Source organism: Quercus suber, unplaced genomic scaffold, assembly GCF_002906115.3.
Source record: "Quercus suber isolate HL8 unplaced genomic scaffold, Cork oak 2.0 scaffold_481, whole genome shotgun sequence".
Taxonomy (NCBI): Eukaryota; Viridiplantae; Streptophyta; class Magnoliopsida; order Fagales; family Fagaceae; genus Quercus; species Quercus suber.
Genome location: NW_027069932.1, coordinates 117525 through 189613, shown reverse-complemented (window position 1 = coordinate 189613; position 72089 = coordinate 117525). Strand labels below are relative to the sequence as shown.

The 72089-nt window shown below is 35.1% G+C and overlaps 2 long non-coding RNA genes across 5 annotated transcripts; both read right to left on the bottom strand.

The window, feature by feature from the left end:
• Window positions 1-32105: 32105 nt before the first annotated feature.
• Window positions 32106-35809, bottom strand: LOC112039030 (uncharacterized). Of its 3 annotated transcripts, XR_010624756.1 has the most exons (6): window positions 35616-35809; window positions 35385-35497; window positions 34074-34146; window positions 32708-32907; window positions 32451-32502; window positions 32106-32317 (listed from the first exon to the last, which is right to left on the bottom strand). It is a non-coding gene; the product is annotated as an uncharacterized LOC112039030 (long non-coding RNA). The 3 variants fall into 3 exon arrangements; XR_010624755.1 differs by having other exon boundaries at window positions 32106-32502; window positions 35616-35807; XR_010624757.1 differs by lacking the exon at window positions 32451-32502 and having other exon boundaries at window positions 32106-32145; window positions 35616-35807.
• Window positions 35810-42408: 6599 nt separating this feature from the next.
• On the bottom strand, window positions 42409-45833 carry LOC136063054 (uncharacterized). 2 transcript variants are annotated; one of them, XR_010624752.1, is made up of 4 exons: window positions 45643-45833; window positions 43867-43996; window positions 42907-43007; window positions 42411-42809 (listed from the first exon to the last, which is right to left on the bottom strand). It is a non-coding gene; the product is annotated as an uncharacterized LOC136063054 (long non-coding RNA). The 2 variants fall into 2 exon arrangements; XR_010624751.1 differs by lacking the exon at window positions 45643-45833 and having other exon boundaries at window positions 42409-42809; window positions 43867-45014.
• Window positions 45834-72089: the final 26256 nt, after the last annotated feature.

The window sequence follows — 72089 nt, the reverse complement described above, 5'->3', positions numbered from 1 at the left end:
GCTGCCATAAGAGTTTAAAGATACACAAGTGGGTGGGTTTGTACTTGCTGGAGAATCCAAGAAAGGAGCCCGTGGTCTCGGAGCTTGCACGTGGTCGTGTCAGTAAGTTTCTACTAGTGAGTAGTAATAGAATATTAGTGATCTAAATTCTATTCTAAAACTTTGATTCTTTCTATAGTGGATTCAAGTTTACCTTGAGGATAGTTAGGTTAAATCCTCCCTAGGTTTTTTACTGGTTTGGTTTTCTTGGGTGATCATATCTTTGTGTTATTTATTTTTTCACTGCTATGCTTGATATGATTATATATTTGTGTTAACCTAGAACTGCATAATTTGTCTAAATAATAACTTGGCTTATTAACTAGGTTAATCCGGTTGTGTTTTAAGGGGTCTAAAAACGTACTAAAATACTTAAAAATTATGCACCAAGTTCTATTCTTCATACTCTTTTCTTATTTACTTAATTTTCTATTTTATTTCAGATTATGGGAGATTTAATTTTTTGTATTTAGTCTATGGTTTTGTAATCTGAGCATCCTAAGACTCTTATATCAACATGAATTTAAGTTTTGTAATATATGTGATTCTAATTTTGAACTTAGTTATAATTGTAGATTGTAACTCATTTGTCTCTGTTAGATTGCCACACTGTTCAGTGCAGCCTTATTTTGGGAATACAAGATAGATGAAAATTGAGAATGCTATGAGTATGCATTTTTATAGGTGCTACATTAAAAAGCTTCTAATTTCAAGTAATGAATTTGAGTCCTAATTTTAAGTACTGAGCTTGATTGTTGACCTTTTATGTTTATATTATATAAATAACAACTGAAGGCCATGAACAAGGCAAATATTTGGATTTGAAAAAATCAAAATGCAAACCATTACAGGAGATCGCCAACTTTTAGAAAACTAAATATTAGGAAACCATTAATCTATTGTGCTTGGCTCTTACTTTTTTCCTTTTTTGAAGTCCAAGTTATTCAAGTATTAGGAAAGCTGTTAATCTATTAAATAAATAAAAAGGAATAGCATAATCTTAACATATATACAATTTTATCACAGATAGATCAAATTAATTGGTGACATGCAAAGCCAAGATTGTTAATGTTAACAACAGATAGGGTATTATTTTTGCATATCTCATATGCAACACAAAGGTCAAACCAATCAAAAGAGTTTTGTGCTGTGAGTGATGTAAAGGTGAGTCCAAATTATAAAATAATCCCGCGCATTACGCGGGTTAAACGTTAGTCTATATCTATATATATATATATATATATATATGAAAGCTCGAAAATGTGTTGAAAACACAAGAGCAATTTAAACCCCCAATTAAAATTACGGCTTGGTTGATTTTACACTAACTTAATACTAAGTGCGGAATATTGTAAACACAAGCGTATAAGCAGTACAACTACTCTAATCCATATTTAAAGCAACACAGCAGTAAAAATGAAATAGACAAGAGTAGGGAAGAAGGATGCAAACATAGAAAACACCAAGACGTGTTCTCGAAGAGGAAACCGAAGAACTCGGCGAAAAACCTCTCCGCCGCCCTCCAAGCGGAAATCGATCCACTAGACAATCAGTTGGGATGCATGGGTTAGCAAGAGACCCTCCAAGCCTAATCTACCCGATGTACCTAAGCCCTCCAAGCTCCTACTCCAACAAGACTTCTCGGAACCGTGTCTTGTCTAGCACCCTGGATCCCGCAACAAGCTCCATATTGCATCTGCCATTCCAAGCTTCTTCCAATGCTTCCCAGCAGCACCAAAATGTCACACAGCACTCTCAAAGGGTGTGGTAAGTGTTTGGGCTATCAACCTCTCAATGGTGTGGAAATGGAAAGGGAAGGGTTGAGGAGATACCACAAGCAATTGTATAGAGAAAGGTGGGGATGACAATCTCTAATTACCAATGTGTTTGGCTAGGGTTTTTCTCTCTGAAGCATCTCTCAACATTTGTGGGTAATGAGGGTATATATAGGATAGGCACAGAAAGTGTGAGTCATTCAGTACAGGCTGGCAGAATAGGTTGCCTCGCGGGTGTCTCGCTGGAAGGCCTTACCCGCGAGATACTTGCGAGGCACAGCTGTTTCCACCTGCCCTGACTCTTCACATTCCAGCACGTGCAGGGCACATGCTTCACTTCGCGGGAAGCTAAGTCGCGACATACCCGCGAGAATCCTTCAGCGTCCAAATGCTTGAGTCTTCACACACTCTCTCTATCACACAACCCTTACAACAAATCTCACAACAAATATAGGGTATAAACGATTGATAATAATTACAATCAAATTTGGCATGGAATAAAAGCCAACGAAATACATAGTTGTAAATAACAACTTTACAATATATATATATATATATATAATAGCAGAAGCAGAGAGAAAGTGGATTCCTACAATTAAGGGGGTGGTGACAAATAGGATAATTCAGACGCATATAACTTTAAAAAGCGGTACATTATACTGTTTCATAATGCTAGAACACCGTTTAAGAGCGATAAATTATAATTTTTCACTACGTTAAACACTATTTGGAGCCCTCTTGGTATAAATAAAAGAAAACTAACCGCTTAAGACAAAAAAAAAAAAAAAATACTGCTACGCGAAGAAAGGAGAAAGAGAGACTGAGAGAAAAGAGAGACAGGTAAATAGAAAGGCAGAGAACGGAGAAGGAGAGAGAGATAGGGAGATCAAAAACTGCAGTTTGCAATAAAGAATGAAAAGATGTCTCTCACTTCCTGTTAGATTTCTTCATCTAACTATCTGCTAATTTCTTTCCCTGGAACAAGAATAAGTAAGGAAGATGAAGCGTCAAGAACAAAAAGGAGTCAAGAATGAAATAGAGGGGCAGAGATAGAGAGAAGGGCGCCACCCAGATCTTCTGCCATCACCGTAAGCCTCCACTCACTACCCGACTATCGGAATCGGAATCGCTACTGGTATAGTTCTGTCTTAAATTTAAAAATTTAGGGTTTTTGGTTTTTATTTGGAGAATCAATTGGGTGTTAATTATGATTTAGATTGGTATTTTGGGTCAGATTTGGTTTTGACTAATAGATTGGTATTTTGGGTTAGAAATAGAGAGAGGCAATGAAACGAAGAAAGGCAATGAGTAAACAGAGAAAGAAGCAGAGAAAGAGAGAGGCGAAGAAATCAAAAAGTTTCATAAAACAATTTTGCTACCATCAGAGAGACAGGCCATGTACCCATAACCGGTAAAGTTAATGTTTTTGTTTTTTTTCCTTTTCCTTTTCGTTTTCAAATCTAGGAATTGAATATAATTTAGGTTTGAATTTCTTGGTTGGATTGGTTTAGATTTAGATTTTGTATTAATTTACTTAGGAATTTGGATTAGAATAGGTTTTGTTTTGCCTGTTTGGGTTGCATTCGTTTTGGGTATCTGCCTACATGGATGGCATTTCATTTATGTTTTTTTTTTTTTTAATTTTTTTATAATTGATATATATTTTATTACCACTTTGATATATTTTGGTTTCCTATGTTCACTTTGTTCGTTTTTGTAAAGTTATTTGAGTGCTTTTTTTAATAATAAAAATTAAAAATAATAAGTTTTTCCTGCAATTGTTGACAAAGGCTACGGCATTCACTGATCACAGTGATTGAGGTATGAAATGCAATAGAATGAGTACCAAAATTAAAGGTAAGTTTTTACAAATTTTCCCCTTTATTTTCCCGGTTCTTAATTTATACTTCTGTTAACAAGTGGTTGATTTTGTATTTACATTTAAAAACACCGAAACATTGTCACTTTTCGTTTGGTGCATTAAGGAAACGTTTCAATGATATTTTTCATATTTTAATGATGTTCAGTCTCTCCGTTAGGAACCTCTTCTTTCTCCCACCATTTTTTTCCCCTAATTTAAATTTTAAATGGTTAATTTGACATACTTACTATTTTTTTTAATCTATGTTTTCTGTTATTAATTGTTGTGTTTGGTTTAGGGGGCACAACTTTAAAGCATAAAAACCTAGAATCATCTAAAAACCAAAACTACAAGTTGTTTTTTTTTTTTTCGTTTTACTTTTTGCTTCCAATTTGTGTTCTTTGTTTTCTTTATTTCATATATTTCTTTCTTTTTTGGCTTTCACTTTTCAAGAAACAGAGGTCTCTTCTCATGAAACCTTGCAGCAAGTTGTTCTCCCAGGTCCAACACAGATTCTGATCTGTACCTCTCATTTCTTTCAAGACTTTGTTTGCTCAAGTAATTAATTTTATTGCTCTACGAACTCATTATTATTCTCAACTTTATTCCCATCATCTATTAGAGTTTCAATTTTCATTTGATTTGGAATTCGTTCTTCTCAGATTGAAGTTGTTGATTTATGCCCAATATGTTTAGAATGAGAATTTAAGCTAAAGTTAATTAATATGCACTTGAATATTGTCCAGGAAACTTTGGTTAGATATGGGCTCAAATTGCAAATTTGGAAGTACTAATACATACGTGTTTAGGAAGTTTTTTTTGTTACATTTGAATTTTACAGTGATTCATTAAGTGTTGTTTCTTTTACATGTACACAAACTGTTTGATAAAATTCTTAAGTGATGTTTGTTGGCCTTTTTTATTCTCTTCCCCAGTGATGCTATTAGCCCAAAGCACCGACTCCTTCAGGGTCACACTTTTCCTCCCTTTCCGACAAAATTGCATAATATAATTGTGAATCATTTTAACTTTTATTTAGTTTTACTAATTCTTTTATTTTTAAATTACTTTTAGTTCAAGTATTGTTGATTTCAAAAGTCAATTTGGATTATAAAACTATAATCTGTACCTAAGATTTAGTTAAATTGTTTGTTCGTTTTTCAGATTTCAATTTGCTTCCAATAAGGTTCCATTTCTTTATTTCAACATGTTTACTTTTCTTTCCTTTTTTTTTTTTCTCCTTTTTTATTGTTGTGTTTGGCTGCAGAGAAAGTCTCCGATATTTTCAGAAGTATAATATGAGATTTTTTGATTGGCTGGTGGTTGACAACTTTCATTGTGATTTGATGGTTGGGTTGTGTAGATGAAAGTTTCTTAGAGAGCAACTTGGCTATTGTTGGTGGCAGTGTACAGTTAATGAGGAAGGATTGTCAAGGTAATAAAAAGTTTCCACCTGTCTTGAGTGTGAAATGATTGTGGGCTGTTTTTTATTTTTTTGTTTTTATGGGTTTTCTTAATTCTTTCATGTTAAATTTATTGCATTGATTTTAGCAATGCTAATGAATTTTTTGGGGGGAGGGTTTGTGTATAATATGATTGATAAAATTCCTCAATGAAGGAGTGGTACTGGTATACTATATAGATTAAAAAAGAGTTGTAGCTGTAGTTTCCTTTATTTTAATTTTTGTTTGTTAGCCCACCAAGGAGATCAAATTTAATCTCAATCTATTGATATTGAACCATACTTTTATATTGTTATTTTATTGTGAAAGTTTAATATGTAGAACAAGCTTCTTCTTCTTCTTCTTCTTCTTTTTTGTGTGTGCATGTTATCTCATTTATAAAATCTACTAAAAATTGAAAATATCTATGTTTGGTATGGTTTTTGGAGCCTAGATAAGAGTACTGTGAGGTAATAACTAAAAAAAAAAAATAGTGAGAAATGCTTCTGTCATTGATGATGGAATTTATATAGCAACTGATATCAATTGGTAAGCTATCTCGGTAAGTGAAAAAGATATTACAATACATAGTCTTCTATCATATAATTTACAAAACCTACTATTGCAGACTACAAGATGAGAAAGCATGGTTTGTTTGGCTAATACTAGAAAATAACGTAGCAAAAGGCCATAATGTTTCTATGATTGAACACAATATGATATTTCGGTTTTGGTCTTTTTTATTTTTTAATATTGTAAGAGCCTATTGCATTATCGATAGAGAATTTGTTGTGTCAAGGATATTTAAAAAAGAATTTTAGACCCATTAGATTGAGAAGTCTTTTTTACTCATAAGCCTAACTTTTAGATACAAAACCTACTATTGCAGACTACAAGATGAGAAAGCATGGTTTGTTTGGCTAATACTAGAAAATAACGTAGCAAAAGGCCATAATGTTTCTATGATTGAACACAATATGATATTTCGGTTTTGGTCTTTTTTATTTTTTAATATTGTAAGAGCCTATTGCATTATCGATAGAGAATTTGTTGTGTCAAGGATATTTAAAAAAGAATTTTAGACCCATTAGATTGAGAAGTCTTTTTTACTCATAAGCCTAACTTTTAGTTACTTCAAGTATTTTTCTGTAATGCTTGGTTTTTATTTGAAAGTTCAATATGGGTATGAAACACCCTTGACTATTTAGACCCCCAATTACAAAATTACCAATTCAAGCAATATATCAAACAACATATGTGCGAAAAATGATAACAAGCTTATAACAGAATTGATAAACAATCTAAACCATAAATAATCACAATCGCAGCAGTAATTAAATGGTAAAGATAAAGGGAAGAGAGATGCAAACACAAAGACAACACGCGATGTGTTATTGAAGAGGAAACCGAAGACCTCGGCGTAAAACCTCTCCGCCGCCCTCCAAGCGGTCAATAATCCACTAGAAAATGTAGTTGGGATACATGAACAACAATAGAGCCTCCAAGCCTAATCTACCCAGGTACCTAATCCCTCCAAGCTTCCTGCTCCAACGAGGTTACGCCGAACCTTTTTCTTTTCTAGCTTACCGGATTCCGTTATAGCCTATAGCATCAACCAATCACCATTGGTTCCTTCCCAAACTGCTTCCCTTAGCACCAAATAAACCTTCTCACAAACGTGGGTGTGGTGAGAAAAGGATTTGGTAGATAACCTCTCAAGGGTATGACAATGGAGAGGTAGAGAGTAGAGAAATTTGTAGAGTCTCTAAGATAAAGATTGTGGATGAATCAATCTTGCTTTTCTCTAGGGTTTCTCTCAAAAATTCTCTCTAGAAGCTCTCTTAATATTGTGGGTATAAGGGTCTATATATAGTGGGGTGAGAAAGAAATACGAAGAGACATTTTTTGTCAAACAGGGTATATTGGTGGCTTGGTCTCGCGGCTTGTCCAAGTCGTGAGCTCAAGTCGCGACGTAACGGCCTAGTCAGCCTGGGACTTTTGTCTTGTAGTGCGACAGCTGGCGCGACCCTTCAACTTCCCTGTGTGCATCTCACATGCCTGCAGTTGGCAGCTTGCAGCCGCGAGCCACCCGCGAGTCCTAGCCGCGAAGCTCTGCTTCTTTGCACATACTTGAGCTTTTCTTCACATCTTCTCACACACTACCCTTACAATAATCTCACCTAAATATAGGATTACTAAGTGTTGAATTACAAGCAAATTGGCACGAAATAAAGCCAACAAGATGGTTGATAAATTTCAACCTTACATTATTTATGCAGTAAGTTTTGGATTTCTATTGCTTTAGTTTCTATAGGTCACATTAGTATGTGCAATTTATCTTTTTAATAAAAGCTTATAGAAATTGCAATTGGTAAATCAATTTCGCAAACACATTTACGTCTTTGATTAGTTTTGGTGATAATATGTTTTTTCTTTCAAAGATTGCCTTTTAAAATATTGTTTGCTAATTTATGGGTTGAAAAAATAGAACTTGAATAGTTTTTTTTTTTTTTTTTACAGAGTTGGTCTAAAATTTCCCACAGCCAAGGTGTGATGCAAAATTGGGAGTGGATACAAAGCTTGAGGTCATTCACAGCGAAAGCTCCTACCTATGGCTTGGAATTTTTTTAAGAGCATGTTCTGTAAGTACTTTTATTTTGTTTTGAGATGATTAAAGTTTTATCATAATTATCTCATTGGAATTTTGGCATTGTTCAAAAAAGGGTCAGCAAGGTATATAAATGTGCACATGCATAAATATTTGTACGTATCAGTCCTGAAAATTTGTAGTAAAGAATTATTATCTTCAACTATAAGATTTAAAAAAAAAAAAAAAATTTATTTAGCCAATCTGATTATTTTGGTTTTGATGTAATAATATTGTTCTTATTTTTCTTTTTGGAAGGCATATCAAAGTGAAGATATACTATATGATAGTAGGTCTAAAACAAAACTATAAAATTAAACTAAAATCAAAGTAGAATTTGTATTCATATATATATATATATATATATTGTTTTGCTTTCAAAGTTGACTAAATTAATAATGTCTATCATGTGTTGGATGGAATTCATGATATATCTAATGGTTAGTGGAACTCATTTGCTGCTTCATATATCAATGTTTAGTATTTTTAAAATAGGCAAATACTTCCATTCTTCATATTTTTATAATAGGTCTTGATGCCTACAACCTCCCATTAAAGATTATGCCACTTAGTTTAGTGTTTTGAAGTGCATTGTTTTCCCATAACGTTGTGCTTTTACAAGAATAACTCAAGATGTTGGTTATTGTGTCTTTTATATCACAAAGGTGTAACAATGTATATTTTCTTTATTTGTAAGCAGCCAATTTACGTATTTGCAAGCAAATTTAGTAAGGACAAGTGAAATGATTTGTTGGTGGTAATGTAGTTGAGAAGATTTTGGATTCATAAGTCAACCTTTTTTTTTTTTTTTTAAATGTGAGATAATGTAATTTTTTTTATTCAAGGTTTTCTTATATATTGTTCAATATACATTTGGCAGTCAAACAAATTAATTTTCAAATGAATAAATTTTTTATTTCAATTGTTTTCAATAATTGAAATTTAGTTTGCTTTTGGACGAATTTTGTCAGTTCATTAGCAATAAAATAGTGCAGAAAACTAGGGTACAATGCACAATTAACCACCATAGGAAGATATTTTTAGTAGTTGGGAGCTGGCGAAGTGGGTACCATTATATGAAATTCAGTGTTTCTTCCAATGACTGCTATGCAAAAAAAAAAAATGTTAGGACATATGTGTTTCACTTGTTAAAGAACATATGTCATTCTTTTATGTAATTAGTTAATCCTTTGACAAAACGCACTTTACTTGTAATTGGGTAGTTTTAGGTGTTTTTAATACTTCAAGAAACAAGGTTTCAAGATTAAGTGTTGAAGTCATCAAGTCTGTCCAAGAAAATAAGCTGAAAGTGCAAAATTACTAAAGCTCGACAGCTAGTATGTGTTGAGGTTTAGAAAGCTGTTTCAAGCCTGTAAGCTTAACACTTGCTCGATAGCTTCTCGACAGCTTCTATCTGTTGAGGTTTATAAAAATCAGAATTCAGATCTGATTCCTTGGGATCTGTGAATGTGTCTTTGGGTCTTATTTTCTTCTAACCCTAGACATATAAAATGATTGTTTTAAGGGCTGTCAAAGAGTACACAAGTTGCACAAGCATTGAGAAAACTCTGTTGAAACAAATTGTGACCAGAGACGAACTTCTTGCCCTAGTTTATCTCTTCTAAAGAAGTTGCTGTGTATTTGCACCTTTGGGTTTTGTGACCAAGCATCTTCTTGATCTTCATCGTGTAGGATGAACTGAAAAACTTTGCAGCCAACCTCTCTTTCAGTTGGTGTTGAAGTCGCGTACTAGGATCCGTGCATTGGTTAGTCACGTTTGGGAGCCGTGCATCAAAAGGAGGAACTGTCACTACAGAACAAGTCCAATTGGGTATTGGGGTAAGAGTTCAACTGTAGGTTGGTAAGGTACTTGAGATTCCTTTACTTGTAACCGCTTTTTGTGATAATAGTGGAGCTTCGGGAGTGGTGACCTGAAAATCACCCGGTGGGGTTTTTGTCGTTATGTTTTCCCCATTCGTAAACAAATCACCGTGTCATTTAATTTCCGCTGCATATTTAGTTATTTGGTGATTTGTTTGTGCTACCACGCGTTTGCATGTTAATTAACTTAATTAATTCACTTGACTAAATTAATTGGTTAATTTATCACAAGGGGTCAATTTATTTTTGGCCTATCAAAAAAATTTAAAATCCTCTAGAAGTTGAACTGGTAGCTGTTTTGCATTGCTAGAATTTTGCTCATAAAGAACAGAAAAAGGCTTATATTTTAGAAGGTTATTCAGGTATTGTTGCTTTGGTATATGAATGAAAATAATTAATTATTTACTGAGTTTTGATTTTTTTTTTTTTTTTACATATTCTGGAGTATTTAATAAAGACCCAATTTTTGGATATGTAAATTCAAGTGCTATTTGAAAAGAATAGAAAGTAGTTTGTACCAATTGAGAATTTTTTTTAATATTGTTTGTGCATAAATGGAAGTGTTTTTCTTTCAAAGTTCTATTTGATATGTAATTAAAGTAGAATTAATAGTCTATCTAAAGTGAAGAAATGTCTATACCTAGTGAAAAGAAGAAATTTTACGTCTATTCTCTGATAGTCTGATGTAAAAGTTAAGACAGAAAATATCCCAACTGCTTGATGTGTTTAAATTTTTTAAAGATGAGATTCTAGATGCAATTCCTCTAGCATGTATGTGCTTCAACTTTGGACATCGGTTTAGTATAATTTTCTAAAGAACCACTTGAATTACAACTTATCAAAAAATAAAACCATTTGAATTACAAGAACTATGTGCTTTTAATTATTAAAAAAAAAAAAACGCTTGACACTATAATGCTTATGACCATTACACACTTGAAACTTCCATAGTGGAAATTTGGTGACTAGGATTGTAAGACGCATTCCTAGATTTCAGACTACAAAAGATTGAGCAAATTGTAACTTGGCAAAGAAAAAATATGAATTTATTTTTCTTTTCCAATTTTGTTTTAGGTTCTTTGTTCTTTTATGGTTTTCAACTTTTCACATATTTAATTTAGATGATGTTTATATATTAAAAATTGCAATTGTTAACCATGTTTGATGCTTTATTTATTTATTTACATCTATTTAAGACTAGAACACCAATCTTTGGCATCTACATCCCAATTTGGATTTCCCTAGCAGGTGTAAGTCATTCTGTTGCTAAGTGCTAAGGCTATAAATGATCTTATAATACTTATAAGTACATCAAAGTTCTTTTTTATATTAGTTATACTTTCTCTTATCAATCACTATAAGGTTGAATTTTATCAACCATCTTGTAGGCTTTATTCCGTGCCAATTTGCTCGTAATTTAGCACTTAGTAACCCTGTATTTAGGTGGGATTCTTTTAAGGGTAGTGTGTGAAGAGAGTGTGAAGAATTGCTCAACTTTGTGCAAAGAAGCAGGGACTCGCGGCTTGCAAGCCGCCAATTGCTGCACACGTGAAAAGCATGCGGGAAGGTGAAGGGTCACGCCAGCTATCACACTACAGGACAAAAGTCCCAGGCTAGCCAGGCCGTTATCTCGCGACTTAGACCAATCGCGAGGCCAAGCCGCCAACCAGCCCTGTTGGGGAAAAACTGACTCTTCGTATTCCAAACACACACCACTATATATAGACCCTTATACCCACAAAATGTAGAGAGCTTCTAGAGAGAATTTTGTGAGAGAAACCCTAGAGAAAAACAAGACTGCCTCATCCCCAATCTTCACTAAGAGACTCTTCAAATTCCTCTACTCTCTTCCACTCTATTGATACATCCTTGAGAGGTCATTGACCAAATCCTTTTCTCATCACACCCACGTCTGTGAGAAGGCATTTTGGTGCTAAGGAAAGCAGTTTGGAAGGGACCAATAGTTATTGGTTGATGCTATGGGTTATAGCGGAATCCGGTAAGCTAGAGAGAAAAAGGTTCGGCGCAACCTCGTTGGAGTAGAAAGCTTGGAGGGCTTAGGTACCTGGGTAGATTAGGCTTGGAGGGTCTATTGCTATTCATGTATCCCAACTACATTTTCTAGTGGATTATTGACCACTTGGAGGGCGGCGGAGAGGTTTTACGCCGAGGGCTTCGGTTTCCTCTTCGATAACACATCGCGTGTTGTCCTTGTGTTTGCATCTCTCTTCCTTTATCTTTGCCTTTTATTTTCTGCTGTGGATGTGATTATAATTGGCTAAGATTGTTTATCAATTCTGTGTTTAGCTTATGTTTATGTTCCGCACATTAATTGTTTGATAATAAGCTTGAATTGATAATTTGTAATTTGGGGTCTAAACGTTCAAGGGTGTTTTACACACATTTTGAACATTCAATTGGTATCAAAACGGGTGCATTTGTTGCGGTTTAAATACCTTAGTGCGATCCTTGACCTCGTTTTGAGATGGATAGGTCTCAATCTCTCACTGTGCCACCATTTTTTGATGGTAATAATTATGCATTTTGAAAAGTTCGAATGAGAGCATTTTTGAGTTCTATTAATGATGCTGTGTTGGATGCAGTTGAAGTTGGTTGGACTAGACCGGAGGCCGCAAAATCCACTTGGGATAAGGCAGCCCTCGCAGCGGCTAATGCAAATAGCAAAGCCCTGAATGCCATTTTCTGTGGTGTCTCTCCAAAAGAATTTCACAGGATTTCACATATCATCATTGCGAATGAAGCATGGGAAATTCTGGAGACAACTTATAAAGGGACTAAGAAGGTGAAAGACACCAAACTCCAGATCCTGACCACTCGCTTTGAGGAGCTAAGGATGAGTGAGGATGAGTCCTTTGATTCTTTTTACAGCAAGTTGAACGAGGTAGTCATTGGTAAATTTAATTTGGGGGAAAAGACAGAGGATTCTAAAGTTGTAAGGAAGATCCTTCGGTCATTGCCAGAAAGTTTTCGTGCCAAAGTAACGGCCATTGAAGAGAGCAAGGATCTTGTCGACATTAAAGTTCAAGAGCTGGTCGGTTCATTGAAAATGTACGAATTGTCACTGCCCACGCAGAAGAAGAGCAATTCTCTTGCTCTTAAAACAATTGATGAGAGAGTGGTATCTCATGAAGTTTCAGAAGAGGATGCAGTAGATAGAGATGTGGCATACCTTGTAAAGAACTTCTAGAAATTCTTAAAACTTAAGAACGGTGGAAAATTTGGTGACAAAGAAAAATTTCAAAGTTCTGGAAAGGAGAAGAAAGAATTTCGAAGAAAAGATAATAAAGATTCCCAATCTTTTCAAGGAATTACTTGTTTTGAGTGTAATGGATATGGACACTTCAAAAAGGAAAGTCCCAACTATTTGAAGTCAAAAGGAAAGGTCTATGCTACTACCTTAAGTGATACTGATTCATCAAACTCTGACTCTAAATATAGCTGTGACGAAGAAGAAAATTACTCTGCATTCATGACCATTGCACATGTGGAATCCTCGGATGATTTGGGTTCACTTGTGGAGGAGCTTGGCGAGCATTCTGATTTGTAGTCTATTGGGGTTGTTGAAGAATCGGAGGCTAAAGAAGATGAAGATACATCTGGTCTTCAAGAGAATTACGCCTTACTTCTTGAGAAATCGGGTGAGTATCAAAGGTGGCAAAGGTGGCGGTGAAGAAGATGAAGAGAGCTGAGGAAGATTACAAAAGTATGCTAGTACGATACAAGGAGGCAAAGTGTGAGATTGAAGCACTTAATGGTGAGCTATCAGAAGCTTACACAAAAGTAAGATTTCTTGAGCAAGAGGTAGTGCAAGCTCAAGCCAAGATAGATAGGGTCTCCTCCATGAAGCTAGATGATGTTATTTCATCTCAAAAACATGCCTCAGACAAGTCCGGGTTGGGATATACCGGAGGGAGTAGCTCATCAACCAATGTTACCAAAGAAGTGAAGTTTGTGAAGGCCAAAGAGAAAGCTGTGGATAAGCCTATTCCTGAGAAAGTTAAGGCTGAGAGGAAGAAGAATGTGGCTGATTAACGGGTGTTTAACAAGTCCCGTAATCAATCAGAAGCCAGATTTGGAGCTAGAGGAAGACCACTTCCAAGATCACAACAAGGTCCTAGAATGAACTATCTTTGTCACTATTGCGGATTGCAAGGACATACTAGACCAAACTGTCACAAGCTGAGAGCATTGAACAATGCAAGCGCTCCTCGATCAAGAGGAAGGAGAAATGATGAGAGGTCTTGGGGTGGAGAGCAACCAAGAAGTCAAAACCGTGATCCAGGAATAATGGACGTTATGAAGATGATCAGTGCATTCACAAATTGCTTGGAAAGCTTCACAAGAAGGTTTGAAAGTCCTAACTCTCGTACCCAATTTGTCAAGGATATCACCCCAAACGCACGTGACATGTGGGTGACGAAGGGTACTCATGCAAAAGCATTGCAACATGTCCATGCATGAATAGGCTTGGTTGTGTGCTTCTTGCTAATTTTTAGGTTGTTATACTGTTTGTGTGTCTGTCTTTGGTTCAAATGTTTTACATTGTTATTTAAGTTGCGTTTGTTAAATCTTTACTGATTTTGTGTCAAAAATCCAAAAACACATAAAAAGTAGAAAATCCTAAAAAGTTTGATCATCTTTGTTGAGTCTTGTCTCAAAGCAAGTTTTGCCTTGTACCTTTGTACTAATGGCTTTGTGCATTTAACGAGCTTAGCTTGTCTCTTATGCACTCATATCATTCTGGAAAAACTTTTGAAATCTATGTGACTGTTGTAAATAGATCTTCAACCTTGTCATGAATGATTAGTGAATGGTTTTGTTGATCTTGAGACATGCATAGACTTGTGCCTATATATCTTCCCACTTTTATTTTATTGCTTTACTCAAAGAGCTCACCAAATGTAAATCTCCAAATGAAAAGAGATATTGAGCTGCAAAAGTCTGTCGCACATACTAGTATTTGACTAGGAAAAAGGGAAAATGAACAAAATAAAATGTATGTTGCCCAAAATGCCAAAGGCTAACTCATCAAATTGAAATATTAAAAATTTCAGGCATCGATCTCACAATGAGATATGTTTATTCAAAAAAATCAAATGATATGTTGAAAATGGAGCCAAATGAAAAGCTTCAATAAAATGTACTCAAGTTTATGTGGGAGGTCATATATGCATACTTCTATAATTGAGATGGGTCACATTATCTAGTGCTAGTTGTGTAAGCCTTGATTGAATTGATCATTGAAGCTTCACATTAGACTAAGGACTATCTCATTTTTGATACCCACACACAACACACAAGTCTATGTTCAATAAATGCCATATTCAATTGTGTGATTGTACTTGGTTAAATTTGTTTTCACAAGCCCAATCTTTGTTGATCAAACACAAAGAGATTTTTTAGTGTTTTAGTTTGTTGTTGGAAAGTATTTTGTTTTTACAAAAATGTCAAAAATTTCAAAAACAGTGTTGCCCTATTTTGGTGACTCAGTCGCGGGTAGGTCCAATCGCATGTTCTAGTCGCGAGCTCACTCCGAGATTTTTTGCTTCTCACTGGCGAATTAAGGTCTCAATCGCGAAAAATACTTAGAAAATTTTTCAAAAGTTGAGTTTTTATGATTTTCGCGGCTCAGTGTGGCGATTTGTTCGCGGGTGGAAGGTCCAGTCGCAAGGGGTACTTAGAGATTTTCTCTGCTTATCTCGTGACTATCTTACGGGTAGACCTTTTAGTCGCGAAAAGCACTTAGAAGATTTTTTAAAAATCTTGGTTTCACAGTGTTTCACGACTTACCATGGTGACTGACTGGCGACTTAATCTAGTCGCAAAAAATGCATGTTTTGCATTTTAAAGACAGTTTTCAAAATTGTTTTTCAGTTTTCCCTCGAATTTCAATGACTGTTCATTATCTTCCCCATTTTTCTCTCTCAAACACTCCGTGTCTCTCTGAAAAAGCTTCCATTTTTGCATCATGTCTTCATCAAACACCAAGAAAAAGGTATAGGTTATCTCTATCTCACTTTATTGTACTTGATTCGAGCATTTTTTCTGTTTTGTGAAGTGTTTTTGTGTTGTTGAGTTTTAATGGGTTTGAACTGAGTTTGAGGGTTTGTGAGTATTGTGTTTTGTTGTTCTTATCTTGGCTTTACTTTGTTTCTTACTCTACATGTGTGTTATCATGTTTCTATCTTTTGAGAGATTGTGCTCTGTGATGTGGTTCATGAATGTGTTGCTCCATTCATATCATGTTTTTGGTATTTTGTCATTTGTGACTTTGTGATGCACATTGTCCATTTGACTCTAAGTTGTTACCATTATTCATCATATTTGTTTGCCTATTTCTTTTGTCTGTATTGCTAATGTCTTCTTGGTGTTAGACTAATTCATGTTTTTGTGATTCTGTGAAATCTCTTTGTTTCACACTCTTATATCTGAATCTAATCAAACTAATGTGTGTACCCTGTGGCATTGCATTTGGTTCTCTGCTGTGTGTTTGATTTTTTTTCAGTTGACCTGTTGTTCCTCCAAAGGCAAAGACATTGTAACCGATGGCCCATCAACCCCGGTTGCTAAACGGACACGATTGTCATCTAAGTCATCTAGGGACTCTTCCATTGAGAGATTTAGGACACCTATTGACTCAAAGACGTACACAGACACTTTCAAAGAGGCTTCTCCCATTGTGGAAAGAGTTGTCAAGTTTGATACCCTAGGGACAACATTTATCCCTAAGATTTTTGAAGAGAGAGATTGGGCTGACCATTTTGGGAATTTTGAGGATCCAATTGAAGAATTGGTCAAGGAATTCTTCTCTAATTTCAGATACACAAGGGTAGAGTTGAAATGCTGGGTACAAGGAACAGAATTTTCCATGAATGCAGACTACATTGCTCAGGTACTTCGCATCACCAGACCAAAAAATGTGGATTGAACTCCATATGATGACAGAGTACTTCAGGCACAAGACATCCTTTAAGTTCTTGGGAATGAACATGAACTGGGAAGCACAGGATCATCTATAAGCACTGCATTATTTTCACCTGAACTAACAACTCTAAAGCTGATCATGTTCTCCAATCTCTACCCATTGTTAAACACTCCCTACATCAGTCTTGAAAGGGCTAAATTCCTGTGTGACCTCATTACCAGTGCCCCGATTGACATCTATGCTCACATATTCTAGATCATTGGGAAAACAACGGCTCGTTCAACAACATGAACAATTCTTCCGTTCTGTAGTCTAATCATTAAGATTGTTTTTAGTGAAGGTGTTAGTCCTTCATCAAATGAGAAAATCCTGCCTCGTCCTCGACCAATATCAATATACACTCTCCAAGCAAGCAAGAGTCACTCCTCCAAGAAACCTAAGAGTGAGCCATCCACACATGCATCTCCCTCTGTTCATGCTATAGTTACTCCTGCATAATCAACCGGCACCCCATCTGTTCCTCTTGGATTCCAAACTCCCAAGCAAAGTTACTTTATCAAAAATGTGCTTCATCAGATTTTTGATTTGGAACGGCTCCTTAACTCCTTTCATAGTTAAACTCAAATGCGTCTCGAAACCATTAAGTTACAACTAGATAACATTCAACATAAGCTGGAAGAAAGCCTTTAGCTATTCGTGCCAAAAAGGGGGAGAGCAGCACACAGTAAGGGGGAGAGAAGCCTAAGAATGAAAAGGAGTGTGCATACTGAAAGGGGGAGTTTTTATAGTTGTTATATACTCTGATGTGTTTATTATAGTTTTTATCCTATGTTGATATGGTTTCTATACTTTTGGAAAACTTGTGGTTCATTGGTATAGTCATTTATTTCAGAAGTTATTCAGTATATAATATGATGTTATTCAGCATATCTTACTTTATGTCTTGGTTTGTACCTGGTACCTTTGTAGGTTTTTAAGGTTTCTATTTATGTTTTGTACCCATATTGCTTTTGTAAGCTTTTAGGGTTTATTTCTATGCACTTTGTAGGCTTTATGGTTTGTACCTTGCTTTATGCAGCCTTTGTGCTTTGTTAAATCAGTGTTTCTAACTAAATGTTATGCATTTCCTTTTAAGTATTTGTCACTCTTGTGCCCTTGTAGGACTTTATTCCTAGAAGCATATACTTCATGTACTGTGCATTGGTTGAGTGTTGATCATTCAAGTGATTTGCCTTGTGTTTGTCAGCTTGAATGTCTGGATGTTCATTTCAAGTGTGAATGAGCATTGTGATCACTTGTTTATAGTGATTTCTTGTTTAGGTCTTGCCATGGTTTATTGCTTTATTCCATTGTGCTTGCTCCATATCTATTACAAGTTTTCTGCATACAATGAACTTATTATGTTGTTGTGTTTCAGGAGATACTTGTTCTTATGGTTCAAAACCTTCACAGATTCTAGACTTAGGTGTGAGTGAGTTTTTCAACTAATTCCAACTCACGCATTAAGTCTAGAGTTTGTTATAGGGTTTTGTCATGGAATAGCCAAAGGGGGAGATTGTAAGGTTGAATTTTATCAACCATCTTGTTAGCTTTATTCCATGCCAATTTGCTTGTAATTTAGCACTTAGTAACCCTGTATTTAGGTGGATTCTTGTAAGGGTAGTGTGTGAAGAGAGTGTGAAGAATTGCTCAGCTTTGTGCAAAGAAGCAGGGACTCGCGACTGACTCGCGGCTTGCAAGTCGCCAACTGCTGCACACGTGAGAAGCATGCGGGGAGGTGAAGGGTCACACCAGCTGTCACACTACAGGACAAAAGTCCCAGGCTGGCCAGGCCGTTATCTCGCGACTTGAACTGGCAACTTAGACCAGTCACGAGTCCAAGCTACCAACTAGCCCTGTTTGGGAAAAACTGACTCTTCGTATTCCAAATATACACCACTATATATAGACCCTTATACCCACGAAATGTAGAGAGATTCTAGGAAGAACTTTGTGAGAGAAACCCTAGAGAAAATCAAGATTGCCTCATCCCCAATCTTCACTAAGAGACTCTTCAAATTCCTCTACTCTCTTCCTCTCCATTGATACATCCTTGAGAGGTCATTGACCAAATCCTTTTCTCATCACACTCACGTCTGTGAGAAGGCATTTTGGTGCTAAGGGAAGCAGTTTGGAAGGGACCAATAGTTATTGGTTGATGATATGGGTTATAGCGGAATCCAGTAAGCTAGGAAAGAAAAAGGTTTGGCGCAACCTCGTTGGAGCAAAAAACTTGGAGGGCTTAGGTATCTGGGTAGATTAGGCTTGGAGGGTCTATTGCTGTTCATGTATCCCAACTACATTTTCTAGTGGATTATTGACCACTTAGAGAGCGGTGGAGAGGTTTTACACCGAGGGCTTCAGTTTCCTCTTCGATAACATATTGCGTGTTATCCTTGTGTTTGCATCTCTCTTCCTTTATCTTTGCCTTTTATTTTCTGCTGTGGATGTGATTATAATTGGCTTAGATTGTTTATCAATTCTGTGTTTAACTTATGTTCATGTTCCACACATTAATTGTTTGATAATAAGCTTAAATTGATAATTTGTAATTTGGGTTCTAAACGTTCAAGGGTGTTTTACACACATTTTGAACATTCAATCACTTACTTTCTACCAATAGAAATTAAAATATTTTTTCTTTGTATTTATACATTGGAATTTAACCTTATATTATTATTGAATATGTTCTCCTTACATGGAGCTCAAAAGGTTGTATTAGTTTCTATTATTTCAAAGGTTACATATGTGCTATAGTTTTTATAGGTGGCTGAAGATGACTCAATTCATCCAAGTGAAACAGAGCTGGCATTTACAGTACATCAGGCCTAGCTAGAATATGGCTTTGCTCACTAGATGTTTTTTTTTTTGGTTAATAAGTACTTAAGACTTTATTTTTTTCTATGGGGAATTTTGTACTTTTGACATTGTTATTGAACCTGACTCTACACCGCATAATTGTAATTTTTGTTTTTTGAATTGATAGGCATTATTAAAACAAAGCCTTTAATAAACATATTAATTGTTGTATTTTACTATATTTTTATGTCAATTTGATGGTATTTTAAATATGTAAAATGTTCCCTACGCATTGCGCGGGTTTAATGCTAGTCATATACTATATATAATAGCAGAAGCTGAGACAAAGTGAGTTCCTACAATTAAGGAGGTGGTGACACGTATATATTAAAAAAGCGATACATTATATTGGTAGGCAATGCTACAACACCGTTTAAAAGCCTCTGGGTATAAAAGGAAACCTAACTAGTTAAAATTAAATTAAAAGGGCTTACAATACTCCCAAAAAAAACTTGTGATACTGAGAATAGCGAAGGAGAGAGAGATCGAGAGATCAAAAACTGAAACCCAAAACTCTCTCTCTCTCTCTCTCTCTCTCTCTCTCTCTCTCTCTCTCTCTCTCATAAACCCTAATCTTTTTCTTCAAGATGAAGAAGAGTCGTACAGAGGAAAGGAAAAACTTGCGATCCATTGAAGATTCGTACGGCCGGCCATCGCCATATAGCGGAGAATCGTGCGATTAAAGGTTTCTCTTCTTTCTTTTTTTCGTTTCCTTTTGGATTTTCTTTCTTCGTTTTGAATTTTCTATTCTGATCTATGTGTATATGGATTTGCACCAGAGAGGTGGAAGTGAGGGTGAATCTAAACTTTAGATCGGGGACTTTCTCCTTCCCTCTCTATATCGCTAGGTTTTTTTAGTTGCAAGCCTTTTGTTTATTTTTCTTAAAATGTTTTTAAGAAAAAATTTATATATATATACACACACACAAAGCCCATATGTTCTGTTTTTAATTTTAGACAGTGGGGGTTTTTTTTTTTGAAAGATCCATTTGGGCATTATTTATGATTCACGTATTTTGGTTTGATTGGTTATGATTTAGGTTTTTTGGTTAGGAGTAGTTTTGTTTAATTTATGTAAATAGACGGGTTAGAGTTGGTTTAATCTCTTACTCTATTGTCTTCTTTAGGTTTGCTGTCAATTTAGGGATTTGAGATACTAGGGTTTTTTTGTTGCAAGCCTTTTGTTTATTTTGCTTTAACCGTTTTTAATAAAATATATATATATATATACATATATATTGTAAGGTTGAATTTTATCAACCATCTTGTTGGCTTTATTCCGTGCCAAATTTGCTTGTATTTTAGCATTTAGTAACCCTGTATTTAGGTGAGGAACTTGTAAGGGTAGTGAGTGAGAGAGTGTGAAGAAATGCTCAAGGTTGTGCAAAGAAATAGAGACTCGCGACTGGATCTTGCGGGTGGCTCACGGCTTGCAAGTCGCCAGAAGTTGCACACATGCTAAACATGTCAGAAGCTGAAGAGTCGCGCCAGCTGTTGCACTACAGGACAAAAGTCCCAGGCTGGCCAGGCCATTAGCTCGTGGCTTGAACTCGCGACTCAACCCAGTCGCGAGGTCAAGTCGCTAGAATGCCTTGTTTGGGAAAAACTGACGTTTCACATTTCATTCTAGTATAAATACCCCTCGTTCCCACGAAATGTAGAGAGCTTCCTAAGAGAAAAATTGAGAGAGAAACCCTAGAGAAAAACAAGATTGCCTCATCCCCAATCTTCACTAAGAGACTCCTTAAATTTCTCTACTCTCTTCCTCTCTATTAATACATCCTTGAGAGGCTATTGACCAAATCCTTATCTCACCACACCCACGTCTGTGAGAAGGTCCTTTGGTGCTAAAGGAAGCAGTTTGGGAAGAAACCAATGGTTATTGGTTGATGCTATGGGCTATAGCGGAATCCGGTAAGCTAGAAAAGAAAAAGGTTCGGCACAACCTTGTTGGAGCAGGAAGCTTAGAGGGCTTAGATACTTGGGTAGATTAGGCTTGGAGTGTCTATTGCTGTTCATGTATCCCAACTACGTTTTCTAGTGAATTATTGACCACTTGGAGGGCGGCGGAGAGGTTTTACGCCGAGGGCTTCGATTTCCTCTTTGATAACACATCGCGTGTTGTCTTTGTGTTTGCATCTCTCTTCCCTTAATCTTTACCATTTATTATCTACTGTGAATGTGATTTTAAATTGTTTTAGATTGCTTATCAATTCTGTGTTTGGCTTACGTTCATGTTCCGCACATTAATTGTTTGATTATAGGCTTGAATTGATAATTTGTAATTTGGGGTCTAAACGTTCAAAGGTGTTTTACACGCATTTTGAACTTTCAATTGGTATCAGAGCGGGTACACTTGTTGTGGTTTCAATACCTAAGTGTGATCACTGACCTCTTATTGAGATGGATAGGTCTCAATCTCTTAATGTACCAACATTTTTTTATGGTAATAATTATGCATTTTGGAAAGTCCGAATGAGGGCGTTTTTGTGTTCTATTGACGATGCTATGTGGGATGCAGTTGAGGTTGGTTGGACAAGGCCGGAGGCTGCCAAATCCACTTGGGACAGGGCATCCCTTGCGGTGGCTAATGCAAATAGCAAAGCCTTGAATGCTATTTTCTGTGGTGTCTCTCCAGAAGAATTTCACAGGATTTCACACATCACCATTGCTAAGGAAGAATGGGAAATTCTAGAGACAACGTATGAAGGGACTAAGAAGGTGAAGGACACCAAACTTCAAATGTTGACTACTCACTTTGAGGAGCTAAAGATGAGTGAGGATGAGTCCTTTGACTTTTTTTACAGTAAGCTGAACAAGGTGGTTGTCGGCAAATTCAATTTGGGGGAAAAGACGAAGGATTCTAAAGTTGTAAGGAAGATCCTTCGGTCATTACCAGAAAGTTTTCATGCCAAATTGACGTCCATTGAAGAGAGCAAGGATCTTGACGACATTAAGGTTCAAGAGCTAGTCGGTTCACTACAGACGTATGAATTATCACTGCCCACATAGAAGAAGAGCAAATCCCTTGCTCTTAAGACAATTGATGAGAAAAAGGTATCTTATGAATTTTTAGAAGAGTATGCAGTAGATAAAGATGTGGCATACCTTGTAAAGAACTTCCGGAAATTCTTAAAACTTAAGAATGGTGGAAAATTTGGTGACAAAGGAAAATTTCAAAGTTCCGGGAAGGAGAAGAAAGAATTCCGAAGGAAAGACAGTAAAGACTCCCAATCTTCGCAAGGAATCACATGCTTCGAGTGTAATGGACATGGACACTTCAAAAAGGAATTTCCTAACTATTTGAAGTCAAAAGGAAAGGTCTATGCTACTACCTTGAGTGATACTAATTCATCAAACTCTGACTCTGAAGATAGCTGTGACGAAGAAGGAACTTACTCCGCATTCATGACCGTTGCACATGTGGAATCCTCAGATGATTTGGGTTCACTTGTGAAGGAGCTTGGCGAGCATTCTGATTTGGAGTCTATTGGGGTTGTTGAAGAATCGAAGGCTGAAGAGGATGAAGATACATCTGGTCTTCAAGAGAATTACGCCTTACTCCTTGAGAAATTGGGTGAGTATGCAAGAGTGGCAAAGGCGGCTGTGCAGAAGATGAAGAAAGCTGAGGAAGATTACAAAAGTCTTCTGGCACGATACAAGGAGGCGAAGTGTGAAATTGAGACACTAAATGGTGAGCTATCAGAAGCTTACACAAAAGTGAGATTTCTTGAGCAAGAGTTAGTGTAAACTCATGCCAAGGTAGATAGGGTCTCCTCCAAGAAGCTAGATGATGTTATTTCATCTCAAAAACATGTCTCAGACAAGTCTAGGTTGGGATATACCGGAGGAAGTAGCTTTTATCAGCCAATGTCACCAAAGAAGTGAAGTTTGTGAAAACCAAAGAGACGGTTGTGGATAAGCCTATTCCTGAGAAAGTTAAGGCTGAGAAGAAGAAGAATGTGGCTGATCAACGAGTGTTTAACAAGTCCCGTAATCAATCAGAAGCCAGAATTGGAGTTAGAGAAAGATCACTTCCAAGATCGCAGCAGGGTCCTAGAACGAACTATCTTTGTCACTATTGCAGATTGCAAGGACATACTAGACCCAATTGTCACAAGCTGAGAGCATTGAACAGTGCAAGCGCTCCTCGATCAAGAGGAAGAAAAAATGACAATAGGTCTTGGGGTGGTGAGCAACCAAGAAGTCAAAACCGTGATCCAGGAATGATGGACGTTATGAAGATGATCGGTGCGTTCACAAATTGCTTAGAAAGCTTCACACGAAGGTTTGACAACCCTAACTCTCGTTCCCAATCCGTAAAGGATATCACCCCAAACGCATGTGACGTGTGGGTGACAAAGGGTACTCATGCATAAGCATTACAACATGTCCATGCATTAATACTTCCCATGATTGTGAATATGCGTGGTTATGTGCTTCTTGCAGTGTTTGTGGTTTGTTTTTGTCTTTGTTTCAAAATGTTTTTACATTAATATTTATGTTACTTTTGATCAATCTTTTACTGCATTTGTGTCAAGATCTTCAACCTTGTCATGAATGACTAGTGAATGGTTTTGTTGATCTTGAGACATGCATAGACTTATGCCTATATATCTTCCCACTTTTTATTTTGTTGTTTTTCCTTAAAAGAGCTCTCCAAATGTAAATCTTCAAATGAAAAGAGATATTGAGCTACAAAAGCCTGTCGCACATACTAGAATTTTACTAGAAAAAAGGGAAAGCGACCAAAATAAATTGCATGATGCCCAAACAGCCAAAGGCTAACTCATTAATATGAAATATCAAAAATTTCAGGCATCCATCTCACAATGAGATGTATTGATTCAAAAAGGTCAAATGTTATGATGTATATGGAGCCAAATGAAAAGCTTCAAAGATATGTAATCAAGTGTATGTGGGAGGTCATATATGCATACTTCTATAATTGAGATAGGTCACATTATCTAGTGCTAGTTGTGTATGCCTTGATTGAATTGATCATTGAAGCTTCACATTGGACTAAGGACTATCTCATTTTTTATATCCACACACATCACACAAGTCTATGTTCAATGAATGCCATATTCATTTGTGTGATTGTACTTGACTAAATGTGTTTTCACATGCTCAATCTCTGTTGGTCAAACACAAAAAGATTTTTGAGTGTTTTAGTTACTTTTGGAAAGTTCTTTGTTTTTACAAAAATGTCAAAAATTTCATAAACAATGTTGCCCTGTTTTGGTGACTAAATCGTGGGTTGGCCCAGTTGCATGTCCTAGTCGAGAGCTCACTCAGATATTTTTCGCGGTTCACTGGCAAGTCAATGTCTTAGTCGCGAAAAAGACTTAGAAAATTTTTCAAAATTTGAGTTTTTGAGACTTTCGCGGCTCAATGTGGCGACTTGTTCGTGGGTGGAGGGTATAGTCGCGAGGATACTCAGAGATTTTCACGGTTCACCTCGCGGCTCTCTCATGGGTAGACCTTCCAGTCGCGAAAATCTTGGTTTCACAGTGTTTCGCGGCTTACCCTGGCGACTTACTGGCGACTTAATCCACTCGCGAAAAATGCGTGTTTTGCATTTTAAAGACAGTTTTTAAAATTGTTTTTCGGTTTTTTTTTTTCCGTCGAAGTTCTGTGATTGTTCATTGTCATCCCCATTTCTCTCTCAAGCACTTCGTGTCTCTCTGAAAAAGCTTCCATTTTTGCATCATGTCTTCATCAAGCAACAACAAAAAGGTGTGGGTTTTCTCTATCTCACTACATTCTTACTGATTTGATCTTTCTTTTCTTGTTTTGAGAGATGCAACTGTGTTTTGCGTATTATTGTGTTTGTTCATGGCTTTGCCTAAAATGTTTGGTATGTTTGTTTGGGGTTAATTTCTCCTGTTGCTGAGTTTATTTTGTATCTTGTTTGTGCTTCAATATGCTTGTCTCTGTTCTGAGCATTGTTCTTTTGATAGAGCTTTTGCTCTTTGGGCATATGGGTTTGGGGTTTTTTCTATATTTCTTTCTAAATGTGGTGTTAGGTTTATTTGTTTGTTTGAGTTTTAGGTGTATATGGCTAGCATTGTTTTTATTTTAAATTACCACATCTTGTGTGTGTTGCTGCCTTTGGCTTCTTTCCTGCACATTTCATACTCATTAAGTCATGTCTCATTGACATATGCTCACATCTATCTGAATGTGTTTTACAATGTCATTTTTTTTTTTTTTTGCTTACTCTTGTCTGCTCATATACTGATTAAACTTGTTTGATTTGATATCTCTATCTTTTGGTTATCAACTATGCTTGGTCTGTGTGTTGACATGACACTCTTTTACTCCCTTTGCAACTAATTTGGTACTAATCTGTGTGTACTTCTACATATTTTGTTCTGCTTGTTGTGGACTTTTCTGCTTGATTACAAATGCCTTCCACTCCTACAAAGAAGAAGACTCCTACTAAGAAATCTGATAAAAGACTGAAAATGGACCCTAACCCTTTCAGGTCAATTCATCACTTTGAGAGATATAGGGATTATTTCTTGAAAGGAACCATCATCCAGGAAAGATTTGTTGATTTAAGAGATTTGAAGGACACCTTTATTCCTAGTTGTTTTGATGGTAGAGGTTGGGACAGACTATTAAGTGACCTACCTCCAGTTTGTGAGCCTTTAATCAGAGAATTCTATGCGAATGTGAGCATAAGGGAGGATGAGTTAAACTGCTAGGTCAGAAGCCGTGAGTTCACCTTAGATGCTCATGACATTGATAAGGTTCTAGGGCTTGAGGGTTTAGAGGATTATGAATTCACTAATTACAAGGATAGAATGCTCTCTCTAGACATTGTCCAGACCAGGATTGGTGGTGTTAAAGAAGGGAGATGCCTCAACACTAATGCCTTCCCAGTTGACATGAGGTGTCTAACCACAATCATGATCTTCAATTTATATCCTATAAGAAAGATGACTACCCTTACTAATGCCAGAGCTATCTTCCTCATGGAGCTCAAGGAGAAAACATTCATTGACATAAGTTCTCACATATATGACACACTTGTGGATGAGACCAAAACCACCTCAAGGGCCAAGCTGATCTTCCGTAGCCTTTTTATGAGGATTTTCAGAGCAAAGGGTGTTGCAATCCCTCAAGATATCAGTCCCATGACTCCTTTATCGGCCATAAACAAATTTACTCTCACAAGGATACAAAGTCGTATTCCAGGTGAAGAAGAGGAGGATATCCAAGAAGAAGGTGATCCAATGGAGACTGAAGCAGAGGCTGCAGGACAGACTTCCACACCCAGAAGTAGAAGCAAGAGGAGCAGAGCTTTTACCTCATCAGCTGTACCTCCTGGTGCATTTCAGATAATCCTGGAGAGGCTTGATGGACTCAGAGATGTTCAAAATCAACATACTAAAAGGATGACAACAATGCAGGATTAGCTTGATGTACTTTCAGCTAAGTTTGATAGCATCCACACCGGCCAGGAGCACTGACTCTCTGGCCATTCCGGTCAAAAAGGAGGAGAATTTTTGGGGATACACTTAAGGGGGAGTGCTTGTTTTGAGTAGGAGATTTCTTTATCATATGATGTTTTGTGTATATCTTTTTTGGTTATCTGCTGTTTTTATTAGTTTGATACACTGTGGTGTTAGTTGTTGTTTGGCTAAAACTCATAACTCTTGGTTAGTTTGAATCTTTGGTGGTACTTATTCAGCATACCTTACTTTATGTTTTTTTGTTTGTACCTGTTACCTTTGTAGGTTTTTAAGGTTAATAGTTTGCTTTGTACCCATGTTGCTTTTGTAAGCTTTTAAGGTTTGTTTCTATGCACTTTGTAGGCTTTATAGTTTGTACCTTGCTTTATGCAGCCTTTGTGCTTTGTTAAATCAGTACTTCTAACGAAATGTTATGCATTTCCTTTTAAGTAATGTCACTCTTGTGCCCTTGTAGGATTTTTCCTAGATGCACATACTTCATGTATTGTGCATTGGTTGAGTGTTGGTCATTCAAGTGATTTGCCTTGTGTTTGTCAGCTCGAATGTCTGGATGTTCATTCCAAGTGTGAATGAGCATTGTGATCACTTGGTTATAGTGATTGCTTGTTTAGGTCTTGCCATGGTTTACTGCTTTACTCCATTGTGTTTGATCGCATTGTGCTTGCTCCATATGCATTACAAGTTTCTGCATAGAATGAACTTATTATGTTGTTGTGTTTCAAGAGATACTTATTCTTATGGTTCAAAAGCTTCACAGATTCTAGAGTTAGGCGTGAGTGAGTTTTCCAACTGTGCCCAACACACACGTTAAGTCTAGAGTTTGTTATAGGGTTTTGTCACGGAATAGCCAAAGAGAGAGATTGTAAGGTTGAATTTTATCAACCATCTTGTTGGCTTTATTTCATGCCAAATTTGCTTGTATTTTAGCATTTAGTAACCCTGTATTTAGGTGGGAAACTTGTAAGGGTAGTGAGTGAGAGAGTGAGAAGAAATGCTCAAGGTTGCGCAAAGAAACAGGGACTCGCGACTGGATCTCGCGGGTGGCTCACGGCTTGCAAGTCGCCAGAAGTTACACATGTGCCAAGCATGTCAGAAGCTGAAGAGTCGCACCAGCTGTTGCACTACAGGACAAAAGTCCCAGGCTGGCCAGGGCGTTAGCTCGCGGTTTGAACTCGCAACTCAACCCAGTCGCAAGGTCAAGTCGCCAGAATGCCCTCTTTGGGAAAAACTGACATTTCACATTCCATTCTAGTATAAATACCCCTCATTCCCACAAAATGTAGAGAGCTTCTAGAGAGAAAAATTGAGAGAAAAACCCTAGAGAAAAACAAGATTGCCTCATCCCCAATCTTCACTAAGAGACTCCTCAAATTCCTCTACTCTTTTTCTCTCCATTGATACATCCTTGAGAGGCTATTGACCAAATCCTTATCTCACCACACCCACATCTGTGAGAAGGTCCTTTAGTGCTAAGGGAAGCAGTTTGGGAAGAAACCAATAGTTACTGGTTGATGCTATGGGCTATAGCGGAATCCGGTAAGCTAGAAAAGAAAAAGGTTCGGCACAGCCTCGTTGGAGCAGGAAGCTTGGAGGGCTTAGGTACCTGGGTAGATCAAGCTTGGAGGGTCTATTGCTATTCATGTATCCTAACTACATTTTCTAGTGGATTATTGAACGCTTGGAGGGCGGCGGAGAGGTTTTACACCGAGGGCTTCAATTTCCTCTTTGATAACACATCGCGTGTTGTCTTTGTGTTTGCATCTCTCTTCCCTTAATCTTTACCATTTATTATCTGCTATGAATGTGATTTTAATTTGGTTTAGATTGCTTATCAATTCTGTGTTTGGCTTAAGTTCATGTTTCGCACATTAATTGTTTGATTATAAGCTTGAATTGATAATTTGTAATTTGAGGTCTAAACATTCAAAGGTGTTTTACACGCATTTTGAACTTTCATATATATATATATATATATTCACACACAGCCCATATGTTATGTTTTTAATTTTAGACAGTGGGGGTTTTTTTTTTTTTTTGAGAGATCCATTTGGGCATTATTTATGATTCACATATTTTGGTTGGATTGTTTATGATTTAGGTTTTTTGGTTAGGAGTAGTTTTGTTTAATTTATGTAAATAGACGGGTTAGAATTGGTTTAATCTCTTACTCTATTGTCTTCTTTAGGTTTGCTGTCAATTTAGAGATTTGAGATACAAAGATAGAGTTCGGCGCAACTCCGTGACTAACATAATCGGAACTAAACACAGATCAACGAAAGGTACGTATCAATTCTTTGTGTTCGAATATGAACTTAAATTTGGATGTTCATTCTCATTCTTTAGATGTTTTGTTGTGAATATTATTTCTTACAGCATGATCTGCATTCAGAAATGCATAATAGTGAAAGCTTTTCAAACTTGACAGAACCAAATCACAAATGCATCCTATATAGATCCCTATCACTTTTTAAATCTCTGTGCTTCTGAACGTTCGTTTATTTAATTAATGACTTTTCAAGCTCTTTGAATTGTTACCTCTCCTCTCTTTTTACTGTTTTCTCTACCAGAAAATGAAAAACCCATTTCTTTTTTACTGCTTTCTCTACTAGAAAATGAAAATCCCTTTTCTTCTTTGATATCTAAAATTTCAAATACAATTATAAATAATTTTTAGAAGTATTAATAAATATAATTTTTAACAACTTAAACCGTTTCACACCATTTAATAAAAGTTCTAAATTGCCACATCCTCAAACGAATGGCACCTCTGTCAGTTTTTTGATTTGTCCGTAGATCTTTATTTTTATAGTTTTCTTAAATGCTGATTTTCTTTTTATTTATCTCATACTTCGTTTTACATTTTGTTCATTTACTCTATTCCTGTTTCAATTGGCTTTGATTTGCATGTTTTAGCCAGCTTCTATCTTTACAAATTGATTTCTTCAGCCAATTCTCTCTTCTACTTAATTTACATCCTTACCGCTGTTTTTTGTTATTTGAATTTGAATTAAAATCCGGATGTTTATTCTATCTCTTTCAATGTTTTGGCCTCAGATTAAAATTTTTGTTTTTCTTACTTTACTAATATTATAATCTTTTCCAAATTGGAATTATTATATTCTTTGATTATTTACTACCTTCTTTGAAATTGAAAATTATAGGTAATACTAAACAAAGGTGCACAATGTCATCAGAAACAATCTAAGTCATTTTTTGTTCTACATTCATAGGGATAGGTAGTTGGTAAAAGAAAAAACGGCCAAATGAAACCTCTCCCTCCTTCCAATTGTTAATTTGACACCCATTCTGTTTCGCTTCTTTTCTGCAGCACCTATACCCAAGGTTAGCATTTTGTTACTTGATGTGTTATACACTTTATTTTGATGCGTTCTTTTTGATTTATTGTAATCCTTTTTTTTTTTTTTTTGGGAGTGGCATCATGGGGTTTAGTCCTTGAATATGTGTAGGAAAAAATATGTTCATCGTTCAATAATGGTTGATCTCTTAGCTTTTCATTTTTTTCAATGTTTGTAGGTTTTGTTGTTTTGGGCTGCTCTGAATAAGTATATGATTCATAAAGTTTTTGATGTTGACATAATTTTCCATATGTGCGTGCATCCAGCCTTGGTGTTAGTTTTTGAGTTTTTATTGAAAATTTTGCTTTGCAACCCAATGAAAAGATAAAAAGAAGGTAGTGGGCTGATTTTATATTGATGAGTAAATACTGTTTTGCTGCATTACTAAATCAAGATTTAAGGTTTGGCTAACTTTTTCCCTAATTTCCTTCTTTTTTTTTCCCAATTTCTTGAGCTCTGTTTTGTTTAGTTTCTTGAACTAATTATGTTCTGTCGATGGCTACATGCTAAAGGATTACTAAATCAAAGTTTTTTTTTTTTTTTTTGGAGTGACATGATTTGGAGGTAACAATAGATGAAGCTTTGCCTTTGTTGTTTTCCTTCTTGACATTTAATTTTACTATTATTTTTTTATTGGTATATATCCTTGATTTACTAGAATGCTTATTTTGCTTTTGTTTTATTTTTTTGGAGCATCTTACGCTTTACTTTTGCTTTAATAATAATTTCTCATATATTTTAAAATTGTTCTATTAGTCTTTGTTTCTTTTAATTTCTGTATTGCTCAAGCTAATAGACTTAATTTATTGGCAGGTTTTCTTAAATGTTGTTGTGGTTAGCTTTGTTTATTTTCTTAATTCATTAGTTTTTATTGTGTATGTCTGTGTGTTTTAGATTGAGTGCTTATAGATGCTTTAATTCTATTCATTTATTTTATGAATAGAAGATTACATAATAATGGGTGAAAAGCTTCATGTGGTAGCATTTTCATTTATTTCAGAAAACTCCCTTGGTGGGAAGCAAACAATCTACTTGTGATTATAAATGCTTACTAATAAATGAAATGCCCTAAGAGAAGAAAGGCCATGGCTTATTAACCTTAGAAGATTTTACAGATAAAAAAGCTATTAATATTGGATTAGAAATATATATTTTTTGATATGTTTGGCACCAAGCGGAGGGTGAAGGGAAGATTTGAACTAATGAATGTGGGTTCATTCCTGCTACCCACTAATAATGTATCCCTTAGAGTGATCTTACAACTATTTGAAATTTTATATATTATATAGTCCTTACAAACTGATGTGCCAACATTTAAACAAACAACTAAGCAAATTCTTTAGGGATTAGATTTCCAACATGAAGCAAATTCTAATTTAGCACCAATCAAATAAGATAAAGTAATGAAAATTTCTTTGAATTCCATCCATTTCATGCTTCTTGATTCTAGGCAAATCAAAGTATTCATATGACATTGCTTGAATTAAACATGAAAGATCTAATTTCTTCCAATTGACTGTAATTCCACACAAAATAAAGGATAAAAAAAATGGTTGTTTGTGGCAGAACAAAATATATTCTACTAAAGTATCAATTGAGCCTACTAAACTCCATCATCTAACTATGAAGCTTTTTTTTTTTAAGTAAACTATGAAAGCTAATAACATTTATTATTCTAATATTTGCAGCTATGAATTTTCACAAAGAATATTCATTAACAGGAACATTCATTAAGGTAAAGTTGGCATGTCGTAAGATGATAACAAAGCAACCACATCAAGAGCAACCATTTTCGATTTTTCCTTTAGATGCAACCCTACACCAAGTTGTTAGAAGAGACTTTGCATGGTTAGACAATTCATTACATCTCACTAATTGGTTTCTCTTGAGTTCACTAATCCACAAACAAATTGATCAGTGCTACTTATTGAATGTGCAAATAGTTAAGTCATTACATCTTACTAACTGGTTTCTCATTTGATTGAAACCTAACCACATGAAAAACCACATCAAGCTCAGATCAAATGCACATCCAAACAGACTTTGGATTAGCCAAAAATAATTACAAATTTATTGGAAATAATAAAAATAAATAAAATCAAAGAGAGCAAAAAAACTAACAGTGGATTGCTATTGGCAAAACAATGTGAGAGGAGATAGAAAGATTGCAAATCTACATAGAAAAGTCATTAATTTAGTTGAAACTAAAAATAAATCTACAAAATTTATATGAAAAAAAAAACTAATTATAATCAATTCAACGTTAAATATTTACTCAGAGGAGTTTGAATATGTACCGAATGAGGAAGGACGTGACATAAATTTATACAAAAATGCCTTTATATTGTAAATTAGAGATAAAGGAAGGAAAGAAACACCTTAGGAGGCTTGATGTCAATGTTTTCATATAGTTAATTGCAGAGAGTTCAACTGCCTCTTAAATCTCTTGTAAACCACTTATGCCAGTGTATGATTCTAACAGAGTCGTCTCAATCAACTCGGACATAGCTAAGACACTCAGACACTAATCAGCCTTAACATTGCAAGTAAAGTTGTGGCCCACTCGTAGAAGATATTTCTGCAGGGAGTAAGAGAATTAATTAAGATAGATAGTTTAGTTGCACACAGCCACACACACTGCTCTCTTTGTGTATTTGTAAATGTGATTTGTAGACATATAAATGTTTAACTTGAAGTATAATTATGACTGTTCTGTCTATTAAAGTTTCTCAACAAAACAACAAAGTAAAAGCATGAGACGGTTCAATATTAATGGTTTGAAAGTATATTTACGTTTTTGGTGAGCTAACAATAAAGAATTAGATAAAGGAAACTACATCTTACATACCTATTTCTACACCCCCTGTTCTGCAAAATGCCAGAATAGCCCTTAGGAATGCAAATTGTTCACTTTGAAATGGATGGCTTTGCAAAGTAACCCACAATTCAACCAACCTATAAAAACTACTACGATACAAAACTCACAACCCAAATCCAATACCCAAAATTTTGATTTTTAGGGACCATAAGAATTGTTTTAGCAGTGTAGAGACAGAAATCTAAATTAGAGAAAAGAAAGAGTAGGGAGGACGTGTTTTATCGACTATGAATTATATTGACAAACATAAGCAATCAAATTTACAAATTCTTGGGTGCATATCTCACACTTAAAATACAAATTGACTTTAGAAACCAATAATACTCAACCTAAAAGCGAAATATATTGACTTTACAAATTTACTGTAGAAGCCAAATCGACTTTAAAACTGAATAAAAGTCAAAACGATTCAAAAACTAATGTTGGCCTTGCCATTGCCATCTACCCCATCAATCTCTGCTAAACATTTAAAACAAAAGCACACCCAAACATAACACTAAATGTTAAGAAAAAGAATATATCAAGTATTGAGCACACACTTACACTAATTTTTTTTTGATGATATTATTCTTTCTTGAAACTTGATTATCCAATCAGTAGCTGTATTTTCTAAACTTCTCATAGTTCTATCTTCTCCTAGGCCTTTCCTAAACACATCTATTTTCAATAGGGCGATACTCCCAATGCTATTAAAAAAAAGAAAAAGTAATGATGATATTTTGAGACCAAAGAATTCGGAGAAAAATACTCAACCCATCTTTTTTTAAACTGCTTTTGTTTAAAGTTTTTTTTAATCAAATATTAACAAATGATAAAAAGATACAAATTTAAATAAAAGCAACAAAGGAAAATTGGGCTGGCCTGACCTTTCTATTTAATCAAGTTGCTCTTCTTGAATAGCTACCAACTGTCTTATAAGCCAGAGCAGAGATGATAGATCTACATTTGCACGTGAGGAAAAACATGTCATTGAATATACAAAATTACTAATAAGCGACAATGTAAATGAGGTCCTCGAAAATTTGGCATATTAATGAATTATTAGTACTTGACAGGAAAAACTTAGCGAATCTGAATTTCAACAAAAAATGAAAGGGTAAGAAGGTTTTTTAAAATAACAGAAGAGAAAGATGAAAGATAGACACATGCCAAACAAACTATCAATAAGTAAATAATCACACAACCATATTAAGTAAATAATCCCTTCATATGCAGTAACACATTTTTTTAACAAACTATTTGCTATTTATTTGTTTGTTTCTACTCAAAATTTCACTTTGGAAAAATTCTCAAAACGAAAAAGTAGAGATGTTAATTTGAGACCAAAGCATCCCAATAAAAACCAACCTTGCATCTTCTAGGCATTTTAATGAACACTTCAAGTGCATAATTAAACCTGCTACTGTCAAAAACAACAGCATACTTTGATTCTGTCAAATTTTTACACCCAAATGCAATGGGTAGGACTAACTTCCCTTTCACAATCCTAACATTCATATGAAAATCTGCTAACCCAAGTTTTCGACTAATGCTAAATTAATCATTATGCATGAGCATGGAAATACCTTACTTTGATGCATGAAATGCATAAGAAGTCAATGAAATTTAGAGAAGATATAGGGCTTACCAATTGATGGAGAGCAACAACAATTAATAAGGAATAAATATGTGTAAGGAATTTGATGAAGGAAAGGGTTTATCCATGTGTGTCGGATCGAATGGGAGAATTTGACAGTTGCAAAATGGGTCAGATTGTAAGAGATGCTATTGTTTCTTGATAATAGAAAAGGGTTCTTTTCAATTTTTGAATAGGCAAAATTGGTTTGCGATTTTTGATTTTCTGTTCCCTATGTCTGTTGTTTTGAAACGGAAAACACAAATGGAACGAAAGTGGGCCAAATTTGGTATCTGAAACAGTAAAATTAAACAAAGCTATACTGACCTTATGTGTATGGAGTTACAGAAATGAAACGGACAGAGAACGAACAGGGGAAGAGTTTCAATAATCTCAATGAAACAAAAAACAAAAAACAAAAAACAAAACAAAAGCAAATATCGAAAATTGAGGAAACAAACATTTTGATAGAAAACCCAAAACAAAAAATGAATCAAATCTAAACTCATTCAACAATAAAAAAATAAAAAAATAAAAAAATAAATAAAGTAACATTTCATACCCAAATCTAAAAAATGGAAAGAAAAAATTCCAGAGCCGGTTTCGACAATCTGGGCGGCAGATGTATGGCCTAACGGTTTCTTTCTGTGTGCTTGCAGTTCCGGCGGTTTAAGTCTAGCGAGCGACCCAAATTGCAGTAAACATAAATCATAGTTATCGCAAGATTTAGGTTTTTACTTATAAAAATTTATAAAAAATCAAAAAACAAAGAAAGCAGAAAAAGAAAACTCACTCTGTAACAGTGCATTGCCGGTTGAGGGAAGCAATAATTTTGGTGGTCAAAGTCTGACGGTGGTACTGGCCTGAGATGTCTCTAACTCTGCCTTTTTCTCTATTTCTTTCTCCAGATCTCATCGCCTCTCTATTTCTATCTCCGTGTAGCAATCTTTCTTTCTTTCTTTTCTTTTCTTTTCTTTTATTTAAGCGGTTAGTTTCCTTTTATACCAGGCTCCCAAATAGTGTTTTAACATAGTGAAAAATTATAACTTGTCGCTTTTAAACAGTGTTGTAGCATTACCAAACAACGTAATATATCGCTTTTTTAAGTGAAACGTGTCTGAATTTTAAGTAGGCAGTTATCCTATTTGCCAGCACCTCCATAATTGTAGGAATCTACTTTCTCTCAACTTTTGCTATTATATATACTAGTCGCTAACTCGTGCGATGCACGAGAAAATTATTGGAGTTTTTCTTAATTGGAAGCTTTTACAGTTAATATTTACACACTTTTGTTTCAATGGCCAATTAACTTTTTACAAAATTGACCAAAATGACATTTTACACCGGTCAAAGTTTGCATCAAATTTTTCAACAAAAAATAATAATAATATTAATAAAATAAAGAATAATTTAAACAATCATTCTACATGAACTTTTCATTGAAGAACCAATTTAGTTTCAACTTCCACCTAAAGCGTGCAACAAACCATTTCCCAATTTTCAATTTCATTATTAGTTGTCTCAACTTCATATTGCTACTATACCAAACACCTGTTTAGATGCGTACTTAGAAGCATAGCATCCTATAAAAACCTCTTGCCCTATTGACATTAAGCTAGAAAAGCAAACAGCCCCAAAAAACATTCAACTACTTCACACTCTTGACTCTTGGCTTTAGTGTTCTTGGAACCAAATCCTTACTAAACATCAGATTTTGTATATTAAATTGTTGCACACTCTAAATGCTTTTATTCATCAGTTAACAATTTCCATAATTACTACAATAGGCCATCGAACAAAAAAAATAGTAATAGTAACTAATAATGCTAGGTCTATCTTTATCTTAAAGTTAAGATAGTGATGTTTGAGGGAACATTTCAACTTAATGGGGTGCAAGCAAAATGCAAATCATACTAAACTATTAGGATAAACCACTGCTATAAAAAAAAAAAAAAAATGCAGGTCCTCCCATTCCTTCTTGCAAGCCAATAGTAGCTGCAAGAGTTATCATGATTGCTCAATTCCATGAGAGTATTCCACCTGATGTTCTTGACCCAAGCATCCTCCTTCTATATCCCATCCCCTGCATGTTAAAATTTTTAAGAATGAAAATTGTCAATTGGTGGTTTCAAGCAAAAGTTACATTTGTACAAAATATAAGTAGCCTAACTCATTTGCTTGAGGAAAGAAAGACCAACACCTCAGTATAAAATTTTTTACTACAAATAGGCAATTACTTCAATTTAGCCAAAAAGAAAAGAAAAAGAAAATGCAAAGTCTACAACACTTCCTAAACCTAAAGGAAATTAAAAGAATGAAAGAAAATGTTCATCAAAGCATCATTCGCAATAATATATATATATATATATATATATATGAAAGTGCCCAAAAGAACTACAAACTACCAAATCAATTAAAAAGTAACAATATACACAGAAAAAGAGCCTCATGCGAGGATTATGCTACTCTTTAAATCTCACTTATCAAAAAGTAGAAGTTTTTTTTTTTTAATCTCTCACCATGTTAAGTACCATCATCAATTGGAAACAACTGGAGCTTCAGCTTCCTAGGAGTATATTGTTCTCAACAAAATTATTTTGCAAAAAGGAAGGCAAAGGAGGTAGAACTTTGCCAACAAAATTAGAATCCTTTTGGTCTGGAATTTAGATTGGAAACAAATCATGCCATCAAAAACTTTAGATGTCTAGAATTTAAATCCTTTTAGGAATACAGAAAGAAAAAAAATAGGCACCCTCCTAGAGCACCCAAGTCATGTTTAACCTCTTTATCCATAACTACCTGCTACAATTTCTCAGTTGCATTGAAAACCTAAGAAAACCCAACAAATGCAGCTTTTTTGCATTTATTATATGTATATGATGAGATGACACCAGCTAATATCCATTTTAATGACCTTCATGAAATATTAACATTGTGAATTTGTGATGCTACAAACAGATGGTTAGTCACTATGGTTCTTTTGTCAATCATAGTAACAGGGTGCTAAGTAAACTGCTTAGCCCTTCAGGGGTGAAAAGCCCTTGAATTAAGCATCTCTTATGAATAAAAGTATATGCAGCCAATTACAACAATTTAACCCAACAGAGCAACTTGTTGATGTAGTTTTTTGATAAAATGGTTTGAGAATGCTCTTTAAGAGTGACAAATCACAAGTGCAATATAGTCCACTTCAATAAGAGCAATTGATGAATTTTGAATGTTCCCTAAATCCTAAATTAGACATTGTTTTTGTGCAGGTATGCCAACATTCCAAGTCTTGCAGCAACTGAGTTAATGAACAAACATCATGCACCAGGAGTCACTCTAGACAACCTTAAAAGCTATTATAAATCCGGATATGATGCAGTGAGAAAGCACAAACCAAGTGCTTATTGATCCTCTCAAACCAGTTGGGAAATGCTGATCCAAAGGAGCAACTCTCATTTGCTGGAAACTTCAATCATGTAGTCATTGACATGCATTACTACAATCTCTATTCGGAGGAGTTTAGCAATATGAATGTACAACAAAACATCGAGTACATTAAAAATCAGCTAGCTTCAGCACTAAAAACCGTGACAACTTCCAAAGCCCCCTCAGTTTCGTAAACCAATCTTATGCAACAGTGGTGGTAGCCACTGCTGTTGTATAGTATAAATCTTTTCTTTTTGGACAAAACCTAAGACCAAGACCACTTTTAAATTAGACCCAAATTCACTGAACCCACAATTCATTCTCAATGATAAATTTCAAATTTGCAAAGAATTTCCCAAACTCTAATCTCAATGCACAAACCCACCATGAAATAAATTCTTAAAAAAATCAAACCTTCTTCCCAAATACATAATCTCAAAGAACATTGTGATTCAATTCATCTCCTTTCTACTATATAAACATATCCCATTTGCAAAACCTGAAATTGTCTTCAAAAGTTAAATACCAAAACGTTAAGACCAAGTCCAAGTTCAATACCAATCCCACCACCAATAGTCTACTAAATCAGTAAAAATATCTAACATATGACTTCATATTCACATATCCACCTCTAAATCAAACCCAAATCCACTATTCAAAAGAAACCAATACCAAACTCTAATCTCAATGCACAAACACACCACAAAATGAATCATAAAAAAATTCAAACCCAAAGTTCAGTTGCACCTAAAAGTTTAAATATACAATCTCAAAGTCTATTGTGGTTCCATCTTGGTTCAAATTAGAATTTAAAATTCCTTATGAATTTCGAATTTATATCTAGAAGAGAAACTATACCCTAAAATCAAGTTTCTTAGTGGTAGCCACATGAACCCAAATAATAATTCACAAAATTAAATCCAAAAAACTAACAAAAGTAGCATTAACAATACCCAACAATAGTATTAGCAAAAACCTAACAAAAGTAGCACTAACAATAACCAACAACAGTATAAGCAAAAGTTGGGAAAGAACATTTCTCTTTTTATTTAATAGAAAGAATTATTCCTAATAGGTAGAAAACAAATGCAGCAGTAAATTGTTTTTAAAAAAATTACAGAAATTGTTAACAAACCTGGATTTGATGCAGTTAAGCATGCAGCTTTTTATCCAGAAAATAGAGTAGGACCTGCAAAAAAATTTTTTATTTTTTTTATTTTTTATGTCACTCTGTACCATAAATGCAAATATAACTAAATTTTATCTTTTAAAAATCCATGAAAACAGAAGTTTGTCACTTTTAGAATATGAAAAATGTTTTGTTTGAACCAAGTTCTTTCGCAACTTCTCAAAAGAAAATGTTCTTTCCCAACTGCCATATATGCAAGAAGAGCAAACAGACAATAAGGCAATGCAACTCAACCCCCAAATACCATGCATGTACAGATTAAAAATATATACAACTTATTTCAACCCCATTACAACTTTATTCTCCTTGATTATATCATGTTCCAAATTCAAATGCAGCAATGAAAACATAAACCAACGCAATAATATAGCACAAGACCAAACTCAATTGGTAGTGGAGGTTAGAGAGAATTTACTATGTTGCATAAGTAGAGAAGATTAAATTTCAATAACAAAATTTTATTCAGAAATTGAGTCCTAAATCTTAAAAAGGAATACCCAAGATTTAGAGAGAAGAGAAAAAAGTTAATCTAAATCAAATTATCCACTGGGGAATTTAAACAAACACATAGAGGACAAACACAAAGATGTCAATAACAATGAACCAAGACAAAATCTTTAAAGCCACAATGCTAATTGCTTACACACAGATACTTTCATGAAATCAAAAGTTGATAAAGATAGTTTTTTTTTTTTTTTTTTATTTATAAAAAATAAATTAATTAATTAAAAAAAAAAAAAAGGTTTCGGTGGTACTAAGGAGCCATAAGCATAGACTTGTAGCAGGCACCGTTCAAGTCACTGCTACAAGCATGGTGTAATTTGGAAATTGTCTAAATTAAAACATGCAATGGTAAAACAACATAATAAAAACATGACAGAAGTTGCAATATTGTTTTTTTTTTTTTTTTTTTTTTTTAACAATGTAACACAACAGCAGTAAAGGGAGGAAAAAGGAAATTTAGCCACCAAAACCATGCAGAAAAAGAAGATTAAAAAAGAGAATCCCAAGCACTACAACTGGAAGGGGAAAACAAAAGAAGTCAGTTTTACCTGTAGCCGTTTCACTGGTTGGCGGTGGCAATAAGCTGGTTGACGGGGCTTGGGGATTCAGAAATTTCATCATCTAAGATGGAAGTGAAGTGGGATAGAAGTGGCTGCGTTAGGGTTTGGATAAAGAGTAACAAAATAGAGCTAGAAAAGAAGCGTTTTTTGTGTGGTAAAAGGCAAGGAAGACGCTTGTAGAAATTGTTTCGGAGTTGTTGATGAGAAATAATGTTCAGAGAGAGAGAGAGAAGAGTACAGACTTGAAAAGTGACTGAGAAAGGTTTTTCTAATCTTTTGTAACTGCCGACTTGCTGAGTGCCTTCTCAAGGCAAAATAGTGTGTCTCTAATTTATATAGGCAAATTGAACACAAATGTTTTTTTAAATTTCGCTGAAATGGTCTATTGAATCAGTCAATCTAATAGAATCGTGTCATTAAATTATCAAGTCATGTGGCGTAAAGAGAAGTAGTTAACAAAAAGTCAAACGTTTCGGCTATTAGTTATTACTAGTCGCTAACCCGTGCGATACACGGGCTAGTTAAATAAAAAGATAATTAATCAACCACATGGTAAAAAATTAAAAAATTAAAAAATTAAAAAACCAATAAGAGACTAATTTTTTCATCAAGTAATCAATCTAAGTGGCATCATAGCTCATGTACAAAACTATTAATCTATTGTCAGAGGGTCAAATGACAATGTGGAAAACATTTCTTAAATAACTTATTAAGAATAGGTATATAGAGAGGGGACTTTCGTAAATCATCAATGGAATTGGAGTCAACATCTCATTGCAAATGGAATATAGCTTTATATTAAAACTAAAATTAAAGTTTCAATCATTCTCTTTCTATAAAACATTATCGAAACTTGTAGTTTACCTCGGTTTCAAATAGAAATTACTTGAAGAAATAACTATATCTATGTCCTCAACATCATAGATTTCCATCACGTATCGCTATGTCAAGCACGCCAACATAGTGAAGAAACGGTTCCCGATACATGCTCTCACCAATCATAGAAGTAGGAATGCCAAATTGTGATGATGCAAAAGATACCATTGTCATACCATAAAAAAGATTCTCTTTCATCTTATTCAACTTCAATTCCATCACTCTTTCCACAAAATTGTAAAAAATGAAATGAAAAAGCATGAAGTAAACTTTGACATCATAGCCACCAGGAATGTTGTCTTTGCTAAAAATTGAGGGATGAGGGTTCACACCCATCACAACTTGGCAACAAAATTCATTCCTTTGCTTCAAGTTCATAATTTCTGTAAAAGCCATAAAATGTTAAATATTATCCCAAGATTCACTATTGCAACTGAAACCTTCATGACTGCCTATTTTATATGCTTACAATTAATCATTAAATAGGAAGATAAATACTTGATAGATCTCATTTACCTACTTTGCCCAAGTGCTTCAACATCTTCCAAATAACCTTTTTTTTTTTTTGTATTAATTTTCTATTATTATTATAAGGTAACATCTAAATTACCTATGACATGGGTGTGATGATTATTTAAAAAAAAAAAAATGAACTTGATATTTTTTTTTCCTGAGATTGATTACCTCAATCCTATCTATGTTTATAACCTCGAGAGTTTGAAAACCTGACTGAGCCTAGTCTTCTAGTAGCTCACAGCCTAATCCATCAGCCCCTACTACTACGCTTTTGCATATTTTGCAAGATCCCCAATCAAGTCTCAACTATCACCAATTAAAACAAAAACCTTAAAAGTTTTAACATGTTTGAATAAGGATTAAACCCAAGAAGATTGAAGCTGAAAATTGATAAGAAAGAGCAGTACCATGTGGGGGTACCTTGTTGCTGATTAAGTCCATGAAATAAAAGAAAAAGAACTGAACCCATAAAAGTTGAACGAAAAATAAAGACCCAGATATTATAAACTAAAGAAAATAAAAATTACTTTAAGAAAGGAAGTGAATTTGAAGGAAAATTTAAAAGAAACATTGCCATCACATAACCAAGTATATGCTTTGAAGAGCATCCCAAAAAATAAAAACCTATACCTGAAAGGCCAAAGACAACCTTCATGGCCTTCTACTTTGATCTATCATCATTTAATCTTAAAATTTACAGAGGCTATTTGAGACTTAAAGATTCCATTTGTGGCACTATGAGATGATAGCCTACCCTAATAAATAAAAATAGAATTGGTAAAGCAAATAAAACCTTCATAGATTTCATCCCATCCAGTGTAGTAATGATGTCCATTTTTCTTTTCAAATCCAAGGTTTTTGTTCTCTAAAGATTTCATTGCATCTTCCATCTCTCCAACTTCTCTTTTATGGTTATTGTCTCTGCTACCTAATGAATTAAAAGAATAATCAAAATATTTAGTCAAAAACCATGTTATATGTACAAAAGATTGCAAGACTTTTATTTTCATTTATTTTATTTTTACCTCATCCTCTTCACACAGGTTCAAAATTTTTGGTACCACCAAACCCAATAATATAGTTGAAATTTTGTGGGTCAGTCTTGATGGTAAGCTCAGCAAAACATCTGTACATTTGAAGTAGAATTAGAACCTTCAAATACCTAAATAATTGTCACCAATAACATCTACTTATGGGGAGTATCATATGTGCTTGACCCCTCAAAAGCCTCTGGGTTGAAGACAGGTGAGTAGTATATGTTGAGCACCTTCCTATCTCCCATCCTTCAACTATTAAAACCAAGAAAATTTTCAAAATCCAACACCTAATTGTAATGTGTAAGACAAATAAATACTAAATCATAAGAAACAATTTGTTAGTAATCTCCATCATTTAATCAAACAAAACACATCCACTCAGCTTATTTTTACCAGTCAGTATCTAATACCAAATACCCACTTTTTTTTCTACAGAGAAAAGAGTTCAGTCAACATCCGATACCAAATACCCCCTTTTTTTTTACAGAGAAAAGAGTTCAATAGTGATGCACATTGTGATTTCTTAGAATGAGCCAACAATTATGAACAATCGCATGATAACAAAGTCAATGTTGGTACATGTTTAGTCATATAATATACAAACGAATAAAAGAATTGAAGTCAAAGATTTCAAGTTTTTCATATCTCCTCTTAGATTCATTGTGACTATTTTGGTTCTCATTAAAATTATAAAATATGCAGATTGAAGTGGCTTTTCATTCTTCTTCTTATAGTCATGCTCCAGTTCCTCCTAACACATAGACACCTAATAATTAAAAAAAACATATATAAAAAATATGCCAGAGTTCCAAAGATTGGTCATTTGTTGCATTCAGATAAAAAATAATAATAATAATAATGGAAAAGAGAAGAACAAACAATTGTGCAAGAGTATAAAACTAAAGAGAAGAAAAAGAATCTTTCCAATACCAGAACAATCTCATATACCTAATATTCAACTCCATGCTTCATCTGGTTGTGTCAGATCAGCAATTAATACAACAATCTCTTCATCAGTATTAGAGGCACTGGTCTGACAGTAGTGAAGGGCTCCGTAGATCTCTCTCTCCAACTCTCTCTGCACAACACATATTCATTACAAAAAAAAAAAAAAAAAAAAAAAAAGGAAATCAAAATTAAATCGCTGAAAACTATAACAGAACAAAAGGCCTGAAACAAAATTGGAATAGAAAAGTAATAATTCCGTTGAAATTGCAACTCCAAAAACTTGCTTTCAAGAAGCTAAACTGCATAAAACACGTGTAACTACCACTGTCAATATGGTTTATTATCAAAATCATACCAACATAATCTACCACTGTCAATATTGGCATATATCCACCAATATTATGAATCAACTAAACCAACAAAATCAGAAGCCCAATCAAATTCCCACAGTAGGCTTACATTATAAGTTTACAAACACACCAAAGAAATACCTCTACTTACTGATTCTAATGCAAAGAACCTGAATAACAATTGAGAATCCAAAATAAGCAACTGGTATTCACCTAAACTTCATTAAGAAGCACAAGATAAGAAAAAAGAAAGAAACTTGGTGGACCTGTAGATAATTGAATTGCAAAGAACTAAAGGTCAACATGAAGCCGAAGATGGTAAATTTAAATCCTTTTAGGAATATAGAAAGAAAAAAATAGGCACCCTCCTAGAGCACCTAGGTCATGTTCAACCTCTTTATCCATAACTACCTCTACAATTGCTCAGTTGGATTGAAAACCAAAGAAAACCCAACAAATGCAGCTTTTTTTGCATTTATTATATGTATATGTAAAGATGGTTAGTCACTATGGTTCTTTTGTCAATCATAGTAACAGGGTGCTAAGTAAACTGCTTAGCCCCTCAAGGGTGAAAAGCCCTTGAATTAAGCATCTCTTATAAATGAAAGTATATGCAGCCAATTACAACAATTTAACCCAACAGAGCAAGTTGTTAAACAATTGTTTTTGTTGAAAATAAATAATTTTCCTTTGAAACAAATAGAAGCTCATTTAGCAAATATATGTTCCTGGGAAAATAGCAAGACGCAGATGTAATGGAAGATGTAGCCCACTTTATCAATGAAGAAAAGCCAAAAGAATCAGTGCATAGAAACGTGATTTTATAAAAAATTCCTAATAGCCATTAGTCACAACAGCATGCTAATTTCCTATATAATCAAAGAAAAACGACCATTGGTACCCTGCCTAAAATAAGCCTAATTATAAAAAGCAAAGGCTTTACAAATCAATGTTAAGCATCTTCCTAAATCAAAACCAATCAGACCACAATACCAAAACTTAAATCACTTTCCTATATAATCAAAGAAAAACGACCATTGGTACCCTGCCTAAAATAAGCCTAATTAAAAAAAGCAAAGGCTTTACAAATCAATGTTAAGCATCTGTTCTTCCTAAATCAAAACCAATCAGACCACAATACCAAAACCTAAATCATATTTCCAAATTTAAAAAAAAAAAAAAAAAAAATCCTCAGTTTGCATCATTCATTAGGCTGCCTTTCCTCTGTTTGGTTTCAATTGAAAAACTTAAATTCGGAGAAAAGAGAAAGAGGAAAGCAAGCATAACTAGGCTTTGGGTTTTGATTTTGGGGGAAGGAAAGGGTGAGTTTTAGGTTTAGGGGATGGAAAAAAATATAATTTCTCCGGAAACAAACAGAGATGGAAAGCGAGAGAGAGAAAGTGAGTTAGGGCAAGAAGGAAAGAACCTTTGCATGCGGATTCAAGAAGAGGCGATACATCAACCCAGACCGAGTCGTCGCCGGAGGGAATTGTGGTGCGTTCTGGTACGGAGACCTCCACCGCCGCATCATCTGGCATTTTTTGCTGATTGATGATTTTTAGGTTATTTTCAGTGCTTCGGATTCTCTCTCTCACTGTGTCTCTGTGTCTTTGCTTTTGCTTTGGGATTGTGTTGGTCTACGCAAATGCAAAGTAAGAAAGACCCAATTTTATAGTTTAAAATATAACCTAAAATAAAAAGAATCTAAAATAAAAAGAAAAGAATTTAAAATAAAAAGAAATCAAAATAGTGACAAGGAAAATTGTGGAGGCTTCAAAAGTTTCGGTTTTATATATATATATATATATATAGATATAGACTAGTGTTTAACCTGCGCAATGCGCGAGATCATTTGAAATCTCATAAGTAGAAGAGAAATTATTATTACTATACATTCTAAATACTCTCAGTCATCACAACCTAGGGAAAAAAAATTAAAAATTAAAAATTGTAACATTCAATTTCAATTTTGCTAGCAGCAAAACTGTGCCTACTCACCAAAATGACTCTATAGAGCATTTTTTACATATACAATAATCTAATGAGCTTATGTAGATAGCCGAACACACATAACTTAAAATAATGGTCAGCCTAGCAGGTAAATCTACTTTGTACTCAAATCTTAACACATCATACTTCTCACTCTATTTATTTTAACCCGCACTATATGCGGGAACCTTTTTATTTACATTTATTAGAAATAAATTTTTTTTAATAATATTTAAATACACTTTTACCACATACTAAACACCCAATACGTATCTTCATTTACAAATCTAATTACACACACCATAGGCAGATACCAAAAACTAATTTAACCCAATTATTTAAAACAAAACCAAATCAAATACAAATACCCAATACAAAATTTATTTTAAATCCAATACCATAATAAAAACCAAATCTAACTCAAATATCTAAATCTAAAACAATCCAACCAAGTGCACTTGAAGATGCTGATTCAACATCAGCTAACTTTTTTTTTCTTCTGAATTCCAATGTGTCTCTACTAAATGTATCTTAGAAGCTTGATAAGAAACTTAAAAAAAAAAAAAAAATCATAAATGCATATAGACCACAAAGTTTGATAAGAAACTATGTTTTGTTTAAGCTTCCTTAGGACACAAATTTCTCAGCCACATTAATTTAAGACACATATTCTCTATACTCTATTCATTCAATAGATGGTTAATTCAATTTCACAACTCCTACTAAACCATACTAACTAAAAAAGAAAAAAAAAAAAAAAAAACATGACACCCATACCATCCATTAAATTGATGGTTAATTCAATTTCACAACTCTATATGCATTTTTTTAACACATGACACACATACCAACCAAAAAACTACACAAAACATATTGTTTATAAACCAAATTATAAGCTATATGTTAATGGACAAAGAAAAAGCTAATTTTGATATTTTGTTGAGAAATTATATATGAACACTTTTAGTTTCTATTCAAATGCATGTTCAGTTACAAAAATGATTTCTTAATTCTTTACTATAAGTGGCTAAAGTAAGATTCTACCAAAATTAAGCACAGATATTGAAGAAAGAATCTTGTGCTCAATCTGAGCTCCAAATCATAGTGGTTTCCCCCTTTAAGCCATAGTGTTTCATACTTCTCTTTACACAATTCCTAGAGTTCAGAGTTGCTTCCCATGGGTAGATGTATGAGTTTTATTTCTTTTCAATTAAGAAGTTACTAGGAACTTATATTACTGCAAAGCCACTACTTGCTCCTTAATAGCGTTGGTCAGCCTCACACTTGTTGGCAAACCATAGTTTCGCGTTGGTCAGCCCGTTTTGTTAGCCGACGGACAGGCATTGTTTGGGTGGTCCCGCAATGGAGTTTCCCGAGGAGGTGGTCCCGATAGCAAGGATACCAGTGGTTAGTAATAGTTCTGCCAGTAATTATTAATTGCTTAGAAAGAGAACAAATACATTTATCAGCTCATCATTTGTTTGCTTGTTCACACTTAGGCTAGGCACACACTAATTTGAAACATGGACTATGATGATATAGATTATGATGAAGGATATAGCATGAGAGATATAGACAATAATTGGTCAAACAGTAATATGGATTATGAAACAGACTCTGATTCTGACAGTGATATGGATGATTATAATTATAATAATAACACAAATAATTGGAATATAATAATTTGAAACATGGACTATGATGATATAGATTATGATGAAGGATATAGCATGAGAGATATAGACAATAATTGGTCAAACAGTAATATGGATTATGAAACAGACTCTGATTCTGACAGTGATATGGATGATTATAATTATAATAATAACACAAATAATTGGAATATACTAACAGAAGATAAAATCAACCGACAGACTAATAGACACAGTAAGAACTTCTTAGATATAATCAACAAAAAACTAGAATCTTTAGAAAATGATGAAAGATCTAAAGTAGAAAGGAAAAATGATAGTTTTTTTGGACCTCTATGAAAGAATGAAAGCTTTAAATTCACCTTTAGAAAAAGAAAAAGAATTTGAACCCCATCATAGATCATTTTTAACTAATACCATGACAGATAATAGGCAAAAGAATAATTCAACAAGTAATGACATATCAATGACTATGATAGATAGTAGAAAAGATGGTTTAATAGGCAATTCTAAAGCAACTAACAGAGCTATATCTATAACATATAAAGATAAAGATAAAGAAAAGGACGAACTAAAGAAAGAAATAGTCTTAAAGGAATCATGCATAAAGAAAATGAAAGACAAAAGATTGACAACATGAAAGATGGCTTGGTTCAGGAAAGAACAACACGTAAAGAAGATAAAGAAATGTCTAAAAAAGGAATGGTAAAAGAAATGATAGAAATAATTGAAAGACAAAATAATGAAAAGATGACAGTTATACATAGGAAACTAGATATAAAGGATAAGATAGAAAAAGTCAATAATGGTTGGAAAACTAATAATAATAGTCCAAAAGAAGTGGTGGAAAAGCAAAAAGAAGAAGCTAGTTCAGTACAAATTGAATGTAAGAAGCTAGAAAAAGAAAGAGACATAGTCAACAAAGGAAGGAAAACTAAAAATAATGAAAAGGAAAATAGTGATAGTGTAGTAAAAGCAAAAGTAGTCAACAATAGATGGAAAGTTGATAATACTGATAGTTTAGAAGAGAAAATTGGTGAAAGACTAAAATCAATTGAAGGATCCATAATATACACCCAAAATGATAGTTTGGCAAGATTAAAGAGAAAGATGGAAATTTTAAATTTACCTTTAGATACAGAAAGAAAAAAAGAAATAGCAGTTTTAAATACTACTGAGTCATCAGATAATGAGAAAACTGACAGACATGTTAAACATACTATTTGTCATAAATGTAAAGAATATGGACATACTAAAAAACAATGTGCTAGATAGAATAAAATTGCTAAACAAATTAGTAAATTAGAATTTGAAAAAGATACAATAAATGAATTAATGGAAATATTTAATATTACTCAAAAAGAGATAGATCAAGTAAAGAAAAATAATAAATTAAAATCAACAAACCCACTTAAAGTTAATAAAAGAAAAAGGAAACAAAAGGATATCATAATGAAATTAATAGATAATCTACCTAATAAAGACAAAAAAGACTATTTACTAAAATTAGAGGAATCCATAAACATACCTATTGCTTGTATTAGATGTAAGAAATATGGACACCATGTTACAGAGTGCAGAAAGAAGAAAGAGCCAAAAAAGAAAAAGACAAGCAAGAAAAGAAAAAAGAAAGAAAAAAGATGATGTAGAGATAGAACCAGTAACTTTACAAGACTTAATGACAGAAGCAAAAATGGTAAAACAAGAAATTAAAGAAGTTAAAGAAGATAATTCTATAGACATAGATGAACAAAATATTGTAGAATTAATAAATTTAAAAGAAAGTTCTAAACACATGATAGACCTACCTTTATTAGAAAAAGATGATGGCAATAGACATAATTTCTTTAGTTTAATTGAAAGAGTAATTTTTCAAAAATGGCATACAGAAATTACTTTAGTAATTAATAAAGAGTTTTCTTTGACAAAAATCACATTAACAGACTCAGATACTCATAACATGAGTTTTATACAAGAAAGATTAATTCAGGACACTGGATTAATTAATCATAAATTACCTAATGAGATATATGTTGAAGTTATTAAAAAAGGAATTAAAGCTACTATAACTAACGTACCTTTTAATCCTATCCTACCCTTTATCCCAAAAGAAATTGATTTCCCCTATAAGGTCACTATCTTACAGGATACTAATAAAGAAAGAATCTATGGAACTAAAAGAAGTTTGTCATGTTTAGAGATGGAAATATCACTTGTTCACCAGTTGACAGATAAAGATATAAAAAAGGCTAAACAGGACATAGAGATTGTTGCTCTTTTGTATAAGTACCGATATATAATCCAAACAATAGTTCAAACACTTTATGAAAAAGGATTCAGTACAAAAGATAGAACTATGATTACAAGTCAATATAATTGGACTGAACGAACTGAAAGTTTGACAGATGTACCAAACAAAATTATGATAGATGACATTTTTGCACCCTTTGAAGTAATCTTCAGTATTCATATGACCAATGCTTTAATAAAAGAAGTCTTGATAGATTCACCTTTACTAATTATTAAAGAAGATATTAATTGTGGTAATTTCTTGAGTAAAGACATTTTTAATCTCTTGACAGACAGAATTAACTATAAGTCTCTGACAGATTTTCCCCATACTATTATAATAGTTGATAAAAGACTTTATGGAGAAGCATTATTTCACATATTTTCGCAGAATGAGATATATAGTAACACATATAAAATGAATAGAATCATAATAGACTTTGTAAAGTTTTTGAATTCCAGCCCCTCTCACATTAAAAGACTACATCATGACTACACTTATACCACTACTCAGCAAAGGCACAAAAGTGTACAGAGAAAAGTTTGTTTTATTATATATACTTTAAATTTTAAAAATGATTTTATAAAGCATTTTAAAGAGATTTCACAGAATGACATTAGTGAAAGGATTTTAAAAATGAGTTTGAAAGAAGCCTTACATGAAAATGTTAATATTTCAAGACATAATCCTTTTCCCCAACCCCATTTGCAGACTAATATGAGTAAAAGAACCTCCCAGGCAGATATGAAAGGAAAGAGCAAAGCACTAGCAGTGCCCAAACATTTTCGAAAGCCTTCAGTAAGGATTACATATGGGCAGGAAGGTGTCTCGATAGAGACAATATCCCTTCAGGATACATTGCAAGCAGAAGCAATGTATTCATGTGGTGAAAATAGTGTAACTCTGCAAAAAGTGCTCCGCACTGATCTTATGTTTTAGGACGAAGAATTTATACACCTTCCTCTTCATATTAAACTACTTCTTGATAATTTACAGGCAGCTTTTACCCTCAAACAGAAACCCTTATTCCAAAAGACCCTTCAGGCTTTGGAATTACATCTTGTTAGCACCGGGGTATTTATTGAAGCTCTCGGTTGTCAACTCCCTAGCAAGGAGGTTGGAGATTCAAGCTCCACAAAGACAGAATCACAGATGGATGTATCTTTTCAAGGTATTAGTTTCTACAGCATTTATCAGAACAGAAGATGAAAGCTCGAAAATGTGTTGAAAACACAAGAGCTGTTTAGACCCCCCCAATTAAAATTACGGCTCGATATATTTTACACAACTTTAATACAAAGTGTGGAATAGTGTAAAAGCGAGCAGATGAACAAGTAAGTTACTCTAATCCATAAACTAAGCAACACAGCAGTATAATGGAATTAAACAAGAGTAGGGAAGAAGGATGCAGCCACAGAAAACACCGAGACGTGTTCTCGAAGAGGAAACCGAAGAACTCGGCGAAAAACCTCTCCGCTGCCCTCCAAGCGGAAATCGATCCACTAGACAATCAGTTGGGATACATGGGTTAGCAAGAGGCCCTCCAAGCCTAATCTACCCGATGTACCTAAGCCCTCCAAGCTCCTACTCCAACAAAGCTTCTCGGAACTGTGTCTTGTCTAGCACCCCGGATCCCGCAACAAGCTCCATGTTGCATCTGCCATTCCAGGCTTCTTCCAATGCTTCCCAGTAGTACCAAAACGTCACTCAACACTCTCAAAGGGTGTGGTAAGTGTTTGGACTATCAACCTCTCAATGGTATGGCAATGGAGAGGGAAGGGTTGAGGAGATACCACAAGCAATTGTATAGAGAAAGGTAGGGATGACAATCTCTAATTCCCAATGTGTTTGGCTAGGGTTTTCTCTCTGAAGCATTCCTCAACATTTGTGGGTAATGAGGGTATATATAGGATAGGTGCAAAATGTGTGAGTCATTCAGTACAGGCTGGCAGAACAGCTTGTCTCGCGGGTGTCTCGCAGGAAGGCCTTACCCGCGAGATACTCGCGAGAGACAGCTATCTCCGCTTGGCCTGACTCTTCGCATTCCAGCACGTGCAAGGCACATGCTTCACTTCGCGGGAAGCTAGGTCACGACATACCCGCGAGAATCCTTCAGCCTCCAAATTGCTTAAGTTTTCACACACTCTCTATCACACAACCCTTACAACAAATCCCACAACAAATACAGGGTATAAACAATTGATAATAATTACAATCAAATTTGGTACGGAATAAAAGCCAACAAAATACATAGTTGTAAATAACAACTTTACAATCTCCCCCTTTGGCTATTCTATGACAAAACCCTAAAACAAATTCTAGACTTAAACGTGAGTGTGGGAACAAAGGCAAAATTCACTCACACCTAATTCTAGATTCTGATAAGCTCTTGAAACATATGAACAAGTAACTCCTGAAACACAACAACAAAATAATATCATTGTATGCAGAAAACTTGAAAAGCATATGGAGTAATAAAAGCATGATCAAGCAAAATGAAATAGAAACACTAGATCATGGCAAGATCAAACAAGTAATCACTATACACAAGCAATTACTATGCTTATTCACTCAAGGAATGAACATCCGGATATGCAGGATGATAAGCTCATTTGAAGAGTATCATTTGCAAATCCAACACTCAACCAATGCTAAATACACGAAGTATTTGCATCTAGCAACAATCCTACTAGGGCACAAGAGTGATGTACTGAAGTAAAATGTGTGACATTAAACTTCAATAACACAAGCATAAAGGCTGCATAAACAATGTACTGCATATGCATGGCACAAACCACAAAAGCCTACAAACAATAAACAATGAAACAAACCCTTAAAACTTACAAAAGCAACATGGGTACATGCAAAGTATGCTACAAAGCATAGAACAAAAGAAACATCTGAAATAATGCTTAAATAAAACATAGTATCAAAGTTTTAAAACAAAAAAACCATAAAACAGTTATAAAGACTAAATGATACTAAATAAAAACCGTCTGAAAAACCAATAACCAATGTTACTAAGTTTCTAGACTATGCTCCCCCTAACGCTGTGCAAGCTCTTCTCCAGCTCCCCCTTAAACTTTTCTCCCCCTTTTTGACCAGAATGGCCAAAGGGTTAGAACTGATTTCACTCTGAATCTGTGCCTTACTCCATAGATAAGTCTTGTATTTGAGAAGAGAGCGCGGTGATCTGTCCTTGAAGGTATGCAAACTGGTCCACGGTGTACTGCACATGGGAGTCAAGCACTGTAGACATCTGATCCATCTTAGCAAGCAACTGATCAAGTTTGCTTAAGCCTTGTGGTGGAGCCGAAGATGATGGCTGTACAGAGGGCTCTGGAGTCGAGGTGAACCTATCAATCTCCTCCTCTGTATCTTCACCTTCATCCTGCTAAACCTGTCGTGGTGGCGGTATGGTATGCACACCGGTCTTAGAACCCTTGATGTGTGCAGTGCTCCTAGTCAGTATGTGACCACCAATGGGGTAGTCCCTCTGAACAACTGTGAGGCCACTGGGTAGCTTGAGCTTTGCCTTGGCAATCAAACCCATGATCAAGGAGGGGAACGACATCACAGTCCGTGTATTCTGCTTTGTGACGCTCTTCTTCAGGATATGCATGATATGGCCACAAATGTCAATCTCCTTATGTGTAAAGAGATCATACAGGAATCTTGTTCTCGGAGCGGATAGAGTGGTGAGATTGGTGACCGGATACAGATTATGAATCATCACATAGCTTAGTGTCCTCATTTCTGGAGAGAACTTGATGGTGTTCATGGATGATTTCTTCGGTTCACCACCAAGGAGTGTAATCATCTCAGCAGTAGAACCCATTCTGTCCTCATATGCAACTGTGATTGGCTGAGATGGAGGACGAGTTTCCAAAAAATCTTGGATGCTCTCTCTTGTAATCACAAACTCCTTGTGTCTTACCCAGCACTCAATACATTCTCCGTTGATAGTGGCATTGGAGAAGAACTCCCTGATAATCTCTGAATAGACCACTCCAGTCGGGTTTGGTAGCTTGGTCCAAGTTCTATCTTTGAACACTTCAGGGATGAAAGTGCCCTCAAGAGTCTCTAACTGGATTACCCGTTCCATGATGATCGTCTTGTCCTTGTAGCAGTCATTGTACTTCATATCAGCTTCTATAGACTTGAAATGATCAGAATCAGTTCGGGCTCGCTTTGAGGTCGATTTCTTCTTAACTGCATGCTTGGTGGGAGACATCTGCATAATTTCACATAGCAGAAAAAGGAAAAATTGCACAAACACAAACCAAAACACAAAACTTGATTAGATTCAAGTTAGTTCCCAAAACAGAGTTGAACTAACTAAAAGACAGAGCAAGGTTGACTCTTACTAGCATGCTTAAAAACACAAATCTATAAAGCATAAACACAATGCATAAAACTAAGAGACTGTGCATGTGTGTGCATATGTGTGCATATGCTGATGAGTGTGTGCGGCATGAGATGCATGAGGGGTGCCTAAGTGTGCCTAGGTGTGTGTCAAGAGTGTGCAACATGTGTAAAATGTATGAAACACACTATCAATGACCAAATTGAGTGAAACTTGGTCATACAAGTGAGAACCCATAGATTTAAATCACTTGATTTCAATTTTGGCACAAAAAATGTCATTTGGACATTTTGTCGAACACCTAACATGCACAAATGCAAATATGACATGAATAATGCATGAACATAGAGAAAACATGCCTAAATACACTTTAAAATGCCACAAGGGGCCAACACAGAAGCACAAACAACCAATGGGACACAGCCCAATCAAAATATTTGAGAAAAATTCACCCAATTTTGAAAACTAACCCAAAGTTTCGAAAATCCCCAATTATCAAAACCCTAACAAAAATTCTGCATAATCTAAGCAGAAACTTAAAAAGAATGGATTATCAAACATACCTTGAAGAAGAAAATGCAGAAAAAATGCTTGGATTGAAGGGGTTTGAATGGAATAGTGATTTGGGTTGAAAAGGATCGAGAGAGGTTGAGCGAGGGAAGTTTTTGTGTTTTGAAAAACTGTCACATCAGCAATATAAAAACTGAAAACACGCGTTTTTCGCGGGTTAGGGAGTGGTGACATAGTCGCGAGACAGTCGCGAGAAGAGCCACTGAAGCATAAAACTTTCGCGAGAAGCACTAAGTTGCGAGACAGTAGCGAGACAGTTGCGGTAACTTCTGTCTGAAATTGGAAAAATCCAATTTTTAGCCAAACAGCATTTCGCGAGAAGCTGTTCGTCGCGAGACAGTCGCGATACAGTTGCGAAAGTTTCTGTGTGACAAGAAGAAAAAAATATTTCCCTCAACCCCTTTTCGCGGGAAGCTCTAAGTCGTAAGCTTCTCGCGAAACAGCCCCTGAACCAGTGTTTTGAAGAAATACACAAAAATGCATTTTGACCAAAAACACAAGACAAGAAAGTATAAAATCACTTTCAAAAAAAAATAAAACACTCAAAAATATTTTTGGGTTTGATCAAACAAAGATTGAGCATGTGAAAACACATTTAATGAAGTACAATCACACATATGAATATGACATTCATTGAACATAGACTTGTGTATTGTGTGTGGATATGAAAAATGAGATAGTCCTTAATCTAATGTGAAGCTTCAATGATCAATTCAATCAAGGCATACACAACTAGCACTAGATTATGTGACCTATCTCAATTATAGAAACACGCATATATGACCTCCCACACGTACTTGATAACAATTCATTGAAGCTTTTCATTTGGCTCCATATTCAACATATCATTTGCAACTTTTGAGCAAAGAAAATCTCATTTAGAGATAGATGCCTGAAATTTTTGATATTTCAATTAATGAGTTAGCCTTTGGCTTTTTGGGCATCATATATTTTATTTTGGTCACTTTCCCTTTTTCCTAGTCGAATACTAGTTTGTGCGACAGGCTTTTGCAGCTCTATATCTCTTTTCATTTGGAGATTTACATTTAGAGAGCTCTTTTAAGCAAAACAAATAAAAGTGGGAAGATATATAGGCATGAGTCTATGCATGTCTCAAGATCAACAAAATCATTCACTAATCATTCATGACAAGGTTGAAGATCTATTTACAACAGTCACATAGATTTCAAAATTTCTTCCACAATGATATGAGTGCATGAGAGACAAGCTAAGCTCGTTAAATGCACAAAGCCATAAGTACAAAGGTACAAGGCAAAACATGCTTTGAGACAAAACTCAACAAAGTGATCAAACCTTTTGGATTTTCTATTTTTTTTTATGTGTTTTTGAATTTTTGAACACACCCAAAACAGAACAAGAAAAGAAAGATCGACAAAAACAACTGGTACAAACCAACCAGACAAAATAACAACAGTAAAAAGAAAGCAATGCATGAAAAGATGCAACAGCAAATGTCCCTAAACATTGAAAGAATTTATACGTGGACATGTTATAATGTTTATGCATGAGTACCCCTCTTCACCCACACGTCACATGTGCTTGGGGTGATATCCTTAACGGATTGGGTACGAGAATTTGGACTGTCAAACCTTCTGGTGAAACTCTCCAAGCAAGTGGTGAAGGCACCAATCATTTTCATCACGTCCATCATACCAGGATCACAGTTTTGACTTCTCGGTTGTTCACCACCCCAAGACCTCATGTCATTTCTCCCTCCTCGTGACCGAGGTGCGCTTGCATTGTTGTCTGATCTCAGCTTTTGACAGTTGGGTCTGGTATGTCCTTGCAGTCCGCAGTAATGACACACATAATCCGTTCTAGGACCCCGTTGTGATCTTGGGAGAGATCTTCCTCTGGTTTCATGTTTAACCATAAATTGATTTCGAGGCTTATTCACCATTCGTTGCTCAGCCACATTCTTCTTCTTTACGTCCTCAACTTTCTCAAGAATGGGCTCTTCTACAACCATCTCATTTGCCTTCACAAACTTTACTTCTTTGGTGACTTTAACTGATGAGTTGCTTCCTCCGGTGTATCCCAACCCGGACTTGTCTGAAGAAGGTTTTTGAGATGAGATAACATCATCTAACTTCTAGGAGGAGACTCTCTCTATCTTGGCATGAGCTTACACTACCTCTTGCTCAAGAAACCTCACCTTCGTATAGGCTTCAAACAACTCACCATTTAGTGTCTCAATCTCACACTTAGCCTCTTTATATCTGACCAAGAGACTTCGGTAATCTTCCTCAGCTTTCTTCATTTTCCTTACAGCTGCCTTGGCTACTCTGGTATACTCTCCCGATTTCTCAAGTAATAAGGAGTAATTTTCTTGAAGATTAGCTGTATTCTCTTCTTCTTTAGCATCTGATTCTTCCACAATCCTATTAGACTCTAAATCAGAATGCTCACCAAGCTCCTTCACAAATGCACCCAAATCCTCTAATGACTTCACATGAGCAATGGTCATGAAGGCGGAGTAGTTTCCCTCTACGTCACAGCTCTCTTCCGAGTCAGAATCAAAGGAGTCTAAATCACTGAGCGTCATGGCATAAGCTTTGCCTTTTCCCCTCAGAAAATTTGGACACTCCTTCTTTAGATGTCCATGGCCATTGCACTCATAGCATACAATGTCTGAAGAAGGTTGAAACTCCCTCCCTTCTTTCCTTGTAAACTCTTTCCTATCACCTCTTGAGGATGAAAATTTTCCTCTGTTGAATGGTTTTCCACTGTTCTTCATCTTCAAAAATTTTCGAAAGTTTTTCGCAAGGTATACTACTTCCTTCTCCACTCCATCTTCTTCGGAAGGATCATCCATTCTTTCGGTAATGGTTTTAAGAGCAAGCGATTTACTCATCTTGTGGGAAGGCAGTCCAAGCTCATACGTTTGGAGTGATCCAATGAGCTCTTGGATCTTAATTTCATCCAAATCCTTGCTTTCCTCTATGGCTGTGACTTTTGCCCGAAAGCTTTCCGGTAAGGACCTCAAAATTTTTCTCACCACCTTAGTCCCTTCAATCTTCTCCTTAAGATTGAATTTAGCAATTACAATTTCATTGAGCTTCCCATAGAATGAATCAAATGGTTCATCATCCCCCATCTTGAGCTCTTCAAATTTGGTGGTAAGCATCTGAAGCTTTGTATCCTTAACTTTCTTCGTACCCTCATATGTTGTCTCCAAAATCTTCCAAGCTTCCTTGGCTACCATCATATGAGAGATCCTGTGGAATTCATCAGGAGACACACCACAGAAAATAGCATTTAAAGCTCTACTATTAGCATTTGCGGCTGCGAAAGCTGCCTTATCCCAAGTGGACTTAGGATCCTCCGGTTTAGTCCAGCCTATCTCAACCGCATCCCACACGGTATCATCCATAGAACATAAAAATGCTCTCATTATGACTTTCCAGAATGCATAATTGTTCCCATAAAAAAATAGTGGAACATTGAGCGATTGAGACCGGTCCATCTCAAAAAGGGTCAAGGATCACACTATGATATTTAAACCACAACAAGTGTACCCGCTCTGATACCAATTGAAAGCTCGAAAATGTGCTAAAAACACAAGAGCTGTTTAGACCCCCCCAATTAAAATTACGGCTCGATATATTTTACACAACTTTAATACAAAGTGCGGAATAGTGTAAAAGCGAGCGGATGAACAAGTAAGCTACTCTAATTCATAAACTAAGCAACACAGCAGTATAATGGAATTAAACAAGAGTAGGGAAGAAGGATGCAACCACAGAAAACACCGAGACGTGTTCTTGAAGAGGAAACCGAAGAACTCGACGAAAAACCTCTCCGCCGCCCTCCAAGCGGAAATCGATCCACTAGACAATCAGTTGGGATACATGGGTTAGCAAGAGACCCTCTAAGCCTAATCTACCCGATGTACCTAAGCCCTCCAAGCTCCTACTCCAACAAGGCTTCTCGGAACTGTGCCTTGTCTAGCACCTTGGATCCCACAACAAGCTCCATATTGCATCTGCCATTCCAGGCTTCTTCCAATGCTTCATAGCAGCACCAAAACGTCACTCAACACTCTCAAAGGGTGTGGTAAGTGTTTGGGCTATCAACCTCTCAATGGTATGGAAATGGAGAGGGAAGGGTTGAGGAGATACCACAAGCAATTGTATAGAGAAAGGTGGGGATGACAATCTCTAATTCCTAATGTGTTTGGCTAGGGTTTTCTCTCTGAAGCATTCCTCAACATTTGTGGGTAATGAGGGTATATATAGGATAGGTGCAAAATGTGTGAGTCATTCAGTACAGGTTGGCAGAACAGCTTGTCTCGCGGGTGTCTTGCGAGAAGGCCTTACCCGCGAGATACTCGCGAGAGACAGCTGTCCCCACCTGGCCTGACTCTTCGCATTCTAGCACGTGCAGGGCACATGCTTCACTTCGCGGGAAGCTAGGTCGCGACATACCTGCGAGAATCCTTCAGCCTCCAAATTGCTTGAGTCTTCACACACTCTCTATCACACAACCCTTACAACAAATCCTACAACAAATACAGGGTATAACCGATTGATAATAATTACAATCAAATTTGACATGGAATAAAAGCCAACAAAATACATAGTTGTAAATAACAACTTTACAGAAGACATGACAGGTGTTACATGGTTATCTCATAAAGCTACATGGTATAAGAGCTTTGGAAATTCAGACAGAGTTTATGAAAGAACAGGAGACGGATATAATCCCTACCCGGGATTACTTATCAATACAGAGATAGAGGATCCAGTAATCCGTGACCCTTTATGGTTATCTTAAATGCTAGAAGCAGGGTTTATTAGCAAATTTATTATAACTTTTGCAATTCAGATTAGTTTATTCCCCGACGTCATCCAAGAAGCAGCTACACAGATTGGCAGACTTAATTATATGAAGATGGAAATCTGGAGTACCCTTCTAGTTTAGGACACTAGCTATTATATGGAAGCTCAACCAGTACATATTCTGGTCCTTATCCATGGTTGGGGTTGTATCCCTGAATACAACTGGTATACAGGAGACACTTATTTATCACTTGATGATCCAGGCACTCTGGCTCAAGAATGGTCTAATTTCATGTGTAACAAGATTTATGAAGTATAGAAAGAATTAGACAGAGGTTTCCACTTATATGGCTACACCGATAGAATAGTAGTGTATAGTCCAAGACCCTCAGCAAGAAGGCTTATTGGGAAAAGAAGGATTGTTAAAGATCCCAGATTGATGATAGCCAAAGATCATGTTCCTGTTTTCCTTCTTATTTCATATTGCGCCCTATGTAATGATTATGGAGTGCTATATGAGCATGAGCAGTATGAGGACAACTCCAATCCGCTAGATTACGATAACTATGCGGATACAGATTGACAAGAAAAACAAAATGGTTTTCCTGGAAAGAAAATGAAGACAGATCACTATTCACCAGACACACCAGACAGATCATTATTCACTAGCATGCCTCTTGACAGATAGATAAATGTTACTATTTATCAACATGCGCAAAAGGAGTTTAGAAAAAGACAGAACAGATTTTAAATTACTATTCAAGATTCTACCAACAGATTAACTTGGGTTTTCTTTACCTAACTCAGGTTACTTTTGATGACTTACTGTTCAAGATTCTACCGACAGATTAACTTGGGTTCACTTTACCCAACTCAGGTTACTTTTCAAGCTTACCGTGGTTCATTTCATCTATAAAAGGACAGACTCCGAAGACAGAAGACAGAAGACAGATCCAGTTTAGAGGTCCAGAATTAGGTCCAATTCTTAGGTCCAAAAATTACAGATCCAATTCCAAGGTCCAGAATTTAGGTCCAAGATAGCCCTCTCTCTCAGAAAGACTTTTGTAATCCTTTCTCTTTTGTAATCTTGTAACCCTTCCCTTCTAGACAAATAATCTTGTAACCCTTTATAGATTTTACTTTGTAATCTTGTAACTCTTCAGACAATGTTTTATTTTCAAGCTTGTATCAAAGATAGTTTGTTTTCAAGTTTAATCAAAGACAGAAGTATTTTCAAGTAAGATTTTACTAGTTTCTGTTTTCATATTCCATACTCTGTTTTAACTTATTTTGAATATATCTATTTTGCTATTTTCTTCTTTATCATCTATTTTATCATTGTTTTTGCTTCTATATTACTGCTGTGCTCTCTCCTGGGTATCAGTAACTGGTAAAGTTATTGTTTTATTTTTTTTTTCTTTTCGTTTTCAAATTTAGGGATTTGATATGATTTAGGTTTTAATTTCTTGGTTGGATTGGTTTAGATTTAGTTATAGTTAGATTTGATTTTGAGTTAGGCTTCCATTAGAATTATGCACATTTCAGGTCCAATAATGAACTTCATTTTTGTTTGCCAAAAAAAAAAAAAGGAACAGTCATGAAAGTTGGTACTAAAGACATAATAGGAAAAAAAAAAGGACATTTAAATGTTACATACTGATGCTTCTGTAATTATTCATTTCAAGATCTAAACGGTTTTTAAAATTGGATTTTGGTGCCTAGAATTTCAGTTTCACTGTTTCTAGATTTCCAATTTTTTTTTTTTTTTTTGCCACCTTTGAAACAAAATCTTTCATGATCAGGATCCATAGAGGTTTATTGTTAGTCACTTTAAACTCAATGCTTTATAAAAGTTCACACTTTTGAAACTTTTGATTAGATAACTAAAGGAACATGAATGCTGCTTAAAGAAAACACACACACTGTTTACATTAAACTTTAGTTTGATGGTGTAGCTTTCCATATGAGAAATTCATAGATGAGTATGTGGATTAAAATAAATAATTTTTTAAGTTGTTAATGCTATTCCTTGAATCCTCTGTATAATTGATATCTGCCTTTGTAATTAATATTTAGAATATAACAGCCCTATAATTCTTTGGTAACAAAGGCATTCTTTCTGTTTGGCTGAAAGTGAAGTCCTTATGACATTTATAGCATTCTGTTGTGTTTATATGTTTAATATTCTACTGTAGAAAGTGTAAGGTTGAATTTTATCAACCATCTTATTGGCTTTATTCCGTGCCAATTTGATTGTAATTTAGCACTTAGTAACCCTGTATTTAGGTGGGAAACTTGTAAGGATAGTGAGTGAGAGAGTGTGAAGAAATGCTCAAGATTGTGCAAAGAAATAGGGACTCACAACAGGATCTCGCGGGTGGCTCGCGGCTTGCAAGTCGCCAGAAGTTGCACACGTGCCAAGCATGTTAGAAGCTGAAGTGTCGCACCAACTGTTGCACTACAGGACAAAAGTCGCAGGATAGCCAGGCCGTTAGCTCGTGGCTTGAACTCGCGACTCAACCCAGTCGCGAGCTCAAGTCGCCAAAATGCCCTGTTTGGGAAAAACTGACGTTTCACATTCCATTCTCATTCTAGTATAAATACCCCTCATTACCACAAAATGTAGAGAGCTTTAAGAGATAAAAATTGAGAGAGAAACCCTAGAGAAAAACAAGATTGCCTCATTCCCAATCTTCACTAAGAGACTCCTCAAATTCCTCTACTTTCTTCCTCTCCATTGATACATCCTTGAGAGACTATTGACCAAATCTTTATCTCACCACACCCACGTCTATGAAAAGGTCCTTTGGTGTTAAGCGAAGCAGTTTGGGAAGGAACCAATGGTTATTGGTTGATGCTATGGGCTATAGCGGAATCCGGTAAGCTAGAAAAGAAAAAGGTTCGGCGCAACCTCGTTGGAGCAGGAAGCTTGGAGGGCTTAGGTACCTAGGTAGATTAGGCTTGGAGGGTTTATTGCTGTTCATGTATCCCAACTACATATTCTAGTGGATTATTGACCGCTTGAAGGGCGGCGGAGAGGTTTTACTCCGAGGACTTCGGTTTCCTTTTTGATAACACATCGCGTGTTGTCTTTGTGTTCGCATCTCTCTTCCCTTAATCTTTACCGTTTATTATCTGCTGTGAATGTGATTTTAAATTGGTTTAGATTGTGTATCAATTCTATATTTGGCTTATGTTCATGTTTCGCACATTAATTGTTTGATTATAAGCTTGAATTGATAATTTGTAATCTGGGGTCTAAACGTTCAAAAGTGTTTTACACGCATTTTGAACTTTCAATTAGTATCAGAGTGGGTACATTTGTTGTGGTTTAAATACCTAAGTGAGATCCTTGACCTCTTGTGTTATTTACCATGGATGTTGCATTATATGCCTCTTTGTATGATTTGGTTGATGATAAATGTAGCATGTCACGTATTTGTGAAAATGCCTCCATGAGTGATAATCCTCATAATTGTGATGCTATGTTACATGAATCTTTGGATGTTGTTGATATTCCTAACATCAAACTCTTGAAGAAAAAGGCTAAGAAGTTTAATAAGGATTTGAACAAGTTATTTTGTGAAAATGATGATTTGATTGCTAAGCTCAATGAATCCAACAAATTGGTTGAAAAATATAAGAAACTTGCTGGAAATTCTGTTGAAAAGCTGAAAGAGTTTGAATGTATGAATATGGACTTGGATGCTAAACTTGTTTTGTCTAACAAACTTGTTGATGAGCTAAAATGTGAAAATGAATCTCTTAAGATGCATGCCAAGTGTTTGATTGCTGAACCTATTGTTAAAAGGAATGAAATTATTTGTTGCAATCATGTTGTGGTACCCGATTTTGTGCCTATTGTGTGTTCTACCCCAAAGGACAAATCGGTGTACATTCCTCCACATAAAAGAAATCAAAAGGTGGAGAGAAAGGCTGTTAAGTCAAAGCCTCTGTTTAGGTCTCAACCTAAGGCTTTGGATGGATCTAAGTTTGTTCCAACTTGCCACCATTGTGGTGTGATTGGTCATATAAGACCTCAATGTTATAAGTTGAAGAGAGAACAAAACCATGGTGCTAGATCCCTTCCCAAAAAGCCTAGTGGACCTAAACACATTGTTTGTCACCATTGTGGTGCCTTTGGTCATCTAAGACCTCAATGCTCTAAGTTTCATGCTTTTAAAAGAATCAAAAGAAAAGAGAAACTTGAGCTCCTTGGAAGTTGTGCTAAAAAGAGTAAACCGGATTTGAGTGAAAATAGCATGTTGTTAAAGACGTGTTTAATGCTCTTAACTCCTTAACTATGTGCATCTCCGATTCTCATTATTCTAACCCTCGTCTCACTTCTCATGAGACACTCATTCCAAACAATCATTCCATTTGGATGAGGAAGGGTTCCTATGATTGAGCTTTTGTTCTTTTGGTCCTTGATCTAATTCTTTCAATCTTTGTGGGACCCTTCAAGCATTGCATGTTATATCTTCATGCATTTTGTGCATCTTGCATTTATTCATATGCATTTTTTTTAATCTTATTTTTTGTTCTAATTTTGTGTGAGTAAAAAATCTAAAACCACATAAAAAGTGAAATATTCAAAAAGTTTGATCGTATATGTTTGAGCACATATCACATGTGAGTTTTGCCTTGTACCTTTGTACTTATGGCTTTGTGCATTTATGAGCTTAGCTTGTTCTTTATGCACTTATATCTTTGTGGGAAAAATCTTGACATCTTTGTGTGATTGTTGTAAATCGATCTTCAAGCTTATCATGAATGATTAGTCAATAGTCATGTTGGTCTTGATACATGCGTAGACTTGTGCCTATATATCTTCCCACCCTTTTATTTTTATTGCTTATAGAGCTCAACAATGTAAATCTCAGAATGAAAAGAGATAATGAGCTGCAAAAGCCGTCGCACATACTAGTATTTGACTAGGAAAAAGGGAAAGCGACTTTTATGAAAATGTGTGGTACCCAAAAGCCAAAGGCTTGTTCATCAAATTGAAATATCAAAAATTTCAGGCATCGATCTCAAAATGAGATATATTGATTCAAAATGATCAAATGTTATGAATTGTAAAGAAGCCAAATGAAAAGCTTCAAAGTTGTGTAATCATTTTCTTGTGGGAGGTCATATATGCATATTACTATAATTGAGATAGATCACTTGTCTTAGTACTAGTTATATATGACTTGGTTGAATTGATCATTGAAGTTTCATTCTAGACTAAGGACTATTCCACACTTGATACACACACACAACACACATACCTAATGTTCAATGAATGCCTTATTCATTTGTTCGATTGTACTTGTTTAAATGTGATGTGTGTGTGCTCAACTATATTGAATCAATCTAAAAAGATTTTTGATCATTTTATATGTTTTTGGAAGTGATTTTTATCACTATTTGTGTTCATGTTTAGTGTATACATTGTTTTTCAATGTTTAAACATGTTCTGGGTTGAAAAACAAGTGTCAAAATTTTTGGCTACTCATTTTGGCGACTTGCAACTAGCCAAACCAAGTTGTGAGTTTTGGCGACTCGTTTTGGTGACTTGCCTAGTCGCGAGTTCACACAGACTGGTTTCGTAGCTCACTGGCGACTCGTTCACGACTCGCCCAGTCGCTAAACGCCCAGAAATAGCTTTTTTAAGTGTTTTTCATGAGAAAACTGTTCTAAACTGCTCTCCCATCCTCTCTTAAACCCCTCTTTTACTACTTTTACATCAAAACCCAATCAATTTGAATGGTTTTTCATTCCATTAACATCTCTAAGGTAATTTATATACTCTTTTCATTGTTTTTTATCCTTAGATTATGTTTTGGAGAGTTTTGTGCTCTTGGTTGGGATTTTCATCATAGGGGTTGGGAAAACTTAATTTTTGTCAAATTCTTGTTTGGGATTGGTTTCTATTGATGATTTGCTTTGGATGTTGGCCCATTGTGGCAAAAAGAACATGTATTAAGGGTGGTTTTCATGATGTTCATGCATTGTTTCACTTTGTTCTTCATAGTGTGCATGCTAGGTGTTTGATAAAATGCCTCTTAGGCATTTTCTCACTTGTTTGGACTCCAATGAGTATCAAACTTTGGGGTTTCTCGTGTTTCCTCATTAGGAACATGTTTGGTTCATTGGTTGTGTATTTAACACACCTTGCCTTACATGTACATTTTTCATGCATTAGTCATGCATTGCACATAGCCACCTCTTGCACACACCTTGCTACCCTTGTCATGCATTGGTTCATACATTGTTTCTTCATTCTAGCATGTCATGTCATAGGATTGAGCCTCATTTTCTCATTCATCTCGCACCCCTCATGCATCATTGCACCCCTCATGCATCATTATCATTGTTCATAATTTCATCTTTTGCCCTCGCTTCTCCTTGACCCTTTGTCTATTCCTGACAAAAAGGGGGAGAGTATACTCTAGAGAGTATACCGGAGAGTTTTTGTCATTTCTATATGACCCTTGTGCACATTCTTATAGGGAGAAATTCTATTTCTAGTGCACACTTGTAGGGGGAGAGATATTCCATAGGGGAGATGCATATACCAAAGGGAAGAAGACATTGTGTTAATAAGAAAACTTTGTCTAGGTGTTTGGTGTTTGATCAAGTTGCTCACATATTTCTCATCATGTTCTTGATCGCAATTTTACTTGTTACATTATACTTGTCCATTTATTACTTGCTTTACCTTGAGGGTCTAATGTGTTTTGTGCAAGTGTTTCAGGTTACAGATATATATATTCCAAGTTCATCACAGCTCCTATGATTCATGATAGGGGGAGTAATATGATAAGGGAAGTACCTTTTACTGTTTATACCTGTTACCTTTGTAGGTTTTCAAGGTTAATAGTTTGATTTGTACCCATGTTACTTTTGTAAGCTTTAAGGGTTTGTGTCTATGCACATTTGTAGGCTTTATGGTTTGTACCTTGCTTTATGCAACTTTTGTGCTTTGTTAAATCGGTAATTATAACTAAATGTTATGCATTTTCTTCTAAGTGATGTCACTCTTGTGCCCTTATAGGATTTTTCCTAGATGCACATACTTCATATACTGTGCATTGGTTAAGTGTTGGTCATTCAAGTGATTTGCCTTGTGTTTGTCAACTTGAATGCCCGGATGTTCATTCCAAGTGTGAATGAGCATTGTGATCACTTGGTTATAGTGATTGCTTGTTTTGGTCTTGCCATGGTTTATTGCTTTACTCCATTGTGCTTGATCGCATTGTGCTTGCTCCATATGCATTACAAGTTTCTGTATACAATGAACTTATTATGTTGTTGTGTTTCAGGAGATACTTGTTATTATGCTTCAAGAGCTTCACAGATTCTAGAATTAGGTGTGAGTGAGTTTTCCAATTGTTCCCAACTCACGTGTTAAGTCTTGAGTTTGTTTTAGGGTTTTGTCACGAAATAGCCAAAGGGGGAGATTGTAAGGTTGAATTTTATCAACCATCTTGTTGGCTTTATTCTATGCAAATTTGCTTGTAATTTAGCACTTAGTAACCCTGTATTTAGGTGGGAAACTTGTAAGGGTACTGAGTGAAAGAGTGTGAAGAAATGCTCAAGATTGTGCAAAAAAACAGGGACTAGCGACTGGATCTCACGGGTGGGTCGTGGCTTGCAAGTCGCCAGAAGTTGCACACGTGCCAAGCATGTCAGAAGCTGAAGAGTCGTGTCAGCTGTTGCACTACAGGACAAAAGTCCCAAGCTGGCCAGGCCGTTAGCTCGCGGCTTGAACTCGCGACTCAACCTAGTCGCGAGGTCAAGTCGCCAGAATGCCTTGTTTGGGAAAAACTGACGTATCACATTCCATTCTCATTCTAGTATAAATACCCCTCATTCCCACAAAATGTAGAGAGCTTTAAGAGAGAAAAATTGAGAGAGAAACCCTGGAGAAAAACAAGATTGCCTCATCCCCAATCTTCACTGAGAGACTCCTTAAATTCCTCTACTCTCTTCCTCTCCATTGATACATCCTTGAGAGGCTATTGACCAAATCCTTATCTCACCACACCCACATCTGTGAGAAGGTCCTTTGGTGTTAAGGGAAGCAGTTTGGGAAGGAACCAATGGTTATTGGTTGATGCTATGGGCTATAGCGGAATCCGGTAAGCTAGAAAAGAAAAAGGTTCGGCACAACCTCGTTGGAGCAGGAAGCTTGGAGGTCTTAGGTACTTGGGTAGATTAGGCTTGGAGGGTCTATTGTTGTTCATGTATCCCAACTACATTTTTTAGTGGATTATTGACTGCTTGGAGGGTGGCGGAGAGGTTTTACGCCGAGGGCTTCGGTTTTCTCTTCGATAACACATCGCGTGTTGTCTTTGTGTTTGCATCTCTCTTCCCTTAATCTTTACCGTTTATTATCTACTGTGAATGTGATTTTAAATTGGTTTAGATTGCATATCAATTCTATGTTTGGCTTATGTTCATGTTCATTAATTGTTTGATTATAAGCTTAAATTGATCATTTGTAGTTTGGGGTCTGAACGTTCAAAGGTGTTTTACACGCATTTTGAACTTTCAGAAAATTTAAAATAACATTTTGAAGATTACTTTACAATTTGATTAAGAATTTAGTAATGAAAACAATTACCACTAGTTATTGACGGTATTACAAAACTTCAGTAGACTTTGCCGCGATCTTCAATTATATCAGAATCATCTATGTTATTAGTCAATTTCTGTTTCTACTTTGTTTCTTGAGGAAAATAAAAAAGAAATTTCTTTTATTAATTTGATTAATCTATTTATCTTCATCAATATTCTTAATGTGACTCACTCATCAAAGACAAATTTTTTTTAAGGCTTTTTAAAACAAAATAAATTCATGCCATGTCTTCATTTGCTTCTGAATTCTAATTTCAGTGTAGGTGTGAGGAAGAATGAAGGGTATTATTCATTTGATGGAGAATTTCTATTTGGACTTATTAGAGAAATTTGTCATTTGTAAATTTCATAAATTAGTTTATTTGCTGTAATTTTTTTCATCTCTGCCAATTTCCTCATTTTGTGTTATACATTTTCATTCTTCTTTTGGAATTTTTAATTGAGTTTTTTAGTCTTTGGTGAGTATTCTGTAGGTATGAGAGCTGCCTATGGGAATCTGAAGAATGTCATTGATGGGCATGATGAGGCTTGAGTTGGAGGTATTCAATCTGACTCAGGAGCATACTAGAGCAAGACGACAAGTCAAGATAGTGCTAAACAACCTTGAGAAAACATGTAAGAATCTACAACTTATTAATATTATGTGTAAGATCTTTTGACAGGTTTAAAAATCTGCACCTATTACAAAGAATAAAATTTTTATCTGGTATAAAATCAATATTTATCATGAACACTATTTTCCAGTTAGATACCTACTTGACTCTTTTTTTGTTCTTGATTTAGTTTTGGTTGATTGGATGAGGCTTGATCCTTTAGTAATTTCAAGTTTTGTTTGTTCATTTCTCTGGTGCATTTTAATCAATGGTTATTTCGGTGTGCAAAAGAATCCTCTTTTGTATCAATTGTATTTATGACATTATATAGCAATTTGTTATTTTTTTGGAACCTATTTTGTGGTGCTTGAAATTTGGAGTTGGTTAACTGAATCTTATTTACCAATATAATCTTAGTGGTGCTTTTTCTCTGCATGTTGTTTGATCTTTGCATTATGTGGGAGGCATGTCTTTATATAAAAGAAGCTAGATTACTTATGAAACCAATGCTTTCTCAGCGTCCTAATTTTTCAATGTCTGTCAATGTCATATGAAAATTTTAAGCACTACAATAATGCTATTTTTTTTTCCCTAATGAGCAAAATTGAAGTGCATATTTAGTGTGTGAAAAAGAGGAAAAATTAGAACAACTAACCTGGGATTTTGCTTTCAGTGATTTAAAGTGGGTGTGTGGTGTGATCCCTAATAGCCAAGTACTCTTTCTAAGCCTTTTGTTATTTCGACTATTGAATTATTAACATTCTACTGTAGGTTTAGACAAATGGCTATCTACTTAAGTTGGTTTCAGAGCTTAGGCATATGCTGCCAGTGTTGCCACATACGAAAAAAAGCCACTTAAAATCCTGCCACGTATCCAAGGAAAAAAAGGTTCAAAACTGATCATTACACCGGTTTAGAAGTTCTTTAAACGTTTAACATACGAATAGTTAAAATTTTATCTTTTTGCAAAAGCCTAATCCTAAAATTAACCGTTTAACGTACAAACATAAGGATAGAGAGTCCGATCAAGGATAAAGAGAAAAGGATAGAAACACAGACCAACCACCCTCCGTCTATACAATTAGACCATCGCAACCACAGGCACACAATGATACAGATTATAGTTTGTACGACACACATAAACAGATAGAGAAAGAGAAATCTAAGGGCCATCAACACCGTCACTTGATCACCCACCATCAGGCCATATATCTGCCACCAGCACTGATAAAGGTTTTTTCCCTTCCATTTTTTTTTAATTAGGTATGAAATTTAAATTAGCTTTGGGTATTTTGGTTGAATTAGATTAGATTTTTGCATTTGGTAAGATTTGGTTTTGTTTTGGGTTTCTAAATATTATTTACAACACCATCTTATATTTTTATAAATTACAGAAATTACTAAAAGAGATTCACCCTAAAGAGTTCAAAATAGAAATCTTAAGATATCTTTTGGATCAAATAAGCTTTCTTTTAAATTTTTTATTATTATTATTATTATTTTTTTGGGTTATGTTATGCATCTTTAATTATTGGTTTTTTGTTTCTGTAATGGACTCTGTGTTGAGGCTTTTCTACAAAGTGTTGCACTCTCATAATTAATCTAGAATGTGTTGCAGTTTTCTTAAAATTGTATATTTCTCACAAAAGCCACTGTTTTCAATGATATCCAGTTTCCATAAAGAAGGAGGAGATAGAAGTGGTGAAAGTAGAATTAGTGTTGCCAACCCACCTTTGTTTCAAGCAAATCCAAAGGTAGGCTCTAGAAACATTTGAAGCAAATTTTTCAAGCCGAGAATTAGAAGAATTACCCTCCTTAAGAACTACCTGTAAGTTCATGGAATGAAAGAAAATATGGGGAATCTTTTCTTTCATTGGCTTTCCTTCATTTTCGGAAAAGCATATATATTAATTACTAGAAGGAATGACGAGAATGCACTATGCTAAACTTTGTATTACTCATGGTAGAAAGTCATATTTGCTAAACAAACTGACCATGGCTTTATATATTATATTAAATAACTCAGGATATATATTTAAATGATTTTATTAGATTGTGGAAGTTGTCTACAAAGGCTCTAGAAACATTTGAAGCAAATTTTTCAAGCCGAGAATTAGAAGAATTACCCTCCTTAAGAACTACCTGTAAGTTCATGGAATGAAAGAAAATATGGGGAATCTTTTCTTTCATTGGCTTTCCTTCATTTTCGGAAAAGCATATATATTAATTACTAGAAGGAATGACGAGAATGCACTATGCTAAACTTTGTATTACTCATGGTAGAAAGTCATATTTGCTAAACAAACTGACCATGGCTTTATATATTATATTAAATAACTCAGGATATATATTTAAATGATTTTATTAGATTGTGGAAGTTGTCTACAAATTCAAGGACTCAAACTCTCTATTTTTTTACCAATGTAAATTAGGAAAAACAGAATTGATGGAAACAGTCCTCTTCTTTTACTTCAAGTTAGTAGTTAGGTAATGAACAATTGAAGTTTTATCATCGTGGGTTTTATTTGTGTGTTGATGCTAAGAACTAGAAATTAAAATGTTGATTATTATTATTTTTTAAATTCTTGACCTACATGTCACATTTTATTGTCATTTTGGAAGTGGTATTGTGTTTTGTGGTGTAGATTTTGAGGAGATCCTTATTTATATTTGTGTTTGGCCTCTTTGTAGTCTAACGAATTTGAAGTAATTAAACTTGAATTGTATATATAAGATCTACTCAGGGAAAGGGTATTTCTAAATTTAAGCTAAGCATATGGATATGGTATCTAATGTAGAAAATATTTGCATATTAATCCTTTTTATAATTTTAAAAAATCATTTATTAAGGCTTAGCAGTGATAATTGGATGAAAATTGAAGAAGATTTTCATTCAGTTCTCACCACACCCACGTCTGTGACAAGGTCTTTTAGTGCTAAGGGAAGCAGTTTGGAAGGAACCAATGGTTATTGGTTGATGCTA